General features: G+C 41.5%; 1 protein-coding gene across 1 annotated transcript; it reads left to right on the top strand.

Annotated features, from left to right (window-relative positions):
- The first annotated feature begins 21837 nt into the window (after positions 1-21837).
- On the top strand, positions 21838-65313 carry ERICH6 (glutamate rich 6). Its single transcript, XM_061167843.1, has 13 exons — positions 21838-21875; positions 23943-24034; positions 26918-26980; positions 27311-27366; positions 27466-27582; positions 29368-29481; positions 38939-39096; positions 41291-41361; positions 42706-42851; positions 52261-52346; positions 54322-54477; positions 57496-57724; positions 65050-65313. Exons 1-13 carry the CDS (start codon positions 21853-21855, stop codon positions 65311-65313), a joined length of 1575 nt encoding a protein of 524 aa, XP_061023826.1. The 5' UTR covers positions 21838-21852.
- The last annotated feature ends 6776 nt before the right edge of the window (positions 65314-72089 follow it).

The raw sequence follows: 72089 nt of genomic DNA, 5'->3' as shown, positions 1-72089 counted from the left end.
AAGGGACTCTCAAGAGTCTTCTCCAACACCACAGTTCAAAAGCATCAATTCTTTGGTGCTCAGCTTTCTTTATGGTCCAACTCTCACATCTGTACATGACTAGTGGAAAAACCACAGCTTTGACTAGACGGATATTTATCAGCAGAGTAATGTCTCTGTTTTTTTTCACCATCAGCCATACTTCAGGATTAAAAGTCACCCCTCTCTCTTTTCCCCACCTGTCGGCTAAATACTGAGATGCAAAGCAACAACAGGTTTTTGCATTGATCCTCTTGGAACCATAACCCCAGACTCTGAGAAAGGTGTTTAAGAGGCACCACTTCTCAGAGGAGAAGACTCTTGAGTCTTAGGATTTGAGATCTTCCACTTATTTAAGACATTTTGAATGAGCAGCTTTAAAGAAAGCGCCTTCCAGATTCAGCCGAGGTATCCAAAAACCTCAGCCCCAGGCAGAATCACTTGGTCTGCTCAGGCAATCTCTGAAACAGCATCTAACTGCCAAGGAACTGCTCTGGCACTCTCTACATGCTTGCCCAGAAAACTAGTGGAGCCTGGACTGACAGTTACTTCTCCACATAAAATCTAAACACCTGAATGTTTCAGACAGGCCGCTGTGTGGTGGCCATGGTCCTGCCTGACCTTCTTCTACATGGGCCTCTTGGCTCTTTCTCTCCATTCAGGGTCGCTGCCTGGATTTCTGACAGAATGACTGTGATAACTAGATCTGAACCTGATATAAGGATCTTTACCAAATTCTCTTTCAAACTGTACTTCCAGCTTGCTTCTGCCATCTTAGGTTTCCACCATATTAGATTTGAGAAAGTGAGAACTGCCCTGGATGAGCCACATGCTGCTTGGGAGCTGACCTGAATAGCAGCTCTTTCCTCAGCATGACCTCCCACATTTCTTATTCTCTTCATACCTGGGCTCCTTCTCATTTTCCCGGTCATGTCCCCTAATGTCCTGCTCAGGGTCAACTGCCATACTGCAGGGTTAAAGGTCATCCCTCTCTCTTTTCCCCACCTGCCTGCTGAATGCCACTTGGAATTAAAAATAAAACAACCCAAAGTTTACCTAAGTGGTGGGTATCCCTAATCAAAAATGAAGCCTATAAATGAATTTCATCCATTCCATCCCTTTGGTAATTTCCTCAGGAAATGTAATTATTTTCAAATTGATCTGTCCTCGTTTTCAATTCCTTTTTTTTTACCCCCCACACCACAGGGTTTGTGGGATCTTGGTTCCCTGACCAGGGACTGAACCTGGGTCTGGCAATGAAAGCACTCAGTCCTAACCACTGGACTGCCAGGGAATTCCCTTAATTCTATTCTATAAACAGTAAATGGAAATCCAGGCCCCTCGTTTAGTAAATATTACCTTTCCTAATTTTTTAAAAGGGGAGAAAGCAACTAAATAAATTGTATTTCATTTTGTCTTAAAGAACCAACACCTATAATACAGAAAATTTTCATTAAAAAGTAAATTAAAAGCTTTTAAATTTTTATTAAATTCAATAATTAAATTAAAATGTAGGTTAAAATACACTGCACATATCTTAGTGAACACAGTGAAATCTGATTATCACAGAATCTCCAAGTGAAGAGCTTGAAGGTACTTTCCAGGATATTCTATCGGAATCAGCAGGGAGAGAGAAAGTATCAGGAAATCAAGACTAAAGCAGTTCTGCTCACCTATGTTAAGAAGTTTACCTTGTCTAGACTGAATAATCCCCTCAGGAATACCATGGTGAAGGATTTCAGAGCTTTAAAACTAAAAATATATTGCTCAACTATATTATTTTTGTTATATGCACCCTATTTTATCAACTTTCAGAAACAAAGCGGATCCAAGTTAGTTCAGCACAAAATATAGTGTTCTCAAAGTTTGTTCTCTGGACCAGTAACATCAGCATCATCCAGATAATTGTTAGAAATGAAAATTCTCAGATCGCCCCTAGACCCACACAACTGAAACTCTCAAAAATGAAGCCTATAAATGAATATAGGTAGTGCCTGAGAGGCACTACCTAGCAACCTGTATTTTAACAAGTCTTTTAGACAATTCTGACGCCTGCTCAAATCTAACAACCACCACTCAAACTCATCTCCCCTTAAAACAGAAACATTAGGTACCCCTATTTTTGTGTGAGGTCATACTGGCGTCTCTGTCCCATCAGCCCATCCTGAGTGTGAGATGTTATTCTCTACCTCTCTTAACTAGGGCCCATGATGGAGACTATTAACTGTTCAGAATTCATTCCACCTTTCTCTCTTCTTCTAATACAAGTGGGAAACTACACAGTCAATCTTCTCTTGCTTCCAGATATGGTTGTGCAGATAATTAGTTTGGACCAAGAGTATATGAATGCAAGTGAAGCATGCAACCTCCAGATTATAGCTTTAAAAAACAAACGAATCTGGTTGCCTTCCTCTTCTTCTTCCCCTCCTCTCTAATTGGAATGCTAATACCCAGTTAGCATGGATATTACCAGGAACGCTAATATCTGGCTGCAAAAGGATGAGGACCACATTGCCCTGTGGTGGAGCAGCAGGACGGACATAACCCAGGTCCTCAGACGTTCCTCGATCAGAGTTGCCTCAAGAACCTAATCTACCTTCTTCTGGACTATTAAGTGAGAGAGATATAAACACACTGTGACTTTGTTTGAACTATACTTCTTTTTTTCATAACCTAGCCTGTATCTTCTTTAGAGGGCAGAGCTTCCTTTCTAGAGCTATAATCCTTTTTCCTTTCCTAAGGCTAAGATTTCATGCCTTTGTTCCCATACATCCACCTTTTACATATATTCCCATTCAAAACAGTTGCCACTTTACATAAAGGACTTCTACTTTAACTAATGACGGGCTAGTGAAACTTGGACCAACCTTCCCACTGAGGACCTCTATGAAAGCCAGATGCAATTAATTTTTTAAAATCTACTTAAAGGCACTGAAGAGCTAACAAGGCAGTTAAAATAACTAAGCTAAGAAAGTGGAGAATGGGGAAATCCAAAGAGATGAATTTGGATTTGCTGTTTTCCTGGGTATTAGCCAACTCTAGAAGAGGCAACTGAGAGGCAGAGCAAGATTTTTGAGCCTTGAATGGGCTAGTTCAATTCAGTTCAACCGCTCAGTCGTGTCCAACTCTTTGCGACCCCATGAACCGCAGCATGCCAGGCCTCCCTGTCCATCACCAACTCCTAGAGTTTACTCAAACTCATGTCCATCAAGTTGGTGATGCCATCCATCCATCTCATCCTCTGTTGTCCCCTTCTCCTCCTGCCCTCATTCTTTCCCAGCATCAGGGTCTTTTCAAATGAGTCAGCTCTTTGCATCAGGTGGCCAAAGTATTGGAGTTTCAGCTTCAGCATCAGTCCTTCCAATGAATACCCAGGACTGATCTCCTTTAGGATGGACTGGTTGGATCTCCTTGCAGTCCAAGGGATTCTCAAGAGTCTTCTCCAATACCACAGTTCAAAAGCATCAGTTTTTCGGCACTCAGCTTTCTTCACAGTCCAACTCTCACATCCATACATGACCACTGGAAAAACCACAGCCTTGACTAGACGGACCTTTGTGGACAAATTAATGTCTCTTCTTTTTAATATGCTGTCTAGGTTGCTCATAACTTTCCTGACAAAGAGTAAGCATCTTTTAATTTCATGGCTGCAATCACCATCTGCAGTGATTTTGGAGCCCCCAAAAATTAAGTCAGCCACTGTTTCCCCATCTATTTGCCATGAAGTGATGGGACCAGATGCCATGATCTTAGTTTTCTGAATGTTGAGTTTTAAACCAACTTTTTCACTCTCCTCTTTCACTTTTATCAAGAGGCTCTTTAGTTCTTCTTCACTTTCTGCCATAATGGTGGTGTCATCTGCATATCTGAGGTTATTGATATTTCTCCTGGCAATCTTGATTCCAGCTTGAGCTTCTTCCAGACCAGCATTTCTCATGATGTACTCTGCATATAAGTTAAATAAGCAGGGTGGCAATATACAGCCTTGATGTACTCCTTTTCCTATTTGGAACAGGTCTGTTGTTCCATGTCCAGGTCTAACTGTTGCTTCCTGACCTGCATACAGGTTTCTCAAGAGGCAGATCAGGTGGTCTCGGATTCCCATCTCTTTCAGAATTTTCCACAGTTTATTGTGATCCACACAGTCAAAGGCTTTGGCATAGTCAATACAGCAGAAATAGATGTTTTTCTGGAACTCTCTTGCTTTTTTCATAATCCAGCGAATGTTGGCAATTTGATCTCTGGTTCCTCTGCCTTTTCTAAAACCAGCTTGAACATCTGGAAAGGGCTAAGGAAAAGAAAAAAAAAGAGTCCAAGCCCACCAAGTCTGGGAGAGAGGTGCTGGGAATGCCCACACTTGAGGCTGAGACCCTGAAGGCTGCATTCAAACCACAGGGTGAAGTGGAAGCAGAATAATCCTTGTAGAGATGCAATCTAGATTAAAACACAGTGTGTGCTTAGTCGCTCAGTCATGTCTGGCTCTTTGTGACCCCATGGACTGTAGCCCGCCAGGCTCCTCTGTCCATGGAGATTCTCCAGGCAAGGATACTGGACTGGGTTGCCATGCCCTCCTCCAGGGGATCTTCCCAACCCAGGGATTGAACCCAGGTCTCCTGCATTGCAGGCAGATTCTCTACCATCTGAGCCACCAGGGAAGCATTAAATCACGGTAATCACTGAAACTGGATTAAGGTGATCCTGGATTACAAGCTTTCTTAGGTTCCTTCCTACAACAAATGGAATTCCTCTCCAGAAACAGACGACATAATCCTAAACCTCCAAATTAACTCCTACAACATTTTCAAATAACAATGTCTGCATGCGTGCTAAGTCTCTTCAGTCAAGTCCAACTCTTTGCAACCCTATGAACCATAGCCCACCAGGTTCCTCCGTCCATGGGAGTCTCCAGGCCAGAATACTGTGAGTGGACAGCTATTCCCTTCTCCAAGGGATCTTCCTGACTCAGGGATCAAACTAGCTTCTCCCACATTATAGGAAGATTCTTTACCATCTGAGCCACTGGTACTGAAATGAAAGAAAAAAAACAAAAACCAAGTGACAAGATTATAGGAACAATGACAACAAATGAGCAGAAAAAGAGATGACAGAAGCAGACCTAGAGGATTCTAGATATTGGAGCTGTCAAACATAGGCTTAAAAATAACTATGCTTACAATGTTAAAGAAGACAAAAGACTGAAAGTTTCCATTCAAAAATATTAAAATATTAAGGACAGAGATTTTGTAATGTAATATTCTATATTCCATATAATTTCCCAGTCGAAATTCTAGAATTAGGAAATCATGTGCTGTGCCAAACCCTGATTGTGGCGATTAATCAGGCCAAACCCTGATTAAGCTTTGAAAGATCATCCTCGAGAAAATCCCATGAAATGGGTGCTTCACAAGGAAGCAGAACAAAGACATCTCAATGATCACTAGTCACCATTACTCATGAAATTAAACCAGGGGAAATGTGACCTCTCATAAAGTTTCCATATAAAACTCATCCCTAGTACAGAAACTCAACCATCAGATTTTCCTCTCTGCTCAGCCATGTTCATTTCCTAAACAAACCCCATGGTTTTTTCTTTTGTCTTGGGAAGTCCAGACCCCATCTGTTTGCAAATTTTCTGGTCTGCATGTGAAATCTAAGCTCCCACAACTTTTCCACCGAGCCATCCAGTGACGTTTGGAAGGAGCTTCTGGGTCAGCACATGGGATGCTGGGACAGACCAGAAGAAGGCCCTCAGCACTGCCCCCAAAGACCTGAGGTTACTTCTTTGCATCTTGAAACAGCAGAACACATTTCTACTCCCTCCCCCTCCATGCCTTTCCCCCCACCTTCTCTCTGCCACCCATACCTGCCTCTCACCCTACTCCCACCGGTGGAAATGGGGCTGGGGATGGTGAAAGGGGAGAAGGCAGCTTTCCAGCCGCTCAGAGGCCTCCCATGTTGAGCCTTGTTTAGGCACATTTCCCCTCACCTCCTGAGAGAAGGGATACTCCACAGGGGTACGGCTGAGAGGGAAGGGGAATTAGTCCTCCAGGCCACAACTTAGGGACATCATGAAAGTTCCTCAGCATGATATGGGTATTTATTCACTTTTCAAAATAACTCAGGTCATATTGTAAAGACACGTTTGTTGCAAATTATCTCCATACAGGTATACATACAGCTAAAGTTAAAGGACTTCTTCACTCCTTCCATCCCTCCTTCATTCCCGCTCCCTAGAGGAATTTGTTTTTAACATTAAAAAACAAAAAGTCTTTTCCTTCCTGTATGTGTGCATGCCTGCTAAGTCGCTTCAGTCCTGTCCCGCTCTGTGTGATCCTACATACTGTAACCTGCCAGGTTCCTCCATTCATGTGATTCTGCAGGCAAGAATACTGGAGTGGATTGCCATTTCCTCCTCCAGGAGGATTTTCCTGACCCAGGGATTGAACTGGCATCTCTTGCGTCTCCTGCATTGGCAGGTGGGTTCTTTACCACTAGCGCCACCCAGGAAGCCCTATGTATGTGTGTACATGTGTTTATCTCCATCTGTATCTGGAGAGAGCTACCTGCCATATCTGAGAGGTGTCAAATGCGTGTTTGTTCATTTCCTTAGATAAGTCTCAGCTACTGCACTCTCTAGGCTAGAACAATAAATTGCTTTAAACTCAGTCACCTGTGCCAAATAACAAACCTCTCACAAAGGTAGTGACCTTAAAAACAGAACAGAACACTCACCATTTTACTTCATTTGCAGTTCTGGAGTTCGGCTGTGCGGTTCTGACCTGGGCCCGCTGGTTCATCCCTGCGGTCAGCCGGTGGGTGGGCTGGGGCGCTCATTCACAGTAGCTGGCTGGCTGACCAGTGGGTGCAGGACCCTCTGCTGCAACTGCTCCGCCTGGATGCAAGGGGGCCAGCATCCGCCAGCAGCTTAACCCAGGCTCCAGCACCTGAGGGCTTCGGCGTTCCCAGCAGCAAAAACAGGTAAGCCTCCCAGAGCGGAAGTGCGTAAGTACTTCCGCATATGTCATGTTTGCGAACACTCCATTGGCCACAGCTGATCACATGACCAGAACCAACTTCAAGGAGTGGGGAAATGGCCTCTAACCTCTTGAGGGGAGAAGCTGCAACGTTACCATAACAGTGAAGGCAGGGAGGGGAGGAATTTGCAGCCACTTTAGTGTTCAATGGACCAGTTTACCTAAAGGCCTGTGTAAGGCACCTGGGAATTCCTAGGAGTGTGAAACGCTGACCTGGCCAGAAGAACAAGAAGCTAGAATGTCTATGGGAAAGGCACGCTCTGATTTCAGATTCTTCGTGCTCAGGATGTTTCAGGGGAGAGCTCCTCTCTCAAAGGCAGAGCCTAAGAGGGAAGGCAGTCAGTGGTTCGGGTCTAAGAGGTGGTGGGTAGTGGGGTCCAGGCCGGAGCAGCTATGATAGGAACAGAATGGGATAAGAGCTATAAGTTTGTGAATCCAAGCAAGGGACACTTAGCAACCAGGATGTGAATTATCCTCTCTGGAAAACTCAGGGAAGCGGCCTTTGCAGTTGAGACTGTGCCAACCAGGCAGGTAAGGGCTTAAGTGATTAACTTGGGAAAGGCAATGACTGTGACCACTTTCACACCATTTATGGAGAAGTTTATATTAATGATACATATCTTAGTTAATGTTTGGTCATTAAAACTTGTCCTGATGTGTTTACTTCATGAAATTTGCTTCTGCTTCTTGGTCACCACCCTGCTACAATGGCTCCCTGGAAACCTTGGCTCTTTTGTTTCCCTCAAGGTGGGTATTATGGACTGAATGCTTTCATCCACTCAAAATTCATGTGTTGAAGCCCTGACGCCAAGGGTGACTCTATGAGGAGATGGGTCCAGCTAAGAAATTAGGGTTAAATGAGGTCTTGGAGGGAGGGGTTCTGATCTGATAGTATTGCTGTTCTTCCAAGAAGAGACACCAGAGAACTCACTCCACACACCCCCACCCTCACCCCCAAGTGATCACAAACCAAGGCAAAACCTATGAGGACACAGCAAGAAGGTAGCCAGAAAGAAAATTTGCTGGTCCCTTGGTCATGAATTTCTAGCCTCTAAAATTGTGAGAAAATAAGTTGATGTTGTTTAAGCTGCCCTTAAACAGGCTGTAGTATTAGCAGCCATAGCCAATTAAGACAATGAATTTAACCTGGTCCTCCAACTGTTCCCCTCCTTTGCCAGTTCTTCCGTATTCTCTCATGGTCAGAAGTCTGAAATGAGTCTTATGGGGCTAAAGTCACCCTGTTGGCAGGGCTTTGTTGTTGTTGAGTCACTAAGTCACATCCCACGCTTTTGCAACCCCATGGACTGTAGCGTGCCAGGCTCCTCTGTTTGTGGGATTTCCCTGGCAAGAATACTAGAGTGAGTTGCCATTTCCTTCTCCAGGGAATCTTCCTGACCCAGAAATCCAACCAGAGTCTCCTGCTTGGCAGGCAGATTCTTTACTACTGAGCCACCAGGGGAAGCCCATTGGCAGGGCTAGTTCCTTTCAAAAAAATAAAAGAGGAGGATGTAATGGAGGCCTGAGTGGTAGTTCTCTGTGAGGATGTAACATGTGCCTTAAGACCTCAATGAGAATTCCCTGGTAGTCCAGAAGTTAGGACTCCGCACTTTCACTGCAGGGGGAGTGTGTTTGACCCCTGGTCAGGGAGCTAAGATCCTGCATGTTGCAGAGTGCAGGAGTGTGGCCAAAAAGAGGACTGAGTGAGGAGGAACCAGCCTTGCAAAGAGCTGAAGGACGATCCAGAGCTACAGCCCTAAGGCGGACCTTATTGTCTTGGTTACCTATTACTGCTATAACAAATTACTACAAAGTTAGTGACTTAAAACAACATAAATGTATTATCTTACAGACAGCACTGTTTAGTTAGTTTCCTCCTCTAACTCCTTCCAGAAAAGAAGCTTCATGACGGCAAGGCCAGGCTTCCTGATTATTTCTAACTCAGAAATAGAAACCAGCTCTGAACCGATGGTCTTACCCCCATGTGTATTCTCAGAGCCTAAAGCACTGAAATCAAGTATTTAAATGGATAATTCTCTAATTGAATGTAAAAATAATTGAATAAACTGGGGCATATTTACTTGATGTGATGCAAAAATGAACAAAATGATCAGGATGTTTGTGACATCATGTCAAATGAAGAAAAGCAAGATATAAAATTGTACATAATCACAAGATGTAAAGCAAATGAATATACAGAGAAAGATGAGTAAAGGAAACGCCTCAAATGTTAATAGTGTTTTCTTCAGGATGTTAGAAATGGGAGTAGGTTTTCCCCCTTCCTTTCTTTTATTTTTATTTTTTGCATTTTCAGATTTGCTGCAATGAGCATGTGTTACTATCCCCTCACCCCAGCTTTACTGAAGTACAATTAGAGTATGTGTTATTAGTACTTTTTTCAATGTCTAGGGCCCTGAGTTAGAAATGATCTGCCAGGTCATACCTGAGCGCCTATCCAGTAGTAATGTCGTCAAACTCTAAGACACCCCCTTATGCCTGTGTGGTGGCATAAGTCACATTTTATTTTCTGTTAGAATTATCTGGAAGCTAGTCATAGCTCCTTCCCGTCTTCTGGCCAGGGGCAGAGACTTTCCTTACTCACTTGTGACCCCAGTGGTATTTTTTTGCCCTTGGGGCTGCACTTCAAACACACTGCCCAACATATTGCCCATTACAATAATTTTCAGTCGAGTCTCCCTACTAATTAAGCCTCTGTGCTCCCATAATCTAGTGAGTCTAGCTGAATAATCTAGTTGAGTCTAGTAGAGCCTCGTTTCAAATGTAAACCAGGCCTTGCTCAAAGCCCTGCAGTGGCTCCTCATCTCACTCACAGTAAAAGCCAAAGCCCCACACTACTGACCCCTTGCTTCCTCTGCTCCAGCCACACTGGCCCTTGTGTGTCTACAACACTCCTCCCCAGGATCCCTAAACCCAGCTCCCTGGCTTTCTTCAGGCTTCTGCTCAAACATTACTGTATCTGTAATAGGATGACAGAGGATGAGACGGTTGGATGGCATCACGGACTCAATGGAGTTTGAGTTTGAGTAAACTCCAGGAGCTGGTGATGGGCCAGGGAGGCCTGGCATACTGCAGTCCATGGGGTCACAAAGAGTCAGACATGACTGAGCAACTGAACTGAACTGAACGCAGTAGAACAGAGGTCTTCCAGGCCCACTCTTAAAAGCAACTATTCCTACCCACAATTCTGTGTCCCTCCCACACACACTTTAAGTTTCTCCATGGCACTATGACCTTCAGACAGACTGATTATTTATTGAGTGGTCCTCCCCTAGTGTAAGCACCATGATTAAGAACAGAAGCCTTTTGTACTACTGCTCCCCCAGGGTGGGGAACAGTCCCTGCTATGTAGGACACACTCAGTTGAATGAATGACTCCTGAGTGCCCTAAATGAATGAATGAAGTGGTGGATGGTGAGTCCTGTAGGAGGCAGGAAAGGGAAGGATGACTCTGGAGTGGTTATGTTTCAGCAAGGATAGAGTATTTACTTCTCTGAACTGCAGGGGCAGTCCAGAGACAAGAAACAAGAAATAAAGTTAAGCTTAGGGACTGAAAGTGATGGAAGCAAAAGAGTTGAAGCTGGGTTTGACTGAAAAAAAAAAAAAAAATCATAAGGGGGTATGAAGTCAGGGAGGGGAGAGCAGCAGAAGGATTTAAGGACTTTGGTAAAGAAGAGTATTTGCTACATCTCCCTTTCCCAAGGCTGTCTCTGCTGGTTGCATGGCAATCAAGAGAGAGCACTCCATATAAAACATTGAGGGGAAAGATAAAGTGGGCATTGCTGCTAATTAAGAGGCATTAAACATGCTCTCAGAAGAATCTTCTGAAAGGAGCTTGTGGGAAAGGAGAGGGTTCTGACATTTAGAAAGAAGCTCCTCATAGCTAATTACTATGATCTAAATGTTTTTGTCATCCCCCCAAAGGTTATATATTGAAATTTAAAAACCCAGTGTGATGGTATTAGGAATTAGGGCCTTTGGGAGGTGCTTAGGTCATGAGGGTGAAGTCCTCATGAATGAGACTAGTGCACTAATAAAAGAGATCCTCCAAAAGCTCCCTTGCCCCTTCCGCTCTTCCTCTCTGAGGACAGAGTGCAGAGGTTTATAAACCAGCCAGTGGGCCTTCACCAGGCACCAAATTTACCACCACCTGGATCTTGTACTTCCCAGTCTCTAGAACTGTGAGAAATAAACACCCAGACTATGGTGTTTTGTTACAGCAGTCTAAATGGACCAAGACACTGATGATGCCAGGCACATCCTTCATCAGCCCTCATTAAGGCTGCAGTTTTTTGCTATTGTTCTTCCACCATGAATGAGAACAATGCTTAGCAAAAGCATCCAAAGACCCTAAACTTTCTTCCTGAACAGAGAACTGTCTTATAGCACATTTGAAATATTCTGTATACAAATAAGAAGTTTGCACTAGGCAAAAATTCACTCACTTGACTTTCTCAAAGTGGCTGTATTCATGGCAGTCTTCAGAGAGAAAATGGCAAATAGAAAGGGAAACAAAACTCCAAATGATGACAACAGAGAACGTTCCACAGGAAAAAATATTTTTTAAAAATCTACTTACACTGGAAACACATAAAGCATTATTTTACAGATACTAGAAGTAATATTTTTTCCTAAATAAAACTATAGGGTCTTACATGGAAGCAACCTAAATGTCCATCAACAGATGGATGGAGAAATAAGATGTGGTACATATATACAATGGAATATTCCTCAGCCATAAAAATGAATAAAATAATGCCATTTGCAGCAACGTGGATGGGTCTAGAGACTGTCATACTGAGGGACGTAAGTGAGACACAGAAAGACAATTATCATATGGTATTGCTTATATGTTTGAAATCTGAAAACAAAAAGGGGGGGGGGGTACTAATGAATTTACTTACAAAATAGTAACAGACTCACAGGGCTTCCCTGATGGCTCAGTGGTAAAGAACCTATGTGCCAATGCAGGAGACACCAGTTCAATTCCTGGGTTGGTACAAGCCCCTGGAGAAGGAAATGGCAACCCGTTCCAGTATTCTTGCCTGGGAAATCCCATGGACAAAGGCCCCTGGAGGTCTATAATCCCAGGAGTTGCAAAGGAGTCAGACATGACTTAGCAACTAAACAGCAACAACCACAGACTCATAGACACAGAAAACAAACTTATGGTTACCAGAGGGGAAAGCTGAGGGGAAGGATAAATTAAGAAGTTGGGGGATTAATATATACACACTACTATATATAAAACAGATAAACATACTAGAGCTAATCAATGAATACAGTAAAGTTGCAGGATATAAAATTAACACACAGAAACCCCTTGCATTCCTATACACTAACAGTGAGAAAACAAAGAGAAATTAAGGAAACAATTCCATCCACCACTGCAATGAAAAGAATAAAATATTTAGGAATAAATCTACCTAAAGAAACAAAAGACCTATATATAGAAAACTATAAAACACTGATGAAAGAAATCAAAGAGGACACAAATAGATGGAGAAATATACCATGTTCACAGATCAGAAAAATCAATACAGTGAAAATGAGTATACTACCCAAAGCAGTCTATAGATTCAATGCAATCCCTATCAAGCTACCAATGGTAGTTTTCAGAGAACTAGAACAAATAATTTAGCAATTTGTATGGAAATACAAAAAACCTATAATAGCCAAAGCAATCTTGAGAAAGAATAATGGAACTGGAGGTGTCAACCTGCCTGAATTCAGACTATACTACAAATCTACAATCATCAAGACAGTATGGTACTGGCACAAAGACAGAAATATAGATCAACCGAACAAAACAGAAAGCCCAGAAATAAATTCACACACCTATGGACACCTTATCTTTGACAATGGAGGCAAGAATATATAATGGAGAAAAGACAATCTCTTTAACAAGTGGTGCTGGAAAAACTGGTCAACCAGTTGTAAAAGAATGAAACTAGAACACTTTCTAATGCCATACACAAAAATAAACTCAAAATGGATTAAAGATCTAAATGTAAGACCAGAAACTATAAAACTCCTAGAGGAAAACATAGGCAAAACACTCTCTGACATAAATCACAGCAGGATCCTCTATGACCCACCTCCCAGAGTAATGGAAATAAAAGCAAAAATAAACAAATAAGACCTAATTAAACATAAAAGCTTTTGCACAATGAAGGAAACTATAAGGAAAGTAAAAAGCCTTCAGAATGGGAGAAAATAATAGCAAACGAAGCAACTGACAAAGAATTAACCTCAAAAATATACAAGCAGCTCACACAGCTCAATTCCAGGAAAATAAATGACCCAATCAAAAAATGGGCCAAAGAACTAAACAGACATTTCTCCAAAGAAGACATACAGATGGCCAACAAACACATGAAAAGATGCTCAACATCACTCTTCATCAAAGAAATGCAAATCAAAACCACAATGAGGTACCATCTCATGCCAGTCAGAATGGCTGCTATCCAAAAGTCTACAAACAATAAATGCTGGAGAGGGTGCAGAGAAAAGGGAACCCTCATTGGTGGGAATGCAAACTAGTAGAGCCACTATGGAGAACAACGTGGAGATTCCTTAAAAAACTAGAAATAGAACTGCCATACAACCCAGCAATCCCACTGCTGGGCATACACACCAAGGAAACCAGAATTGAAAGAAACACGTGTACCCTAGTGTTCATCGCAACGCTGTTTACAATAGCTAGGACATGGAAGCAACCTAGATGTCCATCAGCAGATGAATGCATAAGAAAGCTGTGGTACATTTACACGATGGAATATTACTCAGCTATTAAAAAAAGTTCACTTGAATCCGTTCTAATGAAGTGGATGAAACTGGAGCCTATTATACAGAATGAAGTAAGTCAGAAAGAAAAACACCAATACAGTATATTAATGAATATATATGGAATTTAGAAAGATGGTAATGATGACCTTATATGCAGGACAGCAAAAGAGACACAGATGTAAAGAACAGACTTTTGGACTCTGTGGGAGAAGGTGAGGGTGGGATGATTTGAGAGAATAGCATTGAATCATGTATATTATCATATGTGAAACAGATCGCCAGTCCAGGTTTGATGCATGAGACAGGGCATTCAGGGCCAGTGCACTGGGATGACCCTGAGGGATGGGATGGGGAGGGAGGTGGGAGGGCAGTTCAGGTTGGGGAACACATGTACACCCGTGGCTGATTCATGTCAATGTATGGGAAAAACCACTACAATACTGTAAAGTAATTAGCCTCCCATTAAAATAAATAAATTCATAAAAGAAAAATATATAAATTTATCTTAATCACTTTGTTGTACACCTGAAACTTACACAATATTGTAAATCAACAATTAAAAAAAAAAAAACTATGTAGTCTTAAAAAATGAAATATTCAATACAAGATCAGTTCTCAATAATAAAATTACAATATATATTTATAACATAACAAAAATAAACTTTATCTCAAAATAGCATGTCAAGTATACTGATTGGGAATCTCAGATAAGGGAGCTGAAGCCCATTAAGCCCCAAGTCACAAAGTAGGTAGGGCAGTGCCTGGCTCTCAAATCCCAAGCCCCCCAACTCCAGTGAGGCATGGGGAATAGAGGAGGGGAGAACGAAAAGGGCTTCCCTGGTAGCTCAGGCAGTAAAAAATCTGCCTTCAATGCAGGAGACCTAGGTTCCATCCCTGGATCGGGAAGATCCCCTGGAGAAGGGAATGGCAACCCATTCCAGTATGCTGAAAGGCCCAGAATCATCAGGCCTCTGAATGGCCAAAACAAAAGGGTGATTCCATTGTGAGGTAGTAAGAAATTGTTCTTTGTGGAGTGAGTAGGTCCGAGGAGAAGGTTTTAAAGATTTTCAAAAAGGCCTTAATGAAGGTTGTAAATAAGGGATGCTTTTAAAAAATTACTTTCCCATGCAATTGAGAAAATGCTATACCAGCCACAGAACCTCGCTAGAGGCAGGCAGCTCAGAAGAAGCACTTTTACCCCTGGTGGGGCTTTCTTCCAGCCCCAACTTTAACCCACATCCTGATCCCCATTCTGCTCTCTGAGGACCCTGGAAACAAACCAACTTGCCTCTCCTCAGACAGGTCACTTCCCTAAGGAGAAATGGCCGGCTGAATTGCGTGACTTCTAGGATCCCTTCCTGCATCAAAATACTTTCATTGCCCAGAAAAGTGTTGGGCTGTTTTCTTAATTCATTTATCTTAATCGCACCTTGAACCTCCACCCACACTTCCCATTGCTAGCCCCCTTTCCTACCCTAGGTGCCCTGAGATGCTTTTGAATGCTTTTCACTCTCCTCTCCAAAGACCCACATTTCCCCCTTCCTTCCAGAGCATTGGAAACGTCCTCTCGTCTGTGTTGACTACTTCGATAGCGTGTAAGACCACTTCTTCCAACAATATTCTGTGTATCGGCTCTCTGACTCCATGACGTGCACGTCAGTTTTGGGCCTCTCTCCTACCTGGTTCTGCTCCAGGGCCTGTGAGCTCACTGAACTCTTGCCCCATGCTCAGGACTGCTGACAGGTAGAGAGGGCAGGGACCACAGGTTTCTTACTCAGTGCCTGGCCAACGCATCCAGTAGAGAGCTGGCTCATAGTCCTTAGTAAATATTAGTTTGATCTGACAATCATAAAATACTGCTTAGGGACTTCCCTGGTAGTCCAGGGGTTAGGACTCTGAGCCTCCACTGCAGGGAGCATGGGTTTGATCCCTGGTCAGGAAATGAAGATGTCACATGCTGCATGGAGTGGCCACAAAACTAAGAAAAATGTACCAAATGATATATTTTTAAAGTAAACAAATAAATTAGATATGGCTTAGTGATTCTAGACATTTAACTTCTCACTTTCTGTCCCCTTGAAAGCCCTGTTATTATAAGTGCCCTGGGCGGGAAGACTCAAGGCTGAAAGTCCCTGTTGTGAACTGACCCGATATTCACAGCTAGACCTCCATATTATTGCAAGCTAGGCTGGTGCTCACTGCCAGGCCATTTAGTCCTCCTGTTGGATAGAAAGATTCTTGAAGAATAACAACCTCATACAAGGGACTACAAACTAGAATGTTGGTGTCCCCTTAAAATTCATCTGTTGAAACCTAATTTCCAATGTGATGGTACTAGGAGGTGGGGCCTTTGGGTAATGATTAGGTCATAATGACAGAGCCCTCCTGAATGGGTTTAGTGCCCTTAAAAAAGAGGCCGAGAGAGTTCCCTCTCTCCTTCTGGGATGTGAGGACAGATACAAAAGACGGAGGTCTATGACCCAGGAAGTGGGCTGTCATGCATGTGCATGCTAAGTCGCTTCAGTCATGTCAGAGTCTGTGCAACCCCATGGACTGTAGCCCGCCAGGCTCCTCTGTCCATGGGATTTTCCAGGCAAGAATACTGGAGTGGGCTGCCATGCCCTCCTCCAGGAAAACTTCCCAACCCAGAGATCTAACCCATCTCTTATGTCTCCCGCATGGGTAGGTGGGTTCTTTACTACTAGCACCACCTGGGAAGCTCAAGTAGACTCTCACCAGATACCAAATCTGCCACCCCTTTATCTTGGACTTCCCAACCTCCAGAACTGTGAGAAATAAATTTCTGTTGTTTACAAGCCACCCAGTTTATAATAATTTGTTAATGGCAACCCAAACAAAGTAAGACACATGCTTATGCTGTCACCATGACAAAATGAAACAAAACAAAGCCACTTCATAATTTTGTCTAGTTCAGTTCAGCCGCTCAGTCGTGTCCGACTCTTTGCGACTCTGTGAACTGCAGCACGTCAGGCTTCCCTGTCCATCACCAACTCCCAGAGTCCACCCAAAACCACATCCATTGAGGCAGTGATGCCATCCAACCATCTCATCCTCTGTCGTCCCATTCTCCTTCTGCCCCCAATCTTTCCCAGCATCAGGGTCTTTTCAAATGAGTCAGCTAAACATAGCCAAAAATAAGGTCACTGTACCAGCACAAAATACCCTATCACAGAATAGTTTCTTTTTTCAATTGAAGTTTAGTTGATTTATGATGTGTGTTAGTTTCAAGTATACAGCACAGTGATACAGTTATATATATTCTTTTTCATATTCTTTTCCTTTATAGGTTTTATAGGTTTTTAGGTTTTATAGGCTTTATATCTCAAAATATTGAGTATAGTTCCCTGTGCTATACAATAGGTTTTTGCTGCAGAATACTTCACTTTCTGACAATATCCACTTCAGAGCAAAAGCACATTTCCTTAGACCTCTCGCAAATCATCTAACCAAACATGAGATCCTGTATTAGATTCTTTCTGACATCATCTTACTAAAACATCTTGCTGTAACAATCATAAACCCAACTTATTTAACTATATATGTGTTCCTGGTGGTCTTTGGCTGAAATGTGCTTACAGTCGTAGGCAGTCATTTCACAGTTATTGTCTTCACATACATCTTTCTTAGTCGCTCAGTCATGTCTGACCCTTTGTGACCCCATGGACTGTAGCCCAAAAGACTCCTCTGTCCATGGGACTTCCCAGGCAAGAATACTGGAGCAAGTAGCCATTCTCTTCTCCAGGGCATCTTCCTAACCCAGGGATTTAATCCAGGTCTCCTGCATTGCAGGCAGATTCTTTATCATTTGAGGCACCAGGGAAGCCACGTACACCTTAGGGGTAAATATTATTATTCCCAAAATACTCCCAGGGAAACTGAGGCGGAAAGATGTAAGGCTATTTAGCAGAGAACACAGAAGAGGACTCTAAGCCTAACCCTCGTTACTTAATATAAGGGTCAATCCAGACCCTTTTCACAACACCTAAATGTCCTCAGCCACATAGAGTCTCCATTGGCTTTCTTCATTAGAGTTGAAGTTAAACAGCAAGAACACAATGCCTCCCACCAGGAACCCTTGTCAGTCTTAACAGGCTTTTAAAGGGAAGTTGAACTGTAAGGTGAAGTTATAACTTGCAGTCTGAGCAGTAGGTAAACAGATGTCCATTATATTATTCTGTACACTTTATGTGTACAAAAATATTTTACAAAAATTTTAGTAAGTATGAAACTGTTGCAGGAAGGGGGACCCCTTCCAGGGCCCGAAAGTGGGCTCTTGTCTAACACTCAGAAATGGATTGTCCAAGAAGACACATGTGCTGACAAAACAAGCGATTTTATTGGGAAAAGGCAGCTGGGCAGAGAGCAGCAGGCTAAGGGAACCCAGGAGAAATGCTCTGCCAGTCTTGGGTTTTATGGTAATGTGATTAGTTTCTGGGTTGTTTTTAGCCAATCCTTCCTGGTGGGGCATGCCTTGTTCAGCCAAGATGGATGCCAGTGAGAAGGATTCTGGGAGGTGGCTGGACACGTAGTATCACTTTTTGACCTTTTCTGAACTCTCCTGGTTAGTGGTGGCTGGTCAGTTCCATGCTCCTTACCAGGACCTCCTGTCATAAAACAACTCATGCAAATAGTTACTATGGTGCCTGGCCAGGGTGGCCTTCAGTCAGTGCTTCCCCTAACAAAACCAAGCAGGATCCAACCGGATCCTCCCAGGTACAAAAGTCCTTCCATGTGCCCTATTTCTTGTTTGTAGAAAGAGGCTTTCCTCTCCGAGAAGCCTCCCCTGAGTCACAAAAGCCTGGCTCAAGAATTAACGATTGAAAGGATGTAGACAAGTAGTGACAAAAATAGCAATTAGGCCTACAGAACCGGTAACAATTTAAGCAGGAAATCACCCATAGCCCAGTCACAGAATCTTTAGTTCCTCCCTGAAGGACATAGATTACGGTATGTGAGACACATTCCTGAGTTATTTTGCAGATACTATAACCACCACCAAAGGGAAAAAGCTAAACAGCATGATGACCAGACTGTGGCCATGATATAAGCTGCTGCAACCGGAGCAATACTGCATCTATGGCTAGCACAATTCCAGGAGCTGGCTTCAAGAAAATGGCAACAAACCACCCTGAAACTTAGAGTTATTATGCTTAAAACAGTCAAGACCAAACCACAGCATGACCAGTTTCAAGATGGTAGTCAAGAGCTGACTGTGCTGCCCTGCACAGCCCCTGTCTGCACATCCTTAAAGCTTTCCTCTAAAGCTCTTGCCTCCTGATCTGTTCACTGGGGGATGGTTTGGGGGACATTAGTTCACCACCTCCCCAGATTGCCAGCTTCCCAAGCAAAGCATCTTTTGTTTTTCCACCAACCCTTGCTTGTTGAGCACTAACTCTGGAGTAATGAGCAACCAAACCTGAGTTGGTTTCCAGCCCTGTGGTAAAAAGTACAATGAGCTGAAAGCAAAGCCACAGGAGATGCCTTGGTGGTCAAATGCCTCAGGCCTTGTCCACCCCTTGTGTGGATGGATGGGTAGAACAAGCATCAATCAGGCCCCGGACTACAGCAAGGCACTCACCTCGGTGGCAAAATATAAGTGGCATCAAAAATCTCACTAATCAAGATAAACAGTATTTAGGGTGTGCATGCTAAATCGTTTCAGTCGTGTCCGACTCTTTGTGATCCTATATACTGTAGCCTGCCAGGTTCCTCTGTCCATGGGATTCTCCAGACAAGAATACTAGAGAGGGTTGCCATGACCTCGTTCAGGGGATCTTCCCCACACAGGGATGGAAACTCTCTTATGTCTCTTGCATTGGCAGGAGGTTCTTTACCACTAGCAACATCTGGGAAGCCCACATTTAAGGCAGTGTTTTAAATATATCAAACCAGCAAACTACCACAGTGGACCACTGCCAGCTTTTGCAAATAAAGTTTTATCATAAGCTCCAACAGGCACCTGTGACTCCAAAACCAAACCCTGGCATCAGCAATACCAAGTGGCCTTATGGGTGTCCATCGCTAGTAGCCACTCTCCCTCCCCAGCTCCAAAAACTAGCTTCCCAATATTTTATAATAAATTAAAATGGAGTATGTTCTACAAAAATATCGAATCGTGCTGTACACTGGAAATTAATACAGTATTTTAAGTCAACTATACTTTTTTTTTTAATTAAAAAAAATTTTTAAAGACTGCCTCCAAATGAGCTGAGAGATTAGCAAGGAGGATCAAGTCGTAGCAGGCCGCTAGAATTGCCCGCTGGGGTCCAGAACGCAGATGCCAGAGGAACCTGCGGGGGTCCTGGCTACCCTCCCGGTCGGCCCCTCCCCCTCAGCGCCAGTCCTCGCGGCTGGGGGTCCTGCGACTTTTTTTTTTTAATGGTTAGTTTTATTTTATTATTACTTTTTTAAATGGTTAATTTTAATTTAGTGCATGGAATAGAATTCTTAGCAATATAACTAGGAGGATTCCTTTTCTATGGCTTATATTGATGTTTTCTTTTCTTTTTTTAAACTTAGCATTTATATTATTTTATTTTTACAACACTGTAGTGGTTTTTGTCATACATTGACATGACGGGGCCCCCTACCAAACTGCAAACAGGCCTCCAGTTTCTAACCAAAGAGCCTCTGCGACTTTACTCTCCAGGCTGGCGGCAGAACTGCGGGCGGTTGCCCAGGGAGACGGACGCACACAAGGCGGCGCGCCCCCCGGGCCTGGACCCGCCGGCGTCCTTTGTGCCAGCGGGGATCCTGCTTCCCGCCCGCCACGGCTCACATGGGCTCGCAGCGCAGCGTCGGGAAGCCGGAGAAGGAGCAGGACCGCGAGGAGCAGGAGCAGGAGGTGGACGTGGAGGAGGAAGAAGAGGAGAAGGAGGAGGAAGAGGAGCAGCAGGAGGGGGCGGACCTGGAGAAGGAGCTGGCGGTCTTTGCGAGGCTCAGCGAGGAGTGCTTCTGGAAGTTGTGGGACCTCGGAGATGCCAATGAGGAAGGCTGGCGTCGCGCCCGCTTAGTCAGCATCGTCAGCCCCAGCCTGAGCCCGACGCCGACGCCCACGACGCCGAGCCTGTCGGCGTGGAGCCAGACGTCTGCGCCCACCGAGAGCGCCCCCTCCAGCATCTCCTCCCAAAAAAGTACCGCCCCCCACGCCGAGCCCTTTCCTCTAAGGCTTCCCGATCCCTAGGGGAGAGCTGGTCCGGCGACTCTAGAACCTTCGTCTATGGGGTGTCGGTTTCCAAATACACTCACCACTTCCCATACACCCCTGTCTCAGTCCCTTCTATCAAAGACAAATCTTGGCTGAGCGGCTGCGACGGTTCACCGTTTAGAATGGAGGGGAAGCATGCTCCTAAAACAGGAAACAGGCAGCGCTGTACAGAGTGCTCGCTTCTAACGAGGGCATTCAGTGATCGTGTCCTCTCTCTCAGATTCATTCTGCCCTTCCGCCTCTCTCTCATACCACGAGGAAGAGGAGGGAGTCGTGCTTTAAGGATGCTCTGCAATTGAAACAGCCCTGCCTCCCCACCCCCCAAAATAAACAGTTCACATCTGTGCCTGCCTCCCCACCCCCCAAAATAAACAGTTCACATCTGTGCCTAACTTCCTGAACTGAAACCACTCCAGCCACTTGGAGGCAGAGCAGTTACTTAGAGTAGATTTCGTCCATCCCCCAGTATTGACATTTTGGTCTGGATCATTCTTTGCTGGGGCCGAGTGTGTTGAGGGCAGGAGGAGGGACTGTACTTGGCATTATAGTATATTTAACAGCATCCCTGTCTACGTCCGACTCTGCCAGTTAGCCCCTGCCAGGCTTTGTGACAATCAAAAATTGTCAAAATGTCTTTAGATATTGCGAAATGTTTCCTAGGGGGAAAAATTGACCTTTTGAGAACCATTGATTCAAATGGAATGACTAAATTGTTTTGTGTTTTATTCAACAGGTTTTCCTAGAATATTTCAGACATTTAGGAAAGACATGTCTGAAATGAATTTAGATAGGTAAGAAATTGTTTTCAGTTTTCATCTTATTATTTTTTGAAAATGATGTTTCCTTTTGGGATGAACATGTCAGGAAGGTAGAGTAAGATCATCCAGGGTATTTGCAACTAATATATCTACTTTAAAATTTTAATCTACACTGTTAGACACTTTGGAGCAGATAGAGACAGGGTCCTTGCCCATCTCTGGCTTATTATCTGTAGATTTATGTACCCCTCTCTGTTCCCTCTTCCACTCACCAGAGTTAACATACTATTAACAGTTTGCTTTGTTTCCAGTATAATTTAAATAGTACATTTTCATGACTTGATTTAATTTTTAACATAGCTACTGACCTCCCATCATGAAAGCTGAGGAATGTAACTCACACCACTTCCCTCCTCTCCACTTTCAGTAGTTATATTATTTTTAATTTTCCTGGAAAATCCCATGGACGGAGGAGCCTGGTAGGCTGCAGTCCATGGGGTCCTGAAGAGTCAGACACGACTGAGCGACTTCACTTTCACTTTTCACTTTTATGCATTGGAGAAGGAAATGGCAACCCACTCCAGGGTTCTTGCCTGGAGAATCCCAGGGATGGGGTTGCACAGTCAGACACGACTGAAGTGACTTAGCAACCTTTAGGACTTTAAAGTATTTCAATCTCTGCTTCTTGATTTATCAATTTTAGTGACTACTAACTCTTTTAAAAAATTAACACCTTAATGAACTTCCTTCTCTTACCCTTTCCTTTCCCAATAAATAAATTATTTAACAGATTTTATTAAAATATATAATATAGTCATATAAAGTCATATTACTTTACTTTTATTGTGATTTATTAGTTCTTAGTGCTTTTGGTGCAAGTTGATTCTAAAAGTTGAAAACCAATAACCAATACTCACAATTTCTTGCTAAGAAACCAATACTGTGATTGCATGCATGTACTAGAAAATGAAAGCCTATGTCCATAAAACTTGGCTCTTAAAAGGAGAGCTTCTGAACTCTTGGTTGTTTTTAGCTGTCTTCAATTTTTCTGAATTGGGCTACTGGCCATAGTTTCTTATTTTCCATATTGCTTTTTTTTTCTTTTTATTCCTCTTCTTTTTGCTGGAGAAAGTTCCTTAGGTAATTATTTTGTGTTGATCTCATGGATAGTCAAATTTCTGAGTTCTTGCCTGTCTTAAAATTTCTTCTGTGTTCCTTTACTCTTGGTCTCATCACTCATTTCCCTGGGAAGTCAGACAAACAGGACTCCCCCAGATGGAGTGGCTTCAGCAGAGCAGTTCTCCAGCCATTACAGCACAGTAGTTTCAGAATTAAAACACACAGTCTGCCAGAAACAAAGCTTCCAAAAAGGGAGGTGGAGACATAAGAGAACTGAGAAAGGTGAAAAAGTAACAGTCCTAACGTTGACTACACTCTTTGGGAAAATTTTGTTTGATATTTTTAGAAGAGCCAGCAAATTACGGCAAAACAAACGAACAAAAAAAAACACCTCACATTCAAAGAGGCAAAGGAGTTTGAAAAGCAATCGTTACGATTTACTTGTTACCAGTAACAGTCATGTTAGCTAGTCAGTAAATTCCTACTTCCCGTTATGTCAATGTTAACTGACTGATTCAGCTCCACAATGCTTGTGGGATGAATACAGAATGCTTAATTACAATACATTTAACTTCAGCCCTTTAAAAAGACTGGATTGTTTTACAGCTATTTTAAAACGAGCGGTGTGTTCTAATTTAAATTCAAATAAATGTTTGAACACACATATCATCATTGCCAACACCAACAATACTGACACACAGCACAGATAGAGGGGCCGTAATTTACTCTCTAAGAGAAATAATACGGTATTGGGAGCCTCTAAGATTTAGAAAGAAGTACTTTGCAAAGAACGGATACGACTCTAACACAGTATGCCTGACTTAACTGAAGACATAAGAATGGAAGCAAACATTTCCAATAAAAAAGAAATCAGGGTCTTCTAGGGACATTTGTTATTTGATTGTTAAATGTACCAGATTTAAAGGGACTGCTAAGAACGCTCTAGGTATACTGAAAACAAGCATTTTGTCTAAATTTCAGGGCTATCTATTACAGTCTGCATCCAAAAGTTCCAGCATCCATACAAACAGAAGAAAGTTGGCTTCAGGAATTGACTGACATGGAGAAGCCCAGTGAGTGCTTTGGTTCTGAAGCTTTTCCTGGGAGGTGGGATTGCATGCTGGAAAGAGCATGGGAATAGGCGACCAGGGGAGGTAGAATTAAACCCCAGCACCAACACAAACTAACACCCTGACAACTAGGCAAGTCAGTTAACTAACTCATTGTCTCTCCTTCTTCCTCTATTGGCCATAATAAGCCTTGTCTCATAGGACCATTATCAAGATCAAAATGGGATTCAGCGTTGAAACTTGTTGGCACTGAGTCTTTTAGTAAATGGTAGCACCTGTGTTCTCATCAAGAAATAATCTGCCATCATATTTTGATACATATCTCTATTTTTTATTATAGAAGTAGCATATGCATGCTGTTTTTTAAACATCAAACCATTAAGAAAAATATAATGGGAACATTAAGTTTTTAACTTACCCAGTATATGCCTCAGAAGTCATCATTATGAATAGCCTTTCCTTTAAACTTTATTATTTGTTGTATGTTAGATCATGTGTTCATCAGATGTTTACTGAGCACATACCAAGTACCTGTCATAGGTCAGTTTCCTATTCTAGCATCACAGCAATGAATAAAGCAGACAAACCCCTGTCTCAGTGGTCTTCTATTAAAGCGTTGAAGGTGGAGGTGAAGGTGATACACAAAGCAAGTAAATGCACAATGGCTTAGATGATGTAAGTGCTAAGGAGAAAAATAAAGCAGGCAGAGGGGTGGGAAATGCTGGACAGATGGGTGAAAGTTTACATAGGACGGTCAGAGAAATCTTCTCCGAGAAGCTGAAGTATTTGAGTACAGACCTCAAGGAAGTGTGAGAGTGATGATGATCTCCGGGGAAAGAGTGTTCCAGGCATAGGGAAGAGCACGCGCTTCCCTCTAAAACAAGGAGGCAGCCAGAGTGGCTGCAGTGGAGTGAGGAAGGAAGTGAATGCTAGGTAATAAAGTCAGAGAGATGGTGAGGACCAGATCTTATTCAAAGAGAATGAAGTCCGAAGTCACTGGAGGGTCTGCCCAGAGGACTGACACAATCTAACATAAAAATCAGATGTAGAATTAATATCACATGTTAATATAACATTAAACCTGCTATTAAAAAACTCGTTAATTATTCCCAAATTAATCTATATAGTCCAAGTAGTCGCGATGAGGTTTTTCAGTGGAATTGGACAAGTTGACTTTTTGATCTTGCTTTGCAGCATTAAAAGATAAACTGAGACATTTTCCATTTCTTTAGAGTTTAAGAGTTTATTCGAGCAGATATAGATTGGAATTGGCCAGCGCTAAACCGGTTATGGTTAGGAGCACTCCGCAAAGGAGCGCTCTGGAGAGGTTTTTATAGAGAAGTCGAAGGAGCAAACCAAGGAAGGTATTTGATTGGCTATTGCTTAAGGTTGCATTCTCTGGGAAAGCCCAGTTGGCTGTTTGCAGTTAGCTGTTCTTAACCTTGAGGCATTAACCTTGACTCTGGCTTAGGTTTCCCTTTTGCTAACAGTTGGCTACCAAGGCATTATTAGAGCCGCCTCATCTAATAGTTTCCTTGTTTGATTACTTTAACAACAGGAGCCTAGCGTACATTTTCAGTTTTTTTCATATCTTCTTTTATAGTTCCATTTAATAGAGAACTTATTTGCAGCTCTAATTAATTTACTCTGAGGTGTTTTGCAGTTGTGTTTTATTGATGTAACAATTGGAATTTTTTTTCCTATTATATTTTCTAATTGGTTACTGTCAATGTATAGACTCGTTGGAAAAGACCCTGATGCTGGGAAAGGTTGAAGGCCGGAGGAGAAGGGGACAACAGAGGATGAGATGGCTGGATGGCGTCACCAACTCAATGGACATGGGTTTGGGTGGACTTTGGAAGTTGGTGATTGACAGGGAGGCCTGGCGTGCTGAGATTCACGGGGTCACAAAGAGTCGGACACGACTGAGCGACTGAACTGAACTGATCTGAGACCTGTAAAATCTACAGTGGGAGAGAACTCAGAGACTATAAAACCCAGTCCCATCATTTTGTGTATGAGGAACTGAAATCTGAAGGTGTGACTGGAGGCTCTCACAGGAAATGGCTACCCATTCCAGTATTCTTGTCTGGAGAATCCCCATGGACAGAGGAGCCTGGCAGGCTACAGTCCATGCAGTCGCAAGAGTCGGACACGACTTAGCGACTAAACCACCACCACCAGTTAGGAAAGGTCTCATCCTCTGACACCCATCTCTCTCCAGCACCAGCTCTGGCTGTACTGGGAAAGTGGGCCCACCCTCCCCCTTCACCTCTGTCCCATTGTGGGTTGTTCTGATTGGTTTTTCATCATGCCAATCTCATTTGCTTGACTTCCTAGACATTTACTCCAAGTGGCTTGTGTGTTGATGGCTGTCTTTCCCATTCCCAGAATTGCCCTGGAATCTGCAGAGGGAATTATCCTGGTGGTTTAGTTCACTGTTTCGAATGGGGAACTACTCCCGGACCCCAGCCCAGCAAAAGAATCTTTTGCAGAATGATGGTCATAAATTAGACAGAATGGTATGCTTAAAAGGCAGCACACAAAAGGGTCTGCAAACCATGATTATAATCAAGTAAAATGTGCATTCACGTAGTATTCTGAGACTCAAAAGCAGCAAGGAAACATCTTTTACGTCTCCTGCATTGGCAGGCAGGTTCTTTACCACTAGTGCCACCTAGGAAACCCCAGGAAACATTTTTTAATTAGTGGTGCGCCTCCTCTGTTTGTTACTTTTTGTTGATAAAATGTTACTGGGAAAAGGAAAAACATTCAAAGATAAACACAATTAGGGCACTTATTTTCCTAAGAGGCATATTTTCTTTTCTATGAGATTTCTTTCCTCCTTTGTCAGGACTGATTGACAAATGTACACTCTTTTTTCAGAGAAGGAAGTGCCCTCTGTAAAGAAGGAGGATGTACCTGAAAATCTAGCATCTAAGTTAAGAGGTAACTGCATGTCTGGCATCAACCCCCGCTTCCGACAAAGACAAACTGCCCTTAGGGAGCCTGCCTTAACTTGGACGGCGTCCAACCCCTTTAGAAAAGAGCTCCCCTAAGAATGCGGCAGAAACTAACACAACATTGTAAAGCAATTACATTCCAATAAAAAGAAGAATATAGACAAGAAGGTGGGGAAGGGAGGGTTTCACGGCATTTAGACTCTGTGTGTGTGTGTATGTGTGTGTGAGATGGGCTAGGACTTTACAGAAAATGATTTTCAAACTACACTGCATAAAAGTTTTAAACTTTCCTTCTAAATCTCTTTTTTTTCTTCAGCAAAATGGATAATTAACCCAGAAGAACAAAAACTAAGGATTTTATGTGAACTGGAGGTAAGAGATGTTTATCAACCCAACTAGTACACCATACTCATGGTAAAAATCACTGATTCAATCTTCCTTTTTTTTTCTTTCTCTCTTTTTAAAATTTAGTTTAAGGAAGACTTCATAACACTCTTTGAGCCCTCTCTGAGAACATTACCCAGCATCGGGCCACCATCTATTCTGACATTCAAACAAGAGAGTTCCAATTTAGGCATTAAGTTCAAGGTAATTTTCATTTACATTTTTTAAAATTTCTGTCATAAATGATGTAAAAAGGTACATGATGATTTGCACAAAAGATATTGAACATACTTTTTTTTAAGATTTTTTTTTTTTTGATGTGGACCATTTTTAAAGTTGTTATTGAACTTGTTACAGAATTGTTTCTGTTTCATGTCTTGGTTTTTTGGCCAAGAGGCATGTGCGATCTTAGTTCCCCAACCAGGGCTGAAATCCACACTTTCTGCTTTAGAAGGCAAAGTCTTAACAACTGGACTGCCAGGGAAGTCCAAACAGTGAACTTACTTTAAAGAAAAAAAAAAACAGGCTAAGAGCTCACTTACTTGGAATAGTGTTTAAGGTGGCTGTGTTCATTTCCTAGGGCTTCTGTAACAAAAAGCCAGAAACTGGGTGGCTTATGGCGACAGAAAAGTACTGTCTCACAGTTCTGAAGGCTGAAAGTCCAAAGTCAAAGTGTCAACAAGTCCAGCCTGGGAGAGCCCCTTCTTGCCTCTTCCGAACATCAGCCATCAGCAGTCCTTGGCTTGCAGCCGCGTCACAGTAGTCTCTGCCTTGGCTGTCACAGCGTGTGTCTGTGTCCAAATGCCCCACTTCTCCAAGGATACCAGTCATATTGCTTCACTGCCCACCCAGATGACCTCCTCTTAACTTCATTACATCTTCAGAAACCCCATTCTAAGTCAGGCCACAGTCACAGGTATCAGGGGTTAGGATCAGCATAGCCTTTGGGGGAACACAGTTCAACCTGTAACAGTGGCCATAAGCCAGGAAGCACAGTGAGCATTCGCTGTATTTAATCGTGGTAAGTGACCAGTTAATGTCTGCTTTTGATGGACAAGGGAGAGGTCACCTTGGTCATTCCGACAGGATACACACCACCTTGCTTGGCCAAAGAGGTCAGGGACTGACCGGCAGTATGATTATTTCCAAATTTGTACTTGTGCTGAGAGCTGCGCACTCCCCAGACTGGAACCTCCTTGATTACTTCTTCTGGGGCACACTAAAGGTACAGCCTTATTTGCTGAAAATAAGATTCACCAACAATTGAAGCAGAGCAGCACAGACATGCGTGCAGGAGTTGACAGGAATGCCCTGTGGATGCAACAGCGTGGTTGGTGTTCACTGTTATTTTGTGCAGCACATTGAACTAAGCAATTCTAATGCATGATGATACATTAAACACATCATGTAATGTAAATTCTTTCTTGAAGAAATAAATTCTTTCTTCAAACATAAGTGTTAATCGCGCAGTCATGTCCAACTCTTTGCAACCCCATGGACTATAGCCCACCAGGTTCCTTTGTCCATGGAATTCTCCAGGCAAGAATACTGGAGTGGGTGGCCATTCCTTTCTACAGGGGATATTGCCGACCCAGGGATAGAACCAGGTCTCTGGCATTGCAAATGCAGCACCTTCCTTTTTCTGAAGCACAAGAGCTTGTATTGAGCTTTCTTCCCCTGACACCCAGAGATGGGCCTGAGCTTGAGGAAGGCCTTGGGGACTGCCTTCCACAGAGCTGTCTCTTCACTGGTCCCTGGGCAGGGCTGGTTCCACCTGAACCCCAGGGACACCTTTCAGGTCTTCCGAGACGGGCCTTGACACTGGTCTAGGTTCGGGGTGGCGGCAGCTGATTGGCCAGCTCTCTTCTCCAGCCACACTCTTTGAAGTGTAGATTTGCTGACCCTGCCCAGGGCTCTGGCTTCTTCTGCTCTGAGAGGCTCTGGGCCTCCATGTGGGCATATCTTCATTTTTTTCTCTCCTCTCTAAAGGAAGAAGAGGAGGAAGTATCACCCAAGTGTGAATTCTGTGGGAGCGACCTAAGAACATTTCTCTCCAGTGTGGATGTTTCCTCTGATTACAGCAGCTCTGAACTGCCAGAACATGTAAGTGCTACAGCAGGATTACCAAGGAAATAGTGTTATTTTTAGACATTACTTGAAACATAAGCAGCACGTTCTTCTGCATCTTCCCACGACATCACCCCCCACCTTTCTTTTTTTTTTTTTTGCCACACTGCATGGCTTGTAGGACCCTAGTTCCCTGAACAGGGATTGAACCTGGGCCCCCAGCAGTGAAAACCTGAAATTCTAACCACTAGATTGCCAGGGAATTCCATGAATTGCCATTCTTAAAAGGGTTATGTGTTAGCTCTCGGGGCAATGCAAATCATAACCACAATGGGACACCATTTCACATCCCTTGAACGTCTATAACCCAGAAGACAGATAATAACAACTGTTGGCAAGGGTGTAGGGAAACTGGAATTCTCAAACATTGCTGAAGGGGAATATAAAATGATGCAGCCACCTTGGACAAGTCTAAACAGTAGTTCCTCAAAAAGTTAAAACATACAGATACCATATAACCCAACAAATAATTCCTAGGTATATACCCATTAAAACTAACAACATACGTCCACCCAGAAACACATATAAATGTTCACAGCAGCATAATTCATAACAGCTAGAAAGTGAAAACAACCCAGATGCTCACTAAGATAGTGTAAAGAAATGTGGAGCATCCAGACTATGGGATCTTTTTTTTTTTTAGATCATTAATTTTTTTTTATTTTTAAATTTTATTTATTTTTTAATTGAAGGCTATTTGCTTTACAGAATTTTGCTGTTTTCTGTCAAAGCTCAACATGAATCAGCCATAGGTGTACATATATCCCGTCCCTTTTGAACCTCCCTCCCATCTCCCTCCCCATCCCATCTCTCTAGATTGATACAGACCCCCTGTTTGAGTGTCCTGAGCCATATAGCAAATTCCCGTTGGCTCTCTATTTTGCATATAGTAATGTAAGTTTCCATGTTACTGTTTCCACATATCTCACCCTCTCCTCCCCTTTCTCCATTTCCACAAGCCTATTCTCTATGTCTGTTTCTCCACTGCTGCCCTGTAAATAAATTCTTCAGTATCATTTTTCTAGATCTAGATTCCGTATGTATGTGTTAGAATACAATATTTGTCTTTCTCTTTCTGACTTACTTCACTCTATAATAGGCTCTAGGTTCATCCACCTCATTAGAACTGACTCAAAGATGTTCCTTCTTATGACTAAGTAATATTCCATTGTGTATATGTACCAAAACTTCTTTATCCATTCTCTGTCGATGGACATCTAGGTTGCTTCCATGTTCTAGCTATTGTAAATAGTGCTGCCGTGAACAACAGGATACATGTGTATCTTTCAATTTTGGTTTCCTTGGGGTATATGCCTAGGAGTGGGATTGCTGGGTCATATGGTGGTTTTATTCCTAGTTTTTAAGGAATTTCCATACCACTTTCCATAGGGGCTGTATCAGTTTACATTCCCACCAACAGTGCAAGAGCATTGCCTTTTCTCCACACCCTCCCTGGCATTTATTGTTTGCAGACTTTTTGATGAGGGTCATTCTGACCAGTGTAAGGTGATATCTCATTGTACTTTTGATTTGCATTTCTTTAATAATGAGCGATGTTGAGCATCTTTTCATGTGTTTGTTAGCCATCTGTATGTCTTTTTTGGAGAAGTGTCTGTTTAGGTCTTTTTCCCATTTTTTTGATTGGGTTATTTGTTTTTCTGTTATTGAGTTGTATGAGCTGCTTGTATATTTTGGAAAGTAATCCTTTGTCAGTTGTTTCATTTGCTATCATTGTCATCCATTCTGAGGGTTGTCTTTTCACCTTGTTTATAGTTTCCTTTACTGTGCAAAAGCTCTTAAGTTTAATCAGGTTCCACTTGTTTACTTTTGTTTTCATTTCCATTACTCTAGGAGGTGGGTCATAGAGGATCTTGCTTTGATTTATGTCACTGAGTGTTCTGCCTATGTTTTCCTCTAAGAGTTTTATAGTTTCTGGTCTTATGTATTGGTCTTCAATTTGAGTTTATCTTTGTATATGGTGTTAGGAAGTGTTCTAATTTCATTCTTTTATATGTAGCTGTCTAGTTTTCCCAGCACCATTTATTGAAGAGGCTGTCTTTGCCCCATTGTATATTCTTGACCCCTTTGTCAAAAATAAAGTACCATAGGTGCATGGGGTTTTTTTCTGGGCTTTCTGTCTTGTTCCATTGGTCTATGTTTCTGTTTTTGTGCCATTATCATACTGTATTGATGACAGTAGCTTTGTAGTATAACCTGAAGTCAGGAAGGTTGACTCCTCTAGCTCCACGCTTCTTTCTCAAGCATGGAGAAAGCTTTGGCTATCCAGGGTCTTTTGTGTTTCCATATGAATTGTGAAATTTTTTGCTCTAGTTCTGTGAAAAATGCCATTAGTAATTTGATAGGGATCTCATTGAATCTGTAGATCACATTTGGTAGTATAGTCCTTTTCACAATATTGATTCTTCCTACCCAGGAACATGGAATATCTCTCCATCTGTTTTTGTCATCTTTGATTTCTTTCATCAATGTCTTATAATTTTCTGCGTACAGTTCTTTTGTCTCCTTAGGTAAGTTTATTCCTAGATATTTAATTCTTTTTGTTGCAATGGAGAATAGGATTGATTCCTTAATTTCTCTCTGATTTTTCATTGTTAGTATATAGAAATGCAAGTGACTTCTGTGTATTGATTTTGTATCCTGAAACTTTGCCAAATTCACTGATTAGCTCTAATAATTTCCTGATACTATCTTTAGGGTTTTCTATGTACAGTAAGTATCATGTCATCTGCAAACAGTGAGAGCTTTACTTCTTCTTTTCCAGTCTGGATTCCTTTTATTTCTTTTTCTTCTCTGATTGCTGTAGCTAGGACTTCCAGAACTATGTTGAATAGTAGTGGTGAAAATGGATACGCTTGTCTTGTTCCTGATCTTAGGGGGAATGCTTTCAGTTTTTCACCACTGAGAATAATATTTGCTGTAAGTTTATCATGTATGGCCTTTACTATGTTGAGGTAGGTTCCTTCTATTCCCATTTTTTGAAGCGTTTTCATTTTAAACAGGTGCTGAATTTTGTCAAAGGCTTTTTCTGCATCTACTGAGATTATCATATGGCTTTTATCTTTTGATTTGTTAGTATCATGTATCACATTGATTGATTTGCTTGTATTGAAGAATCCTTGCATCCATGGAATAAACACAACTTGATCATGGTGTATGAGCTTTTTGATGTGTTGCTGAATTCTGTTTGCTAAAATTTTGTTGAGGATTTTTGCATCTATGTTCATCAGAGATATTGGCCTGTAGTTTTCTTTTTTTGTGTTGTCTTTGCCTGGTTTTGGTATCAGGGTGATGGTGGCCCCATAGAATGAGTTTGGAAGTGTTCCTTTCTCTGCAATTTTTGAAAGAGTTTTTGAAGGATAGCACTAGCTCTTTAAATGTTTGATAGAATTCTCCTGTGAAGCCATCTGGTCCTGGGCTTTTGTTTTTTGGGAGATTTTTTGATCAGAGCTTCAATTTCAGTGCTTGTAATTTGGTTTTTCATAATTTCTGTTTCTTTCTGGTTCAGTATTGGTAAATTGAACTTTACTAAACATCTGTCCATTTCTTCCAGGTTATCCATTTTATTGCCATATAGTTGTTCATAATAGTCTCTTATAATCCTTTGTATTTCTGCATTTGTATTTCTGTCTGCTGTAACCTCTCCTTTTTCATTTCTAATTTTGTTGATTTGATTCTTCTCTCTTTTTTTCTTGATGAGTCTGGTTAAAGGTTTGTCAATTTTGTTTATCTTCTCAAAGAACCACCTTTTAGTTTTACTAATCTTTACTATTGTTTCTTTCATTTCTTTTTCACTTATTTCTGCTCTGATATTTATGATTTCTTTCCTTCTACTAATTTTGGGATTTTTTGTTCTTTTTCCAGTTGTTTTAGGTGTAAAGTTAGGTTGTCTATTCAATGTTTTTCTTGTTTCTTAAGGTAGGATTGTATTGCTATAAACTTCCCTCTTAGAACTGCTTTTGTTGCATCCCATAGGTTTTGAGTTGTTAAATTTTCATTGTCATTTGTTTCTAGAAATTTTTTGATTTCCCCTTTGATTTCTTCAGTAACCTGTTGGTTATTTAGAAATGTATTGTTTAATCTCCATGTGTTTGTGTTTTTTACAATTTTTTTCTTATAACTGATATCTAGAATCATAGCACTGTGGTCAGAGAAGATGCGTGATACAATTTCAATTTTCTTAAATTTACTGAGGTTTGATTTGTGACCCAAGATGTGGTCTATCCTGGAGAATGTTCCATGTGCACTTGAGAAGAAGGTGTATTCTGCATTTGGATGGAATGTCCTGAAGAGATCAGTGAGATCCATCTCATCTAATGTATTATTTAAGACTTGTTTCCTCATTAATTTTCTGTCCATTGGTGTGAGTGGGGTGTTAAAGTCTCCTACTATTATTGTGTCACTGTCAATTTCTCCTTTTATGTCTGTTAGTATCTGTCTTATGTATTGAGGTGCTCCTATATTGGGTGCATAGATATTTACAATTGTTATGTCTTTCTCTTGGATTGATCCCTTGATCATTATGTAGTGGCCTTCCTTATCTCTTGTAATCTTCTTTATTTTAATGTCTATTTTGTCTGATATGAGGATTGCTACTCCAGCTTTCTTCTGCTTCCCCTTTGCGTGGAATATATTCTTCCTTCCTCTCACTTTCAGTCTGTATGTGTCTTGAGGTCTGTAGTGGGTTTCTTGTAGACAGCATATATATGGGTCTTGTTTTATTATCCATTCAGCCAGTCTGTATCTTTTAGTTGGTGCGTTTAATCCATTTACATTTAAAGTAATTATTGATGTGTATGTTCCTATTGCCATTTTCTTAACTGTTTGGGGTTGATTTTGTAGATTTTTTTTTGTGTTTCCTGACTATATGAGTCCCTTTAACATTTGTTGTAAGGCTGGTTTGGTGGTACTGAATTCTCTTAACTTCTGCTTGTCTGAAAAGCTTTTGATTTCTCCATCAATTTTGAATGAGATCCTTGCCAGGTAAAGTAATCTTGGTTGTAGATTTTTCCCTTTCAGCACTTTAAATATATCCTGCCATTCCCTTCTGGCCTGCAGAGTTTCTGCTGAAGATCAGCTGTTAAGCGTATGGGGTTTCCCTTGTATGTTACTTGTTGCTTCTCCCTTGCTGCTTTTAATATTCTTTCTTTGTGTTTACTCTTTGTTAGTTTGATAAGTATGTGTCTTGGTGTGTTTCTCCTTGGGTTTATCCTGTATGGGACTCTTTGTGCCTCTTGGACTTGACTGACTATTTCCTTTTCCAGTTGGGGAAATTTTCAATTATAATCTCTTCAAAAATTTTCTCATACCCTTTCTTTTTCTCTTCTTCTTCTGGGACCCCTATAATTTGAATGTTGGGATATTTGTTATGGTCCCAGAGGTCTCTGAGACTGTCCTCAGCTCTTTTCATTCCTTTTACTTTATTCAGCTCTTCAGAAGTTATTTCCACCATTTTATCTTCCAGCTCACTGATTTGTTCTTCCGCTTCAGATATTCTCCTTATTGATTCCTTCTAGAGTATTTTTAACTTCAGTAATTGTGTTGTTTGTCTCTGTATGTTTATTCTTTAATTCTTCTAGATCGTTGTTAATTGATTCTTACATTTTCTCCATTTTGTTTTGAAGGTTTTTGATCATCTTTACTACTGTTATTCTGAATTCTTTTTCAGGTAGTTTGCCTATTTCCTCTTCATTTATTTGGACTCCAGTGTTTCTAGCTTGTTCCTTCATTTGTGTGGTATTTCTCTGCCTTTTCATTATTTTTTTTAACTTATTGTGTTTGAGGTCTCCTTTTCCCAGGCTTCAGGGTTGAATTCCTTCTTCCTTTTGGTTTCTTCCCTCCTAAGGTTGGTCCAGTGGTCTGTGTAAGCTTCATATAAGATGAGATTTGTGTTGAGTTTTTTGGTTGTTTCTTTATTTTCCCTGTGAGGGGTAAGGCTGAGTGAGGTGGTAATCCTGTCTGCTGATGAATTTTCATTTTGTTTGTTGTTTAAATGGGGCATCCTGCACAGGGTGCTACTGGTGGTTGGGGGATGCTGGGTCTTGTATTCAAGTGGTTTCCTTTGTGGGAGTTCTCACTATTTGATACTCCTAGGGTTAGTTCTCTGGTAGTCTAGGGTCTTGGAGTCAGTGCTCCCACTCCAAAGGCTCAGGACTTGATCTCTGGTCAGGAACGAAGATTCCACAAGTGGTTTGTTATGGCATTAAGTGAGATTAAAACAAATACTCAAAAACGAGAAACCAAAGATGAATCCCAGACAAACGGCAGTTACAAAATCAGGCAAATAATAATTAAAATAATGGAATGTACACCCATAAGCAAAATCAAAACAGTCCAACAAAAATAAAGCACAATAGAGTGATCTGGTGAACAAAGAAAACCAAGAATTATATCTACTATTTAACAGCAAAACTAAAGCACAAACTGGAAAACAAAACTAAATCAAGGTGCCACGTTGGGAGTAAAGCAATGAAAACAAAACTAACAAATATGTTGAGAGGAAAGGAAATAAAGAAAGATTAGATATGCAAAGATAAACAGAGGTAGATAAAGAAGATTTATATACATTAAAGATTAACTGCAAAGGGAAAAGAACAGTAGGAAAAGCAAACAAAGGAATAAATGTAGAAAAAATTATAATAGGTTTAAGAAAATTAAAATTAAAAAAGAGAAAAGGAAAAAAAAAAAAGAGGAAGAAGAAAGAAAAAAAAAAAAAAAGGAAAACTCCCCAGAACTGCAAAAGCCCATGAAGAGGCAGAGGTTTATAACAGCAATAAAAAATGTGATGAGAAGAAAAAAAAAAAACCGTAATTAGATTTCATAGTGCCAATAAAGTTGACAACTACAACAGAAAGGGGGGGAAGAATCCAAAAGAATCTGTAAAACCAGTCAAAACATAAGAATAATAAATGCTTTTCTTGAGTCACTGCTGTCAGGATCCTTTCCCTCACTGGGAGTCACAGTCCACCTCGCCTCCCCGGGATGCCCTCCAACACCGTGCTGGTCTCTGGACCTGCAGTGGGGGCAGCTCAGATGCTAATCTGGTCCTACCCCTGTGTTCTTGCCTCCACTGTCCACAGCCATCAGAACTAGTGCGTTTTCTTTTGTGGGAGCTGTCAATGGCCTTTTATATATAACATAGACACAATCTGCCTAGTTGATCGTGTGGATTTAATCCACAGCTTGTACAGCTGGTGGGAAGGTTTTGGGTCTTCTTCCTCAGTCACACTGCCCCCGGGTTTCAGTTGTGGTTTTATTTCCACATGTGTGGGTCGTCCACTGGGGTTTGCTCCTGAGGCTGCCCTGGAGGACTTGGGCCTGCCCCTGCGAGGGCCAGGTGCGGAGGTGGTGCGGCTGCTTGGGTCGCAGGGATTCTGGGGGCACCCGGTACTCAGGGGGCTGGCGGCCGGGGCAGCAGGAAATACAGTGCTCTAGAGGGGTGTGGCAACCGGTACTGGCCAATATGCTCCAGTATCTTGCCTGGAGAACCCCCCTGACAGGGAAACTTGGCAGGCTGCAGCCCACAGGGTTGCAAAGAATTGGACATGGCCAAAGCAACCCTGCATGCATAGATGCAAGACTTTTTTGCCCATGGCAGCTCTGCCCCAGTGAGGGTTGAGCATGAAGGTGGTGCCTCTTCTTGGCTTGCAGGGACCCTGGCGGCGCCAAGTATGCAGGAACACGGACTGCCTCCACTCCAGGAGTTATGGCCCTAACAGAGTCTTTTTTCAGGCCTCTTACAGCTGGTGATCAGAAGGCCTCTTTGGGCAGCCTTTCTCTGTAGCTCTGCCTGTTGAGGCACTTAGAGGGTTCCCTTGCCTGGGGTCCTTCTCTATTGTTAGGCATGTCAGGCACATAGAGGGCGCCCCCCCCCCCACCCTCTCCGGCTGGGGTCCTACTCTGTAGTTCAGTGGTGAGGCGTTTGATGGGCCAGCCTCTATTTTCAGCTGCCGATGCTGGCATGTGGGGAGAGAGAGGCTATGGTGATGGCTCCACCCCATACACGTGACTTAGCAGTATCGCCTTGCTTCCATGGCTGCCCGGCTTCCCTCCACAGGCATTTCCCATCACGATCTCCTCCCTCACATCCCCTCAATCCGTCTCTCTGCAGTCAGTAGCAGCCCTCGCCCTGGAATTGCTCCACAATCCCTAAACTCCAGCTCCCAGCCGCTGCGCCTTCCAGGGGACCTGCATCCCTGTCCGGGGTATGTCTGGCTGCAACAAGGACTGTCTGATTCTCATTCCATTTAGGCTGCCACAGATCAGCTGTTTCACTCTCAGCCTTAAATGTTTCTCCTCTGACTCAGACAATTGCCCCGATGTGGGGATCGGACCCCTGCTTCAGTTCCCCCACCCGCCAAGGGCAGGTCCAGTCCTACTAACACTCCTGTATCTGCCCCCAGTTCCTTCGTCCTACTGAGTTTGGCGTGGCTCTATATATTCTTTTCCGCAGGTCAGGTCCTCCTGTCCGCTCTCAGCTGGTGTTCTGCAGGCACCTCTGTGTCTGAGGGTGTATTCCTGATGTATCCGTGGAGAGAGATGTACTCCACGTCCACCTGCTCCTCCACCATCTTGTTCCTCCTCCCATACCATGGAATCTTACGCAGCCATAAAAAGACATGAAGCATTTAAACATGCTTCAACATAAATGAAAATATTATGCTAGGTGAAAAAAACCAGTTACAAAGCACCACATTCCATTTATATTAACGTACAGAACAGCCAAATCTACAGAGACAGCAGATAGATTAGTGGTGGCCATGTGGGGAGGAGGAGGAGTAACTGTTATTGGGTACAGGTTTCATGTTCTAAAACTGATTGTTGTGATCACTGCACACTTCTGTGTGTTAGGAAAAACGCCGCGGGAGGAAAAAAGCCACCTCTAAGGACCGGTGGTAAAGGCCTTTTATTAAGCGTCGCTCTCGGGCAGAACTCCCGGGGGCTGGTGAGTGAGGAGACAAAGGGAGTCTGCAAAGTATGAGGGGTGGGGAGGGGTTTTATAGTCCGGGCAGGCATCCAGGCCAGGTCTTTTCATATAAGGAAGAAAGCGCGGGCTACAGCGGTGGTCAGTGTCCGAGGGCTTTATGTTGGTACCTGATTGGACAAGGCTGCAGGGGGCCAGCCCCTGGAAGTTCAGCCAGCCTCCGGAATTTGCCTTGCAGCACTTTCCCGGGGGATGCTCCGACCTTTCACTGTGAATACACTAAAAATTATTGAATTGTACGCTTTAAATGGGTGAATTGTATGATATGGGAATTATACCTCAATAACAAAGTTGTTAGCACCCCCCCCCCAAAAAAATATGATAGATTGTTATCCAAAACCCCATTAGCCATTTTGGGTTTCATTTTTTTCCCCTCCTGTAATTACCTTCATTTAGCGCTAAGGAGATGAAAATAACGTCTTTGTTTTTCAGACTTCCTGTTGTAGTTATTTCCAAAATCTGGTCGACTACATCTATGAAGAAAACCAAAAAATCCAGAGCTCTAAAGCTGAATTAATCAGTATTGGCCCTCATGCCGCCCACGGCAGTGAAGCTGACAGACTCAAAGCGAAAGAAAAAGCTTTGCGGAGGTAACAGTGAGCCTTGGCTATTGGAACTCAGACAGGCCCACTTAATCAGAAAGCCTTTTTTAAGAAGATTTATTTATGTATTTATTTCTGCCGGTACCGGGTCTTCGCTGCGCACGCAGGCTTTCTCCAGCGGCCGCCAGCGGGTGCGACTGTCCTGTGTGGCGCGTAGGCTCCTGTCTGCGGCTTCTACTGGTGCGGTGTGGGCTCTGGGCTGCAAGCGCTTCATCAGTGGTGTCCTGTGGGCTCCGTGGTTGTGGTCTGAGGGCTTAGTTGCCACGTGGCACGTGGGATCTTCCCAGACCAGGGATCGGACTCATGTCCCCTGCATTGGCAGGTGGATGCTCAACCACTGGACCACCAGGGAAGCCCTAGAAGGCCTTTTGTAAAACAAACCTCATTTTTTCCAACGCAGGTAATTGTGTAGATGCATTCCCAGTGAAGAAACAAAAATTGGCTAAAGCAAACTTCATGCAGTTCCTGGTGGACGTTATGAGAGTCAGAAGGTGTCAGAAACTCAGTGAGGTCACTGACGTTTAGAGTAGGAAATTTACCCATCCCAAATTCTCAGGGTAATTGGGAATTCCTATTACTATATGAGAGAGATTTGTCCACCAAATACAGTAGAAACACACATGCACTGATTAAATGACTGGGTTCACAAGTAATAACAGATACAAAGAATAAGGAATGGCATGTAGACAGTAAAAATTATAGTGTACTTCTTTTTTTGAAAGAAATAGCATGGTGGCTTTTATTCTCAGCTGATGGAGCGGGGAACACAGTATGCTCCTGCCTGAAGAACTGTGCCCCTAAGGCAAGCGCTTGCAGTCAGGCGTCGGTGATGAGGAAACAAATGCGATAGGATCTAGATTTCTTTCTTTTGCTTTGTTTCAAAGACAGTCATAAACTGGCGTCAGTAACCCAGTAACTTCATCTGGCAGTTTGGAGGCTCTGAGGCCTTCCTTCTGACATGTAACTACAAGGGAAAGGCCGTTGTGAAGGTAAACACTGGATCGGGGATGTATTTAGCATAGAGTCCAGTGAAGCGTATCTCCCGCAGAGTTAGGGAGCAGAAAAGCAAACTTACAGATGTGCAGAATTAGGAGCAGTTAAAGTAAAATAAACTAAATAAATAAAGTAAAATAAAGTTCGGGCGTGCTCCCTGTTCTCTTTATCTTCTTTGCTCTCAGAGAAGTGAAAAAGAAAAGCTACTCCTCTTTTTTCCTTTTCACTGCGACAAATTTCCCCCGTTAGTTTATTCCCTCCATGTCAATGGAGGAAGGGAAATACGTGTCATTTTTGTCTGGCTGAGGACAAACTTCAGTTTTGCTCTGCTTGAAAATCACCAGCTTTTCAGTCCAGAGACCCATCTATCTCCTACTTCAAATTTTCCTTGAGACATGAACCCCAAGAAATCTTTATTGGGGTAATGAGGGACAGATGGTCAGTCTTCTGTAACTTATTTAATGCTTACACGGGACTCGTAGACCCTACCTAGGTGGGGTCATGGAGCTCTTGCCCTGTTCTATGAAGGGGCTCTGGGGTGACTTTTGTGGTTATTCCTGCTGGATCTATTTGGAAGAGTGGCTGTGATCTCTTTGGAGGCATGGGTTTTTCTCTGCACATCATCTTTATCTTGATGTAAATCTGTGTCATCCGATAAGGGTCCTTCTGTCCAGGTTGGAGATAGTCCTTTGAACAATGTCTTTTTCAGAATGTATAATCCTCTGGTTGCAGGTCACGGGGCATCTCACAGTTAGAGAAAGCTTTATCCGATGAAATACAAATGAGGTTTGCCGGGGTGGGGGCGGAAAAAGCCAAGTGGCTGGCTTGGATTTCTTATAGCCCTTAGCTAACTGGGGCCTGTAGTTCTGCGTTCTCAGAGTTTCCTCTAGATTCACCATAGGGAGTGGTTGAGCGGCTGCAGTCGAATGAAGGCCTGGTGGCAGGTATTCCCCTTGCTCAGGGCTGCTGACTCACATTGAAAGGCTACAACCACTGATTCCATGGCTCAGGGCTTTCCTTCTTGGTCACGAATGACCATTATCCTCCTGGAATTTAGGCTCTGGTTCCTGCTTCGGAGTCATTTATAAGGGATTCCCCACCACCTCCTCCTCCTCCCACCACACTCTAGTATACTATTTTAAACTTGGAACACATTTCAGACTTGTGCATCATGTTTTTAATTTTGTAGAAAACAAGAGCAACAAATGGCCAGACGCTATGAAATTTTAACAAAAGAACAGCCTACTTTCTCTGAAGAAGGTAAGTTCCTCAAAGCTGATGTTACAGATCAGTTATACATCAGGGAGCTCATGTGTTTGACCAAGGGCAAAAACTGATGTATTTTTTAAAAATAATATTAAAATTTTTCATTTTGGTCAATGCCTCAGTCACAATGGCTGAAGGTCAGAAAACCCCACTTTTCTATCCCCTAGCTTTTGAAGTTATGAGTCTTCAGTTCACTGCTGTTATTGATTGAAATAACTTAGCAGCATCTATAGAGCACTGACTTCGACTGGCTTCCCTCATAGCTCAGTCAGTAAAGAATCTGACTGCAATGCAGGAGACCCAGGTTCAATTCCTGGGTCGGGAAGATCCCCTGAGGAAGGAATTGGCAACCCACTCTAGTATTCTTGCCTGGAGAATCCCATAGACTGAGGAGCCTGGTAGGCTACTGTCCATGGGGTCACAAGAGTCATACAGGACTTAGTGACTAAACCACCCCACCAGAGAGCACTTTGGAGCTTCCCAGGTCGCACTAAGGGTAAAGAACCCGCCAGCCAATGTGGGAGACGTAAGACATGTGGGTTCCATCCTCGCGTTCAGAAGATCCCCTGGAGGATGGAATGGAAACCCACTCCAGTATTCTTGCCTGGAGAATACCCATGGACAGAGGAGCCTGGTGGGCTACAGTCCATAGGGTCGCAAAGAGTCAGACACGACTGAGGCGACTTAGCACATAGAGCATTTTACAGAGAGCTAGAAAGAGCTTTTGAGTTCATTGTCTCTCTTTTAGTAAAACATACATTCCATTTTGTTTCAGGCTAGAATATGGAAAGTCTGTCAAAAATAAATCAGATTCCTTTCTCATAGATGGGCCCCATCGGTCAGCTGGCCAGTATAGCTGCAATTCTAGTACAACTGAAGGGGCATCATTTTAGGATCAGAAGTTCTAGAGTTATATTCTTGCTTTTCTCCTTATAGGCTGCAAAATTTGGGTTAAATTTTATTTTTAATATTTCTGAGCATCAGGCTCCTCTGCAACTCAGAGCTATTGAAAAGATACTTTGAGAAGACTTTTTTTTTTTTCCAACTCAGTCCCAATTCAACTGTTTCCTACTAAACCTACAGCCGAAAAATTCCACGTGATGAAAATCATCATTTTTGTTCTTCCAATGAAAAGAGAATGTTCTCATTTTTTTAAAAAAAGAGGGCTCCTCAACTTAATGAAGCTCCTCATTCTTCTTTCATTAAAAAAAAATGTCCAATGGAAAAGTGTCTGATGAATCAATGCATTTGTAATAGAATTTGAAATTTCGTTTTAGAAGAGAGATTTTGGAAAGTTTTAAACATATATGTATTTTCATGTGATTCTTGTCCCATTAGATGCAAAACACTATAAAACAATTTCTTATCAATTTTCCGTGGATATTCCAGAAGTAAAGTCAGTTAAGGAAGAACTAACTGATTATCAAGTGGACAAAAGAAATATATCCATTGTTTGCTGTGATTCTAGAATAGCATGTGGAAAGGTAATTAGCTTGTAATTTTTTTAATTTGCTACTCTTTAAAAACCAGTTTTACCTAAAATTTTAAAAGCTGTCTTGATGAAGATGGCAGCTTGGTTACAGGACACGTTTAACCATCAGTCATAAAGAATTGGTACAGACTTGGCCTTTTAACTTCTACTTTAGAATAATGGGCTTCCCTGGTGGCTCAGTGGTAAAAAATCCACCTGCAATGTAGGAACTGTGGGAGATACAGTTTCGATCCTTGGGTTAGGAAGCTCCCTGGCGTGGCAACCCATTCCAGTATTCTTGCCTAGAGAATCCCATGGACAAAGGAGCCTGGTGGGCTACAGTCCATAGGGTCACAAAAAGTCAGACAAGACTAACGTGACTTAGCATGCACGCAAGCAGACTTTATAACAATACCTTGAATGTGTCTTATGAGGGGCTATTTTGGTTAAAGCCTTTTTACTTTAAAATGTGATCACTGTATAGTGAGGAACATTTGGAACCCTTTAGAAACCTAAAATCAATGGTAGAAAATCACCAGAAGTCTCAGCCTCATCCCCAAAATCATGATTAATATTTCAGTATTATCTAGATCTGCACTGCCCAGTGTGGTAACAAATACTTCACATGGCTATCCAAATTTAAAGGAATTATAATAAAATGAGATTTAAATTTAACTCTTCAGTCACACTAGCTACATTTCAAGTGTTAAATAACTGTGTGTGACTAATGGCAACCATATTGCAGGGCAGTTACAGAAAAGTTTTATGGTCAATAAAAGTTCTATTAGCACTGTTCCAAAGTTTTTAAGCATAGGTTTCTGTTAACAGACCTGTAATTATATTATATATGTAATTTTTCCTACTTTTAACTTAATTTTCAACAATTTTCCCATGATATTATATAGCTTACATTGCTATTGTTTAGTCGATAAGTTTTACTTTTTATGGACTGTAGCCCTCCAGGCTCCTCTGTCCATGGGATTTCCCAAGCAAGAATACTGGAGTGGGTTGCCATTTCCTTTTCCAAAGGATCCTTCCAACTCAGGGATCAAACCTGCATTTCCCACATTGGCAGGGGGCTTCTTCACCACTGAGCCACCAGGAAAGCCCATAGGTTACATTAACATCATTTTAATATCTATGAGCCTTTTCATATAGTATCTAACCATTCTACTGGTATTGGAAATAAAGATTATTAAAAGTTCTTTTGTTTTACTAAATAATGTTGCTTTGAATATCTTTTTGTATGAATTAATTTTTATATAAGTATAGAATCCACGTGCAATGCAATTTGATTCCTGGGTCAGGAAGATCTGCTAGAGAAGGGATAGGCTGCCCACTCCAGTATTTTGGGGCTTCCCTGGGGGCTCAGCTGGTAAAGAATCCGCCTGCAGTGTGGAAGACCTGGGTTCGATCCCTGGGTTGGGAAGATCCCCTTGAGAAGGAAACATCTACCCATTCAGTACCCATTCTGAGCTGGAGAATTCTGTGGACTGTAGCATGCCAGGCTCTTCTGTCCATGGGATTCTCCAGATAAGAATACTGGAGTGGGTTGCCATTTCCTTCTTCAATATGCAGAGTATATTATGCAAAATGCTGGACTGGATGATTCAAAAGTTGGAAACAAGAAGGCTGGGAGAAATATCAACAACCTCAGATAATGACCGAAAGCAAAGAACAACTAAGAGTATAGTTTCCCTGAATAGATCCCCAGAAATCAAACACCTGAGACCAGTTTTGTCTCTCCTGCGTGATTTAGAATTTAAGGGACAGCAATGAACTGAGGTGCTGACAGAATCAAATCCAAATCCTATCTGAAGGAAGGTTGCTATCCCACCCTCAAATTACTTCTACAAATTACCTTTCAAGTTCAATTACCGGCACACAGTGAAAAGTAATAAAAACACGAGGAAACACAATACCATAACTGAAAATTCAAAGGACTAGTATCCAATGAGAAAAGTCTTACAAAGACTTACAAAGCCTTCAAAACCTGAAGTAATGTAAGTATGTTTATGAAAACAAAAGGTCAGCTTGAAGATATATGGAGGGAACAGAAAACTATAAAGTGACATGACAAATTTGACAAAAAGATAGTACAGAAATGAAAAATACAACTGAAACTAAAAACTGAGAAGTGAAGTGAAGTCACTCAATCGTGTCTGACTGTTTGCACCCCCATGGACTATAGCCTACCACACTGTCCATCCATGGGATTTTCCAGGCAAGAGTACTGGAGTGGGTTGCCATTTCCTTCTCCAGAGGCTCTTCCTGACCCAGGGATCGAACCCGGGTCTCCTGCATTATAGGCAGAAGCTTTACCATCTGAGCCACCAGCAAAGTCAAAACTTAAAAGATGAGAGTTAAATGCAGGTTAGACCCAACTAAAGAGAAACTAATGACCTGGAAGAAAGGTTGAAAAAAACCTATCAAAATTTACCATGGGGTAAATTTACCTTTTACAAAATTTACCTTTTACAAAAAAGGTAAAGAATACAGAAAAGTTTGTATAATATGAAAGTAGAATGAGGGGTATAAAATGTATTTGTTCAAAATCTCAGAAGGAGAGGAAAAAGATAATCAGGCAGAGGCAGCATTTGAAGAGACAATGGATGATTATTTTCCAAAACTGATAAGAGAGACCCATTCATAGATTTAAGAATCCTAATGAGCCCCAAGCAGGATGAATTAAAAAATAATCCTAGGTAGATTGGGAGTTTGGGATTTACATGTACACACTGCTATATTTAAAATAAAATGCATTTCCGTGAAAAAAAAATTCTAGACACACCAGTGAAACTGTAGAACAACAAAGACAAAAAGAAAATCTAAAAGTCAGCACAGAAAAAGAAGTTCTGTTTATATTTAAAAGAGAACAGTTAGAAATCAGATAACCTTCCAACAGTGACAGTGGAAGCCAACAGAATGTCTTCAGTGTGTGCTAAAAGAAAATAATGGTCAATCTAGAAGCCTACACCCAGTTAAAATATCTTTCAAGAAAATGTGCCCCAAAAGACATGGTCTAGCAAAACAGAGTTTGTCACTAGTAGCCTCTCACTAAAAAAAATGCTAAAGAATATTTTTTGTATAGTAGCATAGTGTGAGATTCTATGTAATCTCATAGAATTGCATAGAAGAAGAAGAAGCATTATGCACTGTATGTATAAAACTAAACTTTGACTGATAAAACAATCATAATGATAATGACATATGGAGTTTCAAGAAACAGTATAGAGTAAAAATGTTTTAAAAATTAGTATATGATTTGGGAAGAAAGCTAAATGCAATTACAGTGTTTTAAAAGTTCTTGGTTTGGGAGAAAACAAATACATAGCTTAATCTCAGACTTTGATAAATTTGCTTTCTAAAATTTCTAGGGCAGTCAGAAAAATAACAGAAGCAGAGTGTATAACTTCCCAGCTATCAGAGGTAGAGGGGAAAAAAAGAATAATTTATTTTAAATATCCCCCAAAGACAAGAAAGGATAAGGGGGGAAAAAATACCTAACAGAAGACAAATAGAACACAAGGAGTGTCAGTAGGTATATGTAAATAGAGTAAATTCTTCAGTTAATAAAGACTGTCAGACAATTTTTAAGGAAAAAATCCAACCATATACTGATTACAAGAGAGATATCTAAAATATAAAGTTACAGAAAGATTGAATATAAATTTAAAAATGATATATCATGAAAATACTGAAGAACATCTCTAGAGATAGAAGACCACTTTATAGTGACAGAAGTTTTAGTCCCCCAAGAAGGTATAATGTTACAAAATATTTTTCCATATTAACATATCCTCAAAAAATATAAAGCAAAATTGCACAGAAGTAAAAGGAAAAAAACTTAATCCATAATCATAATGAGATACTTTAGCCAGCTTCTCTCAATAATTGAGTGGACTATTAGACCAAAAAAAAAAAAAATGAGCAGTAATACAATAAAATGTTTGAACAGCCTGTTTAACAAATTTGACCTAATGTTCATGGATTGGAAGATCAAATATTTTAAAGATGACATTCTTTCCAAATTAATCTAATGCAACTATAATTCAGTTCTAACAAGACTGCAGATTTGTGTGTGTTGGGAAAAGGAAAGGCTTGAAAAGTTGATGACAGGATTTACATGGAAATATAAAAAACCCAGGTGCACCAGTGGTCAAGAACCTGCCAGCCAATGCAGAAGACCTTAGAGATGCAGAAGATGTAAGAGACACTGGTTCAATCCCTGGGTTGGGAAGACTCCCTGGAGGAGGAGAGCATGGCAACCCACTCCAGCATTCTTGCCTGGAGAATTCCGAGGACAGAGGAGTCGGGCGGGCTGCAGTCCACGGGTCACAAGGAGTCAGACACGACTGAAGTGACTTGGCACAGCATGCGTGAAAAACTTAGAAGAGCCAAGACTTCCTTGAAGAAGACTGGGAGGAAGGGGAACATGCTCCGTCAGATACTGAGATCTGTTACTAAACAGATAGGAGCACATCAAGGCCGGATACTGTCAGCCTGTTTGTCTAACTTCTATGCAGAGTACATCATGCAGAACGCTGGGCTGGATGAAGCTCAAGCTGGAATCAAGACTGCCCGGAGAAATATCAATAACCTAAGATATGCAGATGACACCACCCTAATGGCAGAAAGTGAAAAGGAACTAAAGAGTCTCCTGATGAAGGTGAAAGAGGAGAGTGAAAAAACTGGCTTAAAACTTGACATTCAAAAAAACGAAGATCAAGGCATCCGGTCCCATCACTTCATGGCAAATAGATGGGGAAACAATGGAAACAATGACAGACTTTATTTTCTTGGGCTCCAAAATCACTGCAGACGGTGACTGCAGCCATGAAATTAAAAGACGCTTGCTCCTGGAAGAAAAGCTATAACAAGTCTAGACAGTGTATTAAAAGCAGAGACATCACTTTGCCCACAAAGGTCATATAGTCAAGGGTCCTGGTGGCTCAGAGGGTAAAGTGTCTGCCTGCAATGTGTTAGACCAGGGTTTGATCCCTGAGTTGGGAAGATCCCCTGGAGAAGGTAATGGCAACCCACTCCAGTATTCTTGCCTGGAGAATCCCATGGATGGAGGAGCCTGATGGGCTACAGTCCACGGGGTCTCAGAGAGTCGAAGACGACTGAGCGACTTCACTTTCATATACTAGTCACTGTACAGATGTGAGAGTTGGACTATAAAGAAGGCTGAACACCAAAGAATTGATGCTTTTGAACTGTGGTGCCTTCCCTTGGACTGCAAGAAGATCAAACCAGTCACTCCTAAAGGAAATCAACCCAGAATACTCATTGAAAGGACTGATGCTGAAGCTAAAGCTCCAGTACTTTCGCCACCTGATGCAAAGAGCTGACTCACTGGGAAAGACCCTGATGCTGGGAAAGATTGAGGACAGGAGGAGAAGGGGGCAGCAGAGGATTAAATGGTTGGATGGCATCACCTACTCAATGGACATGAGTTTGAGCAAGCTCCAGGAGTTGGTGATGGACAGGGAAGCCTGGCATGCTGCAGTGCATGGGGTCACAAAGAGTCGGACACAACTGAGCGACTAAGCAACAACAACATTACAAAGTATAGTAATTAAGATAGTGTAGCTTGGGGATAGGATAAACAAAAAATCCACGACACAGAATCAGACTTATGCACACACAGACACCTGATATGTGCCAGCAGTGACCCTGCAAGGTAATGGAGAAAGGAAAATCTTGTCAACACCTGATGCTGGGACAGTTAGATATCCATATTTTTTAATGAAGTTGGAATAATACTTCATTTCCAGTGGATTAAAGATTTTAATGTGAAATGTAAACCTACAATGATTTTTTTAAAAAACAGGCAAATAGCTTTATTATTTCAGGTTAGGGAAAGATTTAACTAATTCTAAAAAGCAATATCCATAAAGGAATTGATAAAACTTGAAAGAAAAGCCAAGAAGGGAGATGTTTTATAGCACATATGATATACAAAGGGCCTTTATTCTAAATGTATAAAGAATTTTTATAAATCAACAGGAAAAAAAAAGTCTACCTAATAGAAAAAGAATGAACTAAAAAAAACTTGACCACTTCTCCAAGGAGAAAATCCAAATGGTCAGTAAACACATGAAAAGGTGCTCAACCTCATTAGTAACCTGGGAGAAGAAAACTGAAACCACGATTAGAGATCAGCGTACATTGGCAGAGGAGTCTGGTGGGCTACAGTCCACGGGGTCGCAAAGAGTTGGACGAGACAGGACAGAGTGACTAAGCACACACGCACGCATGCACGTACGTACCTATCACATTGGCAAAAATAGATAAATAAACAGATTGTAAAGTCTGATACTACTGAGTGTTAGAAAGGATGTAGAATAACAGTCACTGCAGTTTAGCCTCTGGTGGGAATGCAAATTAGTACAACAGCTTGAAAGTCATTTTGGCAGTTTTTTGTAAAGTGAAAGACACATATCCTTTTGTAAAGTGGAATTCAACAATTCTTCCTCTGGATATAAGATCTGAGAGGAACTGGGTACCAGCATACATGCATGAGTGTTCAGAGTATCATTATTTATAAGCTGAAAACTGGGAACAACCCAGATATCCATCAAAAACACAGTGGATAAATAAATGATGAAGTCATACAATAGAATACTATACACAAATGGAAGCTATTGGACTATGGCTACACACTGGGACACATATGAATCTTACAAATGTAACATTGATTAAAAGAAACAAAATATAAAAAAATTCCCATTATATGATTCCATTTACATAAAATTCAAAATGGGAAAGAAACTATATTGTTTAGAGGTTATAGAACACTGACTTTGGGTTAGCACACAGGGGACTTCTAGAGTTTGAGCGCTGTTCTATTTCTTGACCCATATGGTGATAACATGGGTGTTCATGTTACCAGTTCAGTTCAGTTCAGTCGCTCAGTCGTGTCCGACTCTTTGTGACCCCATGAGCCGCAGCATGCCAGGCCTCCCTGTCCATCACCAACTCCCAGAGTCCACCCAAACCCATGTCCATCGAGTCGGTGATGCCATCCAACCATCTCATCCTCTGTCGTCCCCTTCTCCTCCTGCCCCCAATCCCTCCCAGAATCAGGGTCTTTTCAAACGAGTCAGCTCTTCGCATCAAGTGGCCAAAGTATTGGAGTTTCAGCTTCAGCATCAGTCCTTCCAATGAACACCCAGGACTGATCCCTTTTAGGATGGACTGGTTGGATCTCCTTGCATTCCAAGAACTCTCAAGAGTCTAACTATCCATTAACAAGATAGCATATTTTAGTGCCTCTCTGAATGTATTTTATGTCTCATTAAAAATGAGAAACATTATCTTTCAAAATAAATGGCAACATTTACATGAAAATTTAGATTATTTCATTGTTTAGCCCTAGGAATTCTTATATCCATTTTATTATAATTCAAGATTAGGAAGAAATAGAATTAAACTGAATTTTTAATTCATTATAAAACATTGTTGGGTACAAATTCATTTTCCTATTGAGTATTACCTAGATAATAAAATAGTTAAGCTTAGAGGTATCATACAGAATATCTCTCAATATTTCTTTCTTCATCTTCCCATATTTCACTAGTATTTTGCTCAAATGCATTTCAAGAGCAAACCTGAAGAGACACCAGATGCTACAGCTTATACTAGAGTATAAAGAGTGTAAAGTCATTTTATTGAAGTATAATTTATAGTGAAACTCACCTTTTTATATGTACCGCTCCATTAATTTTGATAGTTATATCATCACCTCTACAGTCACTATATAGGATATCTCCATTGTGCTAGGGCTGGTTTTTTGGTTGTTTTTTTTTTTAATATTCTGTTTTCACAGCAATATGTGTATAAAGTAAAAGTAGGTAAATAAAAAATAAACTTGATTGAAAAACTGGCATAAGACCTGAATAGACATTTTTTTTTAAAGAAGACATAAAGGTGGCCAACAGGCACATTAAAAGATGCTCAACGTCACTAATCATCAAGGAAATGCAAATTAAAACCACAATAAGGTATCATCTCACAGCTGTCAAGAATGGCGTCATCCAAAAGAACACAAGTAACAAATATTGGCAAGGATGTGGAGAAACGGGAATCTTTATACACTGTTAGAGGGAATGTACATTGGTGCAGTCACTACAGAAAACAGTATGGTGTTTCCTCAAAAAACTAAAAATAGAATTACCATGTGATTCAGCACTTCCACTCTTGAGCGTATACATGAGAAAATGAAAATGCTAATTCGCAAAGAGACATGCACCACAGTGTCCACAGCAGCATTATTTATTGTAAAATAGCCAAGACTAGAAACAAACTAAGTGTCATCAGCAGATGAATGGATAAAGCAGATGCAACATATACACACATACACACTCACAGATACATGTGAATGGCCTTCCCTGGTGGCTCAGATGGTAAAAGAATCTGCTTGAAAGACAGGAGACACAGGTTCAGTCCCTGGCTTGGGAAGAGCCTCTGGGGAAGAGAGTGGCAACCCACTCCGGTATTCTTGCCTGGAGAATTCCAAGGACAGAGGAGCCTGGTGGCCTACAGTCCACAGGGTTGCAAAGAGTTGGACACAACTGAGCGGCTAACACATGTAGATGTGAATAGTCCTCGACCATAAAAAAGAATGAGGTTTTGCCATTTGTTGCAATGTGGATGGAGGGTATTTGACTAAGTGAAATAAGAAAAGACAAATACTGCATTGTATCACTAATATGGAGAGTCTAAAAGAAAAACTAGTGAATATAATGAAAAGCAGACTCACAGACGTAGAGAACAAACCGGTATTTTTCAGTGGGGGGAGGGAAGTGGGGAAGGGCAAGATAGGGATAGGAGGTTAAGAGGTACAAACAACTATGTATAAAATAAATAAGCAAATAAATAAATAAATAAGCTACAAGGATAATACTGTACAGCACAGAGAATACAGCCCATGTTTTATAATAAGTTTAAATGAAATGTAACCTTTAAAATTGTGAATCACTCTGTCGAAGCTTATATCATATTGTACATCAACTATACTTCAATTAAAAAAAAATACCTACCATGTGATAAGCTCTTTTTAAGTGTTTGCTGTTTTGATGAGAACAATTACTTAAAATATAATCCTGACTAAAGCCTGAGCACTTTCTTCTGTCTTGTCCTACTGAGTAAATTTTTTAAAACTTTTAAATAAGTTAAAAAAGACAAAAAACACAGACCCTTTAAACAGATAAGTAATGTCAGATTCCTGCCAGAAAGATTTTATTAAGTTATCTGCATGGGTTAGGGACAGTCTTTAATGATTCCTAAAGATTGTCCCCTGTTGCTGATGCAAGACTGAAAATTTTAAATTAAGAAATGGTTTGTATCACTATCTAGCAAGCAAAGGATGTCTGTTGTCATCATATAACCATCCTTTTGTCTTCTGTGGTGTGTAGATCGTGACGAATGAGCTCTTTGAAAAGCACTACAAACATGGGAGCAAGTTTCTGACTTCATTTCCTGATGGGACAACGCAAATATTGTATCCTTTCTTTCAACAACTTATTTTCATTAGCTTATTTCTTCAGAAAAAGAAAGCTAAAGAAAAAAGAGATTAAAAAAATATGAAGGAAAAAGATAGATATGACCAAATCCTATCACACAGAGCAAAGCTATTAACATCTGTTTATACATCTTTCCTTATTTTTTCCTAGGAGCAATTATATAATTCTTTAAAAATTAATTCTTAAACAAGTTCTTCATATTTTATAACTTGCTCCCTTTACATAATAATATTAGACAATAAATACTCATAAACATTATGAGTATATAATATGCAATAAATACAGAGATACTGCACCATCTTTATATGCATATGGTATTCCATCATAGGGAGGAACTATAATTCCTTTAATCTACCCGCTATTACTGATCAAAGGTGGTTTCACAATTTGGGGCTGTTTTATACAATGACTAAATGAACAGCTTTGTGCATACTTTGCTGTTTACTTATCACTTACTTCCTTGAATTAAATACCTAGAGATAGAAATTCTGGGTAAGAAAAAAGCTTTAATAGATTTTGTCCCCCAGAAAATGTGTACCAGTTTACACATCCGTGAGTAGTATGTTGTTTTTTAATGCAAAAATTCAATATCCATTTTATGGAACACTAAGTTATTGATCACTTGAACTTCTGCCTGATGGCCAGGCCATTTGCTATTTTGACACAAAGGACATTTAATATCTCTGGGAAAGAAAAACAAAGCTATGAAATTAGGAGGAGTTTTTGGTGAACTAAGGGCCTCACTTTGTAGGAGAAAGTCATTTTTAGCCATAGTTGCCTAAATGTTTAGTCAAACCCCATCAGGAACCCAGAAAAATTAGTTTCATGGCATAAGAAGTGTAAGGAAGTTTTAGTTCCCCAAGCCCTATGAGAAAGAGAGTAGGTTTTTCTTTAATTATATCAAAAAATTTTTAAATAACTTTCCAACTTGTATCATTACTTATCATTTCCCGCCCTGGCTTTAATTCTTTTTCACTCCGTTGAAGACTAAGGCTGATTTTCAAAATGATTCAGAATCAATTTTGTGTTTACTTCACCGCTGGACTTCCAATCAGTTTAGATAGGACTGAATATTAACAGCTCGTGAGTTATCCTCAGTATATTTTATTCTTTGAGGCTGTTGTAAATGGAATTATTTTCTTAATTTCATCTTCAAAATGTTCACTGCTTAGAAATACAATTTTTTTCATGTATACCTTTTAGTTTACAACCCTACTGAACTCTTTTGTTAGTTCTATGACATTGTTTTGTAGATTCCTTAGGATTTTCTGTATTCAAGAGCATGTTATCTGCAATTAGAGATAGTTTACTTCTTCTGTTTCCAATATAGATGCCTTTGTTTCTTTTTCTTTCATAATATTTTCCTGATTGAAACCTCCAGCATGAGATTGAATGGAAGTGGGGAGAGTGGACACTTTTGTTTGCTTCCTGATCTTAAGGGGGAAAACACCTAGTCTGCCATCATTAAGTGTGACATTAACTGTGGTTTTTGTTAGACATGCCTTATTAGGTTGAGGAGTTCCTATCTATTCCTAGTTCATTGAGGCATTTATCACGATAAAGTATTGGATTTTTCAGATGCTTTTTATGTGTCTATTGCAATGATTATCTCTATTTTTGCTCTCTTTTCTATCAATGTAATATGTTTCTGTTTATTTTTAGATGGTAATCCAACCTTACATTCCTGCGATAGATTCCGGTTTGTCATTGTACATATAATCCTTTTTATATTTTGCTAGATTCCATTTGCTGGTATTTCTGGTTGAGGAGTTTTGTGTCTCATAAATATATTTTGATTCACACAGAAAGCATAAAATTTTTTAGTAATTAATGGTGCTTCCCATTCATTTTCAGAATGCTTTATAGTTTCAAAGGACTCTCTCATAAATTAAATTTACTCTCAGGCTAGTCAAAGACCATTAGAATAACTCAGATGACCTTAACTGATCTCAGTTACCCATCTGGAAACCTAGCCATCATCCGAGTGCCCAACAGGATAAATGGATTCACTTGTATAGTCCAGGAAGACGTGCCCACTAACCCTGCAATCCTGGCGTTGCTAGATTCTTCTGGTAGAAGTTCCTGCTATCATCCCAATGGAAACGTCTGGTAGGCCTCTAGATTTTTCCTCTGGCAGTAACTTTGTTTCTTAAGTTTCATGAAATTTTATTTTTCCTTTTATTGTTTCAACTTTTTTGAAATATAATTGACATATGCTAGGTAAGTTACAAGTGTACAATGGTTGTTGATTTGATACACTTTTATGGTGCAAAATGATTACCTCTGTCACATTGGCTAACTAACGCCTGCGTCATGTCACATAATTACCATTTCTTTCTAAGACATTTAAGATCCACTGTCTTAGCAACTTTGAACTACATAACTGCAGGGTTAATTAAAATCACTATGCTCTACATTAGATCCCCAGATTTTATTCATCTTATGACTAGAAAGACAAAAATGAATTTAAGAAAATTTATTTAAATTAGTGGTTGTAGGATAGGAATGTTCAATTCAGAGAAGTTTTTTATTTATGTCATCCCATATGCAGTGGAAAAATCCCAGGAAGTTACATAAAACAAAACTCATCATACTTTTTCTATAAGCAGCAAGAAAATATGAGCTGTACAATTTTAATATTAGAAAAAAAAAACCTCTAGTTAAATTATATGGCCACTCTAGGGATGTGAGATACAAACCCAGCAGTCTCTCTATAGCCTGTATGCTGGTCTCATCCGTGGAAATAATTCACAACGGACAGTTGTCATACTCTTGTTGTTTGAGATACAGTCCTAACAAGTAGGCAACCCACTGGAGAAGGAAATGGCAACCTACTCCAGTATTCTTGTCTGGAAAATCCCATGAACAGAGGGGCCTGGTGGACTACAGTCCATAGGGTCACAGAAAGAGTCGGATACAACTTAGTGACCAAACAACAAGGCACCCCATAGCCACAATGAACAACACTTTTCCTATGAGCAACTATGTAATTCTTTAACAATTAACTCTTAACAACAATATACAAACCAAATCTCTAGAGATTAAGGTCCTAATGCCTTTGATCTACTATTTATATGCTCTGTGACCTTGTATTATTTCATTTAGCCTGAGAAAGTGAAATTTGGGTTCTAACTTCAAATACAATTTCAACTTTTTAAGTTTTTCGGAAAGAGATATTCTCTGCCTTTAAACTATTTACAAGTATAACAATATCATCTTGAGAAACTCTACCAATAAATTGACAAAAGTTTGAACACTCTGCTGGTGCTTGAGAAAGTTAGGACACAAGGAGCTATTAATATTGCACTTTTAGTTCAAAGGAGTAGTCAAACCATTATCCCCAATTATATTGGAGAATCTCTACTTATCCTTCAGGGCTTAGTAGCAATTCTGTGGGGCTTCCCTGGTGGCTAAGTGGTGAAGAATCTGCCTGCCAATGCAGGAGACCCGGGTTTGATCCCTGGGTCTGGAAGATCCCCTGGAGAAGGAAATGGCAACCCACTCCAGTATTCTGCCATGGACAGAGGAGCCTGGCAGGCCTTAGTCTGTGGGGTGGAAAAGTCAGACACGAGCTAATGACTGAACAATAATGGCGGCAATTCTGTATTACATTTATTTGGAAAGGCACAATATTAATTGTCACCAAATATTCACTGGCTTCTAGGACTTTTCTGTACCAATGAAGCCTTCCTACCCACCAGCTGAATTCTGGGCCCCCTGACATGGCTCCTTAATACCCTCATAGCCTCTTGTGTAGCAAGCCCACCTCTCCTGCCGGACTGACGCTCCTTGAAGGCACACCCTGAATCTTTGCCACTATATACTATGTAAATGGCACGGACTCAAAGTTTATTTAATAAACAATTTATCTAGATAATTTTAACCAAATGTTTTCTTCACCCACATAGCACGATAAAACTAAATCTCCTTCCCAGAAACAATAAGATAACCACCTCAATTTCTCATTTGTATTTTTGCTATTAGATTACTGCAGCCACTCTAAATTGGGAAAATAAGACGTGAGTTATCTTACTCTAGGGGGCCCTCATGGCCAATTCATCTGATTTTTAAAAATAATTTATTATCACATTAAGCCAACTCTCCTAAGTACCTAGAACCCTACCTATCCTCTCTCCCCGAGAAACACATGGTGAGCCGAGATGGAAGAATGTGATAGAGTGTGCAGAGGAGCTCATGGACTAGAATGGCCGTCACTAGTGACGCCAGGTCTCAGACGGTACAGGGGTGCTTCTGCTGGTGATGCAGTAAAACGTGGCATCAGCGACTCGAAGAGACTGGGGAGCCTGGCTGGAGTCAGTCCCCCTTCCACTCCGTTACTGGGCTCTTCTCAACCACAGTGATCTCAAAGATGCTCCCTGGGCCCTTGCTACCCACACCAGCCTTGATATCCTCGAAGAAGTCCTGCCCCACCCCCTTGCTGTTAGAAAACAAGTCTCAGCACTGAGGCTAGTACAGCCTTCCCTAGAACTTACGCTCGCTGATACCCACACTGGCACAGAAGTCTGAGCACCAGTCCTCGCCCATCTTCCAGGCAGAGCCTGCCTTCTCGTGTTTTTTCATGTCCAGACTAAATTTTCCCTGCTCCCTCTTAATCCTCCCTAGCACATCACTTTCCAGATCCCTTTATTGTCCTGGTTCCACCTGTGGACGCATTTTGGTTTATCACTAGGTCCTAAACTACACCCAGGACTTCTAATTAGCATAGAATTCTGTCACAGCATTATGGCTCCTGTGATTATATGGGGTTTTCCACTATTCACATGCTAGTGTGCACGTTGTGTGTGTGTGCAGTTGTGTCCAACTCTTTGTGACCCCACGGACTGTAACCCAGCATGCTCCTCTGTCCATGGGATTTTCCAGGCAAGAATAGGGGGATAGGCTGCCATTTCCTACTCCAGGGGATCTTCCTGACCCAGGGATTGAACTCGTGTCTCCTGTGTCCCCTGCACTGAGGGTAGACTCCTTACCGTAGCTGAGCCATCAGGGAAGCCATAGACTATTGGCTAGTATAAACTGCTACTGTCTTTGGTTAGCAAGTGGCAGAGCTAATCTCAAGGTTGAATTACAATGTTCCTGTTTATGATTTTTAATCTCCTTTCTCCGCAGGGTATACATCAATATCCTGGGTGGTCAGTATTCCGATCAAGCTGGCAACAGAGTCAGGGCTTGGAATTGGTCAAGTTCCACCACTTCCTCACCCTTCGTTTCATTTAAACCCGTGTTTCTGGCTTTGAACCATTATGTTGGAATCCGCATCTTAGAGCAAGACAAGATTTCAATCACTTTTCTAGCAATGGGCCAACAGGCAAGAATCAGTGTCGGAACCAAAGTGAAGGTAGGTCCATTTTTATAAACATTTTAAAGCACTTAGGATAATAAGAGTAAAATAATGTTTGTTAGTGTTATTACTGACACATTATACTCGTGTGTAATCTACTGTGAACCACTGTGAATTCTGAAATTCAAGGAAGAAACAGTGAAAGTCTTATATGGAATTGAACTGAATTCATATGAAATTGAGACAGGCTTATTGTTTCTTCTTCCTCAAATTCCTTTTTAGTTCAAACTTGATTCCAAATAACATTTACCGAGTGTCTACCCTGTGAGTAGTGCAGCTTTGAGGTTTTGGTTTTAGTATTTTGTATTGTTTTTCTCTGTGTTGTAGCTGAAAGCCTTTGACTGAGTCAGGCGGTCCTGGGTTCTGACCGTGTTCAAGACCCAACACAAGTCCTGTTTCCTTAGAGACACTTCCCAGACCTCCTTGCCCTTTGTCCAAACAAGGTCAATCACGTCCTTCTCTAGGTTGTGCGTGAACTCATCTCTGTCCATGTGTGCGCTTGCTGAACTATTGAACTAAGCCCCTTACTTGCCTTTGTGGCTGCCTTTCCTACTGGATGCTGAGCTCCTGCAGGTTAGAATCTGCAGGATTCAGTCCAGATTTCTCTACACCACCCAGGGCATGGCCCAAAGAACACTCTCGGTGACCAGCAATGCCGCATGATGGTTAAGAACACAGACTTCAGGTTACAGGACATAGTTTCAAACCTCAACTCTGCCACTTAGCTAAGTTGGTGAACTGGACCTTCAGTGCCCTCCTCTATAAAATGGGGATGATTCCTCCATTATATTATTGATTGCTGTGATGATTCAATGAGCATATAAAGTGCTTAGCATGTTTCTTGGCACCAACTACTTAATAAATGATAGCTCGATAGAGATGTTTGTTATTGTTGTTTAGTCGCTAAGTCCTGTCCAACTCTTTTGCAATCCTATGGGTGTAGCCCACCAAGCTTCTCTGTCCATGGAATTTCCCAAGCAAGCCCCAATAGAGATGTAGAATTTGTTGATTATATCTCAGTAAAGCTGAAATATGTATATATACATGTATATGTATAGATTCAAGGGATTAGATGTGTAAAAATTACATGTATATAAATAGATTACATGTATATAAAAGGGACTACATGTATATACACAGATTCAAGGGATTAGATCTGATAGAGTGCCTGAAGAATTATGGACGGAGGTTCGTGACAGTGGACAGGAGGCAGTGATCAAGACCATCCCCAAGAAAAAGAAATGCAAAAAGGCAAAATGGTTGTCTCAGGAGGCCTTACAAATAGCTGAGAAAAGAAGAGAAGTGAAAGGCAAAGGAGAAAGGGAAAGATATACCCATTTGAATGCAGAGTTCCAAAGAATAGCAAGGAGCGATAAGAAAGCCTTCCCCAGTAATCAATGCAAAGAAATAGAGGAAAACAATTGAATGGGAAAGACTAGAGATCTCTTCAAAAAAATTAGAGATACCAAGGGAACATTTCATGCAAAGAAAGATGGGCACAATAAAGGACAGAGATGGTATGGACCTAGTAGAAGCAGAAGATATTAAGAAGAGGTGGCAGGAATGCACAGACCTATAAAAAAAGATCTTCATGACCCAGATAATCACAATGGTGTGATCACTCACCTAGAGCCAGACATCCTGGAACGCGAAGTCAAATGGGATTAGGAGGCATCACTACGAACAAAGCTAGTGGAAGTGATAGAATTCCAGCTGAGCTATTTCAAATCTTAAAAGATGATGCTGTGAAAGTGCTGCACTCAGTATGCCAGCAAATTTGGAGAACTCAGCAGTGACCACAGAACTGGAAAAGATAAGTTTTCATTCCGATCCCAAAGAAGGGCAATGCCAAAGAATGTTCAAACTACTGCACAATTGCACTCATCTCACATGCTAGTAAAGTGTGAAGTTGCTCAGTCGTATCCAACTCTGCAACACCATGGATTGTAGCCTACCAGGCTCCTCTGTCCATGGGATTTTCCAGGCAAGAGTACTGGAGTGGGTTGCCATTTCCTTCTCCGGGGGTCTTCCTGACCCAGGGATTTAACCCAGGTCTCCCGTATTGCGGGCAGACGCTTTACCATCTGAGCCATACAACTCAACACACGCTAGCAAAGTAATGCTCAAAATTCTCCAAGCCGGGCTTCAACAGTACGTGAACCATGAACTTCCAGATATTCAAGCTGGATTTAGACAAGGCAGAGGAACCAGAGATCAAATTGCCAACATCATTGGATCATCGAAAAAGTAAGAGAGTTCCAGGAAAACATCTACTTCTGCTTTATTGACTGTGTCCAAAGTCTTTGACTGTGTGGATCACAACAAACTGTGGAAAATTCTTAATGAGATGGGAATACCAGACCACCTTACCTGCCTCCTAAGAAATCTGTATGCAGGTCAAGAAGCAACAGTTAGAACTAGACATGGAACAACAGACTGGTTCCGAATCAGGAAAGAAGTATGTCAAGGCTGTATATTGTCACCCTGCTTATTTAACTTATATGCAGAGTACATCATGTGAAATGCTGGGCTGGATGAAGTATAAGCTAGAATTAAGATTGCCAGGAGAAATATCAATAGCCTCAGATACGCAGATGACACCACCCTTATGGCAGAAAGCGAAGAAGAACTAAAGAGCCTCTTGATGAAAGTGAAAGAGCAGAGTGAAAAAGTTGGCTTAAAACTCAACATTCAGAAAACTAAGATGGCATCCGGTCCCATCACTTCATGACAAATAGATGGGGAAACAATGGAAACAGTGAGAGACTTTATTTTGAGGGGCTCCAAAATCACTGCAGATGGTTACTGCAGTCATGAAATTAAAAGACGCTTGCTCCTTGGAAGAAAAGCTATGACCAACTTAGCGTATTAAAAAGCAGAGACATTACTTTGCTGACAAAGGTCCGTCTTGTCAAAGCTATGGTTTTTCCAGTAGTCATGTATGCATGTGAGAACTGGACCATAAAGAAGGGTGAACACTGAAGAACTGATGCTTTCAAACTGGGGTGCTGGAGAAGACTCTTGAGAGTCCCTTGGAGTGCAGTGAGATCAAACCAGTCCATCCTAAAGGAAGTCAACCCTTAATATTCATTGGAAGGACTGATGCTGAAGCTGAAACTCCAATACTTTGGCCACCTGATGAGAAGAACTGACTTATTTGAAAAGACCCTGATGCTGGGAAAGATTGAAGGCAGGAGGAGAAGGGGATGACAGAGGATGAGATGGTTGGGTGGCATCACTCACTTGATGGACATGAGTTTGAGCAAGCTCCAGGAGTTGGTGAAGGACAGGGAAGCCTGGCATGCTGCAGTCCATGGGGTCACAAAGAGTCGGACACGACTGAGTTACTATATATAGAACATACATAGTATGTGACTTTGAATAAGTATCCTAAACTCTGAGGACCTTGTTTCATCAATTATTCAAGGAAGAGATGGCTCCAAACTTCAAAGACATCTTCAGTTTCTAAAATGTCTATACATTTAAGTAAGTGGAAATATGACTTCAGGATTCCACATAGGCAGGGATAGTTCATAAACACCAAACAAAAGGGAGATTTCAGATTCAGTCAGCAGAGAGCGAGGGTCCACACCGTGCTAAGTAATATTCAAGGTGCCTCCAGTCGTTCCAGCTCCTGCAGTCAGCTGGCAGGTCCAAACAAGTTTCTTCCTTGGTTAGAAATCTACAATGTAACCTCTTTTTGGTTCAATACATTCATGGTAAATGCATCCTTACCAAAAATGTAAAAAATGCTCTGTCTCTTTCTCCTCGCCTCTCTCCTTCGAAATGAGTCTTAATCAGAAAAAGAGTTGGTGCAAAAGAAAGAATTTGGTGTTAAAAACATTTGCTTTTCTCATCATCCTCATAATTACCCTTTCAGTTTTTTAAAATTGCAAAAGTGACATGTGAATACACTGTTACATTTGAAGATTCAAATAATATTGACATAAAAGAGTTGAAAACAATATTCCTCCCTTCCATCCTTTCTTCTATTCTAATCCTCTTCCCAAAGGTAATCACACTGAAAATTTGGTGTGTATTTCTCTTTTCTATATATTTATAAATTATTCATATACATCTTTTTTAAAATAAAAATTATATCTGACTACACTGATTGTACTATTAGACTTGTTCTATTATTTGTTTTTGTTTTCCACAAGTTAAGTGGAATATCTTTCATGTCTAGATATCCAAGTAAATTTGTCATTTCGGTTGTTGCATAGTATTACACGTTTACTGTGGTTGCTGTACGCGAAATCTAATGCCCTCTCAGTGGTAATGGGCACACAGATTCTCACCCTCCGCCCCCTGGAAGCATTTCCTCTCTTTGCTTCCAGGAGCTCCTCTGCCTTGATTTTACTTCCACCTCAGGGGCCACTCCTTCTCATTTTCCTTTGCCTATTTTCTTCGCCTCCCCTCCTTTAAATACTGAAAGGCCCCAGGGCCTGTCATTGGGCTCACCTCTTCTCTCTCTGTAATCACTCCCTAGGTGATCTCATTAGTTTTTTGTCCTGAAATACCATCTGCTTGCTGACAACCCCTCCTTTGATCTCCAGGCGGATCTCCCAGGAACTTTAAACTTGCACATCTCTGATTCCAACGCTGCCTCTCCATCTGGCATCTGAAGGGTACGAGAAACTTCACAGAGAAAAATGACATCGGAAGGCACGTTCTACCTTCGGTCTTCTCCATCTCAGGAGACGGCAACACCTTTCTTCCAGCCGCTCAGACCCAAAACTTGGGGGTTGGTCTCCCCTCTTCTGTTTCGCAACCCCACATCTTCCATCTGCAAGTCGTCTAAACGCTACCACCGACACGTCACCAGATTCCAACATGCCTTGCATCCTTCATCACTGCCACCCTGTCTGCCTCATGTACCTACTTAATCCATCTTGTTTAAATTATTACAATAGCCTGCTCCTGAGTGTCCCAGCTTCCACTCTTCCCAAAGTCAATTCCATCATGATAGTAAGGGTGGTATTTTGAAAACATAATCGATATTTATGGGGCATTCCATCCAAAAGCAGCAGAATACACATTCTTCACAAGTACACATGGAGCATGCTCCAGGATTGACCACATGCTGGGCCACAAAGTCAGCCTCAGTAAATTGAAGAAAACTGAAATCATATCAAACATCTTTTCCAGTCACAAAGCTATGAGATTAGAAATAAACCACAAGAAAAAAAACTAAAAAAAAAACCACAAACATATGGAAGCTAAACAATATGCTACTAAACAACCATTGGCTCACTGAAGACATCAAAGAGGAAATCAAAAATTACCTAGCGACTAATGAAAATGGTCTGTCTAGTGACTTCTAATGTTACTCAGAGTAAAAGCCAAGATCCTATAAAACACCTGCAACACTATACCTGACCTGGACTTCCTTTTTTCAATATTTCTCTGCAGTCCTCTTTTCCTGCCCACTTTGCTCTAGCCACCATGGCCATTTTTGCTGTTGTGGACAATACCACGCACATCACTGCCGCAGGGCTTCTGCACTTGCTGCTCCCTCAACCGGAAATGCCCCCGACCCCCCTGCGCATGGCCCTCGGGCTCTGCTCTTCAAGTCCTTTCCCGACCACCCTGTGTAAACTCCCAGCACCCCACCCCACCCGACCGTGGCACTCATAGAGTGCTCTTGTTTTCTTTCCCTTCTATGTAGTTTATGATTTCTATTTTGATTTCTTCAACTCAGTAGTTCCTGAACTTTCAAATAAGGTTTTTTAAATTTGCTACCTTTTCTCATTAACTTCTAAATAAATGGTCAAGGAATATGGCTTGCATTTTTTTTCTTGCTATTTAGAATGCAGGGGTATTTTCTTTGTAGTTGATGACATAATTTATGACTGTTCCATGTATATTTGACCCCCCCCCCAAATGGTTTAATATTTATTGGCACAAATTGTATAATGTATGTTTAATTGTTTTATTCATATTTCTCTCTATATCCATTTCTTCTTATACTGTTGGTTTATTTCTGAGAGATGTATGAAGATATCCCAGTACAATTGTGAATCTGTCCATTTTTTCTATAATTTCTATCAGGTCTTGCTTTATCTGTCTTGAAGTTCTATGGTTAGGAAATTCAAGGTGTTGTCTTCATGGTGAGTTACACCTTTCACCCGTGGGCCAGCTCACCTATTGGCCCTTCAGCTTTGTGTCCATTATGTGACTCAGAGTATCACTGAGGGTTTTTGTTTCTATTTTGACAAAAAAAATTTAACATCATCAGTATGTTTCCCTCTTAATGCTCTTTGCTTGAAATGCCATCCTAATATTCACTTGACTTTGAGCTCAGAATATGTGTGTTCTGGACTAGTGCTTTCATTTCATCATTTATCTCTCAGTGGATATGGTCCCAGCTGCTTCTCAACTTTCAGGAATTCCTTAAGATTATTCCTGCTGATAAAAATCTTTCCTATTTCCTAGTGATTTACTCACTGAAAATGTTCCCCATTTTATGGGATTTGGGATTGAAGGAAAACTAAAAATGGTGATTTACCCTTCATTTCTCAGCTACCTCAACCTCCTTCCCCCACCCCTCCTTCCTTCCTCCCTCCCTTCCTTCCAACGTGGGGAGCAGTGAAAATGCAGAAGAATACTGTGATCTCACATCTCTGGCCAGTGGTCACTCTGCTTGCAGGAGGTAGCAGATGGGCTTGCTTCAGCCCACCCCACTAAGGCTACATGCCCCTCCCGGGCTGGTCCTAAAGCTCAGCCTTGGAAACTTTCCAAGCAAGGCTTGGGACCCTTGACCTTCCTGCAGCTCGAGGAGACAGCATCATCCTGAATCACCCAAGGCTGAGAGGACATGGGCAGCACAGATAGCAAGGAAGGGTCCTGGGAATGTTCATGGGCAGCAGCCTCCTGGCGGTGGGGGCACATTGAGTGTCGGTCATCCCAGGGCCGTCTGGAAAGCCCAGCTCAGGTGCTCCTCGCAGCCTTCCCAGCCCTCCAGGCCGGCACTCACTCCACACTGGGTGAGTCCCAGGGACAGGATAACTAGAGCATTCCCATGCCCTCCTCAGTAGATGCTGGTGTGATAGTCTATGCTGTTATATATAATGACTTGAATGCATTGTATGCTTTTGAAAGGAAGTATGCAAATTTTGTTTGGTCTGGTCTGCTCCAGTCTCTCAGATCTCCAGAGCATCTCAGCTCATTCCTGTTCAGATCAGGATTAATACCACCGCCCCTATTTATAGATAATTAGACTCACAAGGGACTCTGGCCCCTAACTAGTGTTGCTTCTCGCATCCTCCCACCTCCTGCCTCACTCACCCTGAGCTTCCTTTCTCTTTCTCTTTGCTGAAAAGCTGCTGAATGCTGAGGAGATTCCAGCGCTCCGATACCTGAACAGGGATGACCTTCTTCTGCTGGCCAGTTTAATAAAGATCCGACGCCTGTTTCACAAACTGGAAGGATGTGTGAATTTCCCCTCCAGCCAGGTTTGGGAAAAATTTAAGCAACCTTCCTACCTTTCTTCACTTTCTGTAAAACTAATTGCCCTTTGTCACAATTCTGGTATGAAGCGAGATATAGTAGCAACAATAGCAGCTATGATAAATGAAAACATTTAACAAATGCGATGGTCCTTTCATTTGTTCTGTTGTGTTTTTCTGGGAGGCGGTGTGGGAGATCTCGAGAAAAGTGTATACAGTGACTAGGAAATACCAGGAAATGGGCTTTATTACAAATCTGGAGCACATCCTGAGTCATCCCTGGTTTGCACCCGTGGTCGGAAAACGAAGCCACTGCCATGGGGACGACAGAGAATGAGCAAGTCAGCCAAAGGCCTTATTCATCAGTCAGGGTCCCGTCAGGAAAACAGAAAGCAGGGAGGAGCAGGTGCTTCCACGACCTCTTGAAAAGTTGGGAACGTGAAGGTCAAGGCACAGCCCTGCTGTTTGGGAAAACGAGGGCGTCTCAGGAAGCCACAAAGCCAACAGCTCCAAGGGAGAGGGGCTGGAGTTCCTCACACGCCGGTGCAGGGACGGCTCGCAACTGCCATCCTCGGAGGCCAGCCCCAGCCCGAAGCGAGCTCCCCTCCCGCCGCCCACCCCTCCGGCGGTGCCCCTCCCTGGGGACCATCTCGGGCTCCCAAAGGCGCGGGTCACCGGACCACGTGTCCTCCCCCGTCTGAGGGGAGGGAGGAGGGATGCTGCTGGATCCGCAGGGGTAGGGGGCCCCGCACAGCACGGCGGCCTCCGCTCCGTGATAAAATGATAAAATGACTCGCGCGCAGAGAGCAGAGGGGAGAGTCTTTAGGCGGAGAACCCTGGAGACTGGAGCGCCCAGCCCGGCCCTCTGCGGAACTGCCCTGGCTCCTCAGGTCTCTGTTCTTGGGAGAGGGAGGAATCTCGTTTGGAGGGGCCGTTCCTTGCAGGGAATAACAGATTTGGTGTTAAGTGTGTGTAGCAGGAGGAAGTAAATCTAGCCACTCGTTATTCATCGGTGAGTGTGAGGACTGAATCATATTGTTTTCCTACTAAGAGGCTGCCGAGGAAGCGCTGAAGGGCACAGGCGGACTGGAAGGGTGAGGTGTCCGGGAGGGCTGAGTGCTGGGCCGCAGGAAGTGGGCGAGCTGCTGGGAGACTGAGGGCTGGCCTTGGAATCAATCCATTCACCACCTTTTTGTTAAAAAAGCTGCCTTTAACAAACTTACCTTACCGAAGGGTGAAGGGGGTGGGGGAGGGATGAATTAGGAGTTTGGGATTAGCAGATACAAAGTATTATATATAAAACAGATGAACAAGAAGGTCTCACTGTATAGTATAGACAACTATTCAATATCCTGTAATAAACCATAATGGAAAAGAATATGAAAAGGAAAACATATGTGTATAACCAAATCACTTTACTATACACCATTAACTAACACAACATTGTAAATTAACTTCTATAAAAATTTTTTAAAGGCAGTTGTTATTTAAGGGTTTCAGTGGTTAAAAACAACAGTGATAAATTTTGCTTTGGATATCTGCATCCCAAAGTATATTGGGATATGCCATAGATTTTATTTATCAATGCCTGTTTTTTCACATGGCTGTTTAAAGTAAGCTTTTTTTTTAAAAAATAATCTACTCTATTAATTCATAGGGTATTTTTTTCTCATTTTTCACAACAAAAACCCCTTCAAAAAATTAAACTTTTCTAGAAAACCATAAACAAAATAACAATCTACTAAATGGGAGAACATATTTGCTAACAATGCAACTAACAAGAGCTTAATTTCCAAAATATATAAACAGCTCATAACTCTATATCAAAAACAACCCAATCAAAACAAATGGGCGGAAAACCTAAATAGACATTTCGTCAAAGAAGATATACAGATGGCCGACAAACACATGAAAAGATTCTCAACATCACTAATTATTAGAGAAATGCAAATTGAGACTACAGTGAGGTGTTACCCCACTCCAGTCACAAATAATAAATGCTGGAGAGAGTGTGGAGAGAAGGGAACCCTCTTACACTGTTGGTGGGAATGTAAACTGGTGCAGCCACTTCATGCTGGAGAACAGCATGGAGATTCTTTAGAAAAATAAACACAAAACTAAAAAACAGAGGTACCATAGGATCTAGCAGTCCCACTCCTGGCATATATCTAGAAAAGATGAAAACTCTAATCCAAAAAGTTCATACACCTCAATGTTCACAGCAGCACTTTTTGCAATAGCCAAGACAAGGAAGCAACCTAGAAGATATGGTACATATAGACAATGGAATATTACTCAGCCATAAAAAGGAATGAAATAAATGCCATTTGCAGCAAGCAACATGGATGGACCTGGAGATTATCATACTAAGTGAAGCAAATCAGAGAAAGACACATATCATGTGATATCACTTATATGTGGAATCTAAAAAAATGGTACAAATCAACTTATTTACAAACCAGAAACAAACTCACAGACATAAACAAGTTTACGATTACCAAAGGAGAAGGGGAAGGAGGGGAAAATCAGGAGCATGGGATTAACAGATACACACTGCCATATATAAATAATAGCTAAACAACAAGGATTTACTGACTTCGCTGGTGGCCCTGATGGTAAAGCGTCTGCCTGCAATGCGGGGGACCCAGCTTTGATCCCTGGGTTGGGAAGATCCTCTGGAGAAGGGAATGGCAACCCACTCCAGTACTCTTGCCTGGAAAATCCCATGGACAGAGGAGTGTGGTAGGCTACAGTCCATGGGTTGCAAAGAGTCAGACACGACTGAGCTTCCTTTCTTTCACTTTCTTTCACTTTCACAAAGAACTATAGTCAATATCTTGTAATAGCCTATAATGGGAAATAATTTTTAAAAAGAATATACATAAACGCATAGATTATATATAGCCAAATCACTTTGCATCTGAAAATAATATTATAAATCAATTATAGTTGGACATAAGAAAAAAATTAAACTCTTCTAGCCATAAAGTTGTCATATAGTAATGCATAAATTGAGGGAGAAGAAAACACTCTAAATGTGTAGGTCTGCCCATTTGTAAATTTTAAAGGATTTATTGATATACTTAAAGCTTACAGTAGTACTGCAAATCCTTGTATTCTTTTATTCCTGATCTCAGGATTATCATTTTATTTTGCTTATATGTGAGAGTTGGACTGTGAAGAAAGCTGAGTGCTGAAAAATTGATGCTTTTGAACTGTGGTGTTGGAGAAGACTCTTGAGAGTCCCTTGGACTGCAAGGAGATCCAACCAGTCCATCCTGAAGGAGATAAGTCCTGGGTGTTCATTGGAAGGACTGATGCTGAAGCTGAAACTCCAATACTTTGGCCAACTCATGCGAAGAGTTGACTCATTGGAAAAGATCCTGATGCTGGGAGGGATTGGGGGCAGGAGGAGAAGGGGACGACAGAGGATGAGATGGCTGGATGGCATCACCGACTCGACGGACATGAGTTTGAGTAAACTCTGGGAGTTGGTGATGGACAGGGAGGCCTGACGTGCTGCCATTCATGGGGTCGCAAAGAGTCGTACACGACTGAGCGACTGAACTGAACTGAACTGAACTGATATATATTTTACATTTTATGTGTACAATTTTGAACAGATAAAATTATCATCTTTGAGAAGATACATATATGCACATCAGTGTAACAGATGAGTAAAGAAATGAAAACTTTCGGACGTCCCTGGTGGTGCAGTGGATGAGAATCTGTCTGCCAATGCAGGGGACATGAGTTCGATCCCACATGCCCAGCAGTGACTAACCCATGTGCCACAACTACTGAAGGCCCAGTGTGCTAGAACCTGAGCTCTGCGACGAGGAGCCACCACCATGAGAAGCGGATGTACACAACTCCTGCTTGCAGCAACTAGAGAAAGCCTGCCGGCAACAGCGAAGACCCAGCCCAGCCAAATATAAATAATAAAATAAATAGAAATAATTTTTTTTAAAAAAGAAGAAATGAAAACTTTTGGCTTTGCTGAAAAGCAAAGCAGCGTCAGCAAAGCCCTAGGGGATTGAAACATAAGAGACACGTCCAGTGTATTGGCCTCCATGCAGCTCTAATAGTAGTAAGCAGCATATTCCAGAGTGCATTTCCTTGCTAGGTTTTCCTGCTAACGAAAGTCATACCAGGGAATTTCGTAGCAGTCCAGTGGTTGGGACTCTGCACCTTCACTGTGGAGAGTGTGGGTTCCGTGCATGATCAGAAAACTTAAGATTCCATAAGCCACAAGGCGCGGGCAAAAAAACAAAAAGTCATATCATGGAGTAAGGGCACCAACCCTCCACATACTAAGAAAAAAGGAGAGAGAGAGAGTATTATTTTTAGTCACCCCTCCCTACCTTCAGTTTCTCTGCGTCCAGCGTGCCTCAGGAGCCGCAGTTCCTCTAGATCGGCAGTTCTGCATCTGTGGATTTGACACACCTGGGAACAGAGAAGTTTGTCGTGGTACTGCTGAAAAAATTCCCCGCACAAGTGGACCTGAGTAGTTTGAACACCTGTTGTTCAACGGTCCACTGTATAAAGATTTTATGTGTTTTACTGACATATATTTGCCCTGCAATACTGTGTTAGTTCCGGGTGCATAGCGTAGTGATTGGATGGTTCTATACATTACAAAGTCATCACCACTAAAGCATAAAGATTTTGAAAGCAGTCTCACTAGATGGAGATAACCATCTCTAATGTTGTGCTTTCCTTCCCGTCCTTTTCCTGTATTTGGGTATGGGTGTGTTTTTGGAAAACAAAAACAGAAGCCTCTCAAACAAGGGAATTTAGTCATTGCCAATAAGAATTTTGAAAGAGGAAGAAAACTGGATTTCTACTCCCCAAGAAAAGCTGTAGAAAGTTAAACTCTATTAAATAGAGAGCCACAAAATAAGTAAAAAAATTAAATGCACACTATTTCTTAGTGAACTGGAAATAAATATCTCGTGAAACTGTTAGTATTTCCATTTTCACTGGTAAATGTAACTACCACTTTATGAAAAATGAGTGAATGAATAAAGCAAAAGCTTTCAGAGTCTAAGTTTCAACAGATATATCTAAATAAAATTGGTAATATTTTGGATGCCAATGTTATATTTTGAAGAAGCAAATATTATACTTTAATGATAATTTTTTATAAACATAGAAACTGCACAGTCCTTTTTTAAAGCTATGTTAGAAAATACCCAAAGGGTAATTAAGATTTTACTTAATCCAAGTAATTTATCATGATCATTTTATTGTTTCATTTTCCTGTGAGACAACAAAGATCTTGTATGTATATTTTGTTCATACTCTACCTTATTCCAGAAACAATTTAAGAAATATTTTCAGAATATAGTCAATATAGAAAAATAATTTTTAAATAGGTGAATATAACTCGGGTAATAAGAAAATAGTATGAGGAGTAAAATTATTTCCAAAATGCATCCCTTTGGGACATCCTTGGTGGTCCAATGGCTAAGACTCTGTGCTCCCAATGCAGGGGGCCCAGGTCCAATCCCTAGTCAGGGAACTAGATCTCATATGCTGCAACTAAGACACAGGACAGCCAAATATAGAAATACATAATAGTCTGTTTTAAATGCATCTCTTTGACAAAGCCTAAGTTAAAGGCTGGCCCAAGACTTTGTTAAAGTTGGCCCAAGACAATCTATAATGAAAAGATAGCCAGTCAGCTAGTGAGAACTCCTCAAATTATATGTTTCCTTGGAGGGAGCGTCTGGGTCAGTGTTTCCCCCATGACACACAGTAAAATCCAAGAATTAGGAAAGCCTTGATTTGAGCCAAACTGGGAAATCAAATTCAGGTGATAAAAAGACTTACACATGTCCACAGCCAGGAAGAGAATCGCATGCATTTCTCCATCACACCTGCAGTGACCCAGCATTGACCAATGCATAGAGGAGTCAGTCCTGTGGGGGGCGGGGGGACGACTCTACTATCTGCATCCACTCCTTACATACTTGTCTTGGGAAATGAAAATGACTGTGTAACATCCATGCAGGCTCCTCGGAGATGATGCCCCATTGAGTCATTTTCCAAATAACACAGGCTTTTTGTGGGGAAACTAGTAAGCAAAGTGACAACACACTAGGGGGAAAATCAGCCTTTTTCTCTCTTGTTTATGTGGAAACATATTTGCGCCTGATGAATGCTGAATGAATAAAGTCTCTACCTGGGATAGACGTGGCCAGTGAGCAAAATTCTGGGTGTCTCTTCACGTGCTCTATTTGTGCTGGACGGTGGAGCTTGAGGATACACTAAAATTGACTCTGCCCCACGTGTAGTTCAATCTACCAGTCTGTGGAAAATCTGGTTTTCTCAAGAGTGAAAAGCCACTGATCACAAATCTCTATCAGAAACACCTGGCACACACTCTGTCCCTCTTCAGATTGAATATGCTAATAAACCAGGTGTTCATTCCGGATCTAGAGGTCATACCACTCGATCATTTGCTCATGTTTAATAAGCATTCATTACATGCCTACTCTGTGCCAGGCACCAGTGATACAAAGCTAAAAATCACACATCTCTATCCTCAGGGCGAAAGAGATGAGGACAAAACAATGAGGTAAGTGCAGAGGGAGAATTATAGGGAGTACCAGAAACAGATCACCTGTCCCAGCCCAGGAACTAATTCAGTTCATGTAGGCTCACAAAGGTGAGCGAGTCAGCTGAGCAGTCTCATAATAATCACAGAATTTCCCCCGCCTAAGGCAACTAGGAATCCTTCAGTAGGGTGACTGCAGAAATCACAGGTAATTCAAAGGATGCCCATAGAGTCACTGTGTCCAGATGATGAGTAAGTGAAATGTGCTCAACGGCCTTTGAGGAATTTTCCAGCCCATCAGGTTGGCAGGAGATGGCCAGAGATGACTCAAGCAAACCCTACCCTTGACCAA

Source organism: Dama dama, chromosome 19 (genome assembly GCF_033118175.1).
Source record: "Dama dama isolate Ldn47 chromosome 19, ASM3311817v1, whole genome shotgun sequence".
Taxonomy (NCBI): domain Eukaryota; kingdom Metazoa; phylum Chordata; class Mammalia; order Artiodactyla; family Cervidae; genus Dama; species Dama dama.
The sequence above is the reverse complement of the archived record's forward strand: the minus strand, read 5'-3'. Positions and strand labels throughout refer to the sequence as shown.

Excerpts from the sequence above, each read along its gene's own strand:
- ERICH6 (XM_061167843.1), top strand. The coding sequence starts at position 21,853 with ATGTCTGAAATGAATTTAGATAG. Across the intron at positions 26,981-27,310 it reads TCTAGCATCTAAGTTAAGAG|CAAAATGGATAATTAACCCA; the intron begins GTAACTGCATGT and ends TTTTTTCTTCAG. Across the intron at positions 57,725-65,049 it reads GTGTCGGAACCAAAGTGAAG|CTGCTGAATGCTGAGGAGAT; the intron begins GTAGGTCCATTT and ends TTTGCTGAAAAG.